Source organism: Lycium barbarum, chromosome 7 (genome assembly GCF_019175385.1).
Source record: "Lycium barbarum isolate Lr01 chromosome 7, ASM1917538v2, whole genome shotgun sequence".
NCBI lineage: Eukaryota > Viridiplantae > Streptophyta > Magnoliopsida > Solanales > Solanaceae > Lycium > Lycium barbarum.
In genome coordinates this window covers 36285492-36357580 of record NC_083343.1, presented here as the reverse complement: position 1 = coordinate 36357580, position 72089 = coordinate 36285492, and positions in this window count along the sequence as shown.

Below are 72089 nucleotides of genomic sequence, written 5' to 3'. Positions count from 1 at the left end.
TAGAGAGATGTTGGGTCGTGGAGAGACAGAGTGAAATAAATTAAAATGACCTTGGGTCCTTATTTAAAAGTTGAAATCTGTCCCGACATCATTATACGGTCCATTATACGGACCGTATAAATTTTTACGGTCCGTATAATCGATCATAAAACTGCTCCAGTGACTTCCCTTTTCTGTGTCAACTTGACGGTTCATTTTACGGGCCGTATAATTTTATACGGTCCGTATAATCTACCATAAAACCCACCTTTTCTCAACTTCATTCTGTGACACTTCTACGGTTCATTATACGGCCGTAAAACCATTATACGGTCCTTATAATCGACCGTATAATCCACCAGTTAACTGAATCTTATTTTTGTCACTTCGTTAATTCTCCGATCCTTATGGAGCCTTCTTAACAATTTTTCAACACTTCGATACCAATCTAAGGGATGTCATTAATAATCAAAACATCGCACACGCTATGTACTTTTCTAGCCTATTCACTGCACGCTAACGGGAAAATTTCCAAGGTGTAACATTCTTCCCCCCTTTTGGAACATTCGTCCTCGAATGTTAAGCACACAGGATCCTACAAAAGTTTTGCCAGAGCTTCCCCTGTAATCTGGCACTACTAACCTATCACAACAACCCATAATATCATCGCCTCACAGGGCTACATGACAATATCAACACATCTATGGCCACACACGACCAAAAGCACAAAAATAAAGCATACATACCTTATATCGTCGACGTTTCATCTTGAATCGCTTCCGGGGGTTGGAACAAATAGGGGTACTTGGATCTCATTTTGTCTTCCGCTTCCCAAGTCATTTCTTCCCGATTGTTGTCCCGCCATAGGACTTTGACTGATGCTACCTCTTTATTCCGAAGCCTTCGCAGTTGTCTATCTAAAATAGCAATAGGCACTTCTTCGTATGTTAGCTTCTCTGTCACTTGCACATCCTCCATCGGGACAATCTTTGTGGGATCTCCAATACACTTGCGGAGCATCGAAACATGGAATACTGGATAGACTGATTCAAGCTCCGAAGGAAAATTCAATTCATAGGCTACCTGACCCGCCTTACTAACGATTTCATAAGGTCTGATGTATCTAGGGCTTAGCTTCCCTTTCTTGCCAAATCTCATCACCCCTTTCATCGGTGATACTTTCAGAAACACCCAATCGCCCACTTGAAATTCCAGGTCTCGTCGGCGATTGTCTGCATAAGACTTTTGGCAGCTTTGGTCTGTTAGCAATCGATCTCGGATCACCTTAACTTTTTCCACCGCTTGTTGAATCAGTTCGGGGCCTATCAATTGTGCTTCTCCTGTTTCAAACCATCCAACTGGAGATCTACACTTCCTTCCATATAAAGCCTCGTATGGAGCCATTTGAATGCTGGAATGATAGCTATTATTATACGCAAATTCAATAAGGGGCAAATGCTCATCCCAACTACCACCAAAATCCAGCACACATGCTCGTAACATATCTTCCAGGGTCTGTATTGTACGCTCGGCCTGTCCATCGGTCTGTGGATGAAACGCCGTGCTGAGCTTGACCTGAGTAACCAAACCTTCTTGAAAAGACTTCCAAAACTTGGTTGTAAACTGTGCTCCCCTGTCTGTAATAATGGCCAAAGGAATACCATGAAGTCACACAATTTCCTTTAAATACAACCTGGCATAATCTTCCGCTGAATATGTGGTCCTAACTGGGAGGAACTGGGCGGCTTTCGTGAGTCTGTCCACGATCACCCATATAGAATCATACTTCCCTCGTGAACGGGGTAACACCATGATAAAATCCATGTTAATTATTTCCCATTTCCACGTAGGATTTCCATTGCTTGCAACAAGCCCCTTGGCTTTTGATACTCGGCCTTCACTTGTTGGCAATTCGGGCACTGTGCTACAAATTCTGCTATGTCTCGCTTCATGCCATCCCACCAATATATTAGCTTGAGATCATGATACATCTTGGTTGCACCTGGATGAATAGAATACCGGGAATAATGGGCTTCCTCTAATATTCGACGGCGTAATTCTGCCACATTCGGCACACATAATCTGCTTCGGTACCTAAGAACCCCATCCAAAGAAACTTCAAATAAGGACTTCTCTTTTCCATGAGATGTGTCTTTGTAATGACGCAGTTGAGGGTCTTCATATTGTCGTTCTTTCACTTCTGTGTTCAGAGAGGAAACTGTGGGATCAGCAATGCTAATCCCTGCATCACCCGAATCCATCACACGTACTCCAAGATTAGCTAGTTGGTGGAGCTCACGAGCCATCTCTTTCTTTTCCGGGGGAACTTCACTTAAGCTACCCATTGATCGGCGGCTAAGCGCGTCGGCTACTACATTTGCCTTTCCGGGGTGGTATAAAATATTCACATCATAATCTTTTAACAATTCTAACCACCGCCTCTGCCGCATGTTCAACTCCTTTTGCTTGAAAATGTATTGAAGACTTTTGTGATCTGTATAAATATCAATGTGCATACCATACAATTAATGTCTCCACATTTTTAAGGCATGAATAACCGCGGCCAATTCAAGATTATGAGTTGGATAATTCTTTTCATGTTTCCGCAATTATCTCTAAGCATATGCAATAACCTTACCATGCTGCATCAATACGCATCATAATCCGACACCGGAAGCGTCACAATATACCACATAACCATCTGACCCTTCTGGAAGTGTTAAAACTGGAGCTGAGGTCAGTTTATTTTTCAACTCTTGGAAACTATGCTCACAAGCATTACTCCACTGGAACTTAGCCGACTTTTGAGTTAGTTTCGTCAATGGAGCTGAAATAGATGAAAATCTCTCTACAAATCTTCTATAGTAGCCTGCCAGTCCAAGAAAACTACAACTTCCGTGGGTGTTGTAGGTCTTGGCCAAGTCTTCACCGCTTCAATTTTCTGTGTGTCGACTCGAATGCCATCATCTGAAATAACATGGCCCACAAATGTTACAGAGTTTATCCAAAACTCGCACTTTGAAAATTTCGCATATAATTCTCGAGCTCGAAGAATGCCAAGAACGATCCTTAGATGATCTGCGTGTTCTAGTTCTGTGCGAGAATACACCAAAACATCATCAATAAACACCATCACGAAGAGATCCAAAAATGGGCTAAACACGTTATTTATTAAATTCATGAACACCGCCGGGGCATTAGTCAACCCAAACGACATTACTCGGAATTCATAGTGTCCATATCTTGTTCTGAAGGCTGTTTTGGTAATATCCGCTTCTCTAACTCTCACTTGATGATAACCCGACCTCAGATCTATTTTGGAAAACCATTTGGCACCCTGCAGTTGATCGAATAAGTCATCAATCCTCAGAAGAGGATATATATTATTCACCGTCACTTTGTTCAACTGCCTATAGTCAATACACATTCGTAGCGACCCTTCTTTCTTTCTCACGAACAAGACCAGTGCTCCCTACGGTGATGAACTGGGCCTAATGAAACCTTTCTCGAGCAAGTCCTTCAACTGTGCCTTCAGCTCTTTCAATTCTGCCGGAGCCATTCGATAAGAAGGAATAGAAATAAGCTCAGTGTCAGGTAACACATCAATAGCAAAGTCAATTTCTCTTTCCGGAGGAAGACCTGAAAGTTCGTCTGGAAATACATCTGGGAATTCATTCACTACCGGAATAGACTGGAAAGTTGGCACCCTTGCTTCTGTGTCATGAACCCGAACTAGATAATAAATATAACCTTTAGCTATCAGTTTTCTCGCCTTAAGGTAGGAAATAAACCTACCCTTTGGGGATGCTGTGTTACCCTTCCATTCAAGTACGGGCTCTCCCGGGAATTGGAATCGAACAATTTTTGCTCGACAATCAACATTAGCATAACATGAGGCCAACCAATCCATACCCATAATTACATCGAAAACTATCATTTCAAGCTCAATCAAGTCGGCTCTAGTCTGGCGATCACATATCCCAATGACACAATTTTTGTACACTTTCCTCGCTATTACCGGATCACCAATCGGAGTGAATACCTCAAAAGGTTTAATTGGCTCGGATTGCACCCCAATACAATCAGCAACATACGGAGTGACATAAGAGAAAGTAGAACCTGGATCGATCAAAGCATATACATCATGGGAAAATATAGTCAATGTACCTGTGACAACATCCGGGGAAGACTCAAGATCCTGGCGCCCAGCTAAAGCATATACGCGGGGCTGAACAGCACCTGAAGTAGATGCTCCCACTCTACCTCTGCCTCTACCTGCTGTAGTCTGAGAAGTCTGTGTTGTCGGGCGTACTGAAGAAGAACCTACTGCTGAACCTGTGGGCTGAGTCCCAACTCTATCTCTCGCTGACGGACAATCTCTCTTTATATGGCCAATCGGCCCGCAGGCATAACAGGCATCCGAACCCTGACGACACTTTTCGGAATGCAATCTACCGCACTGGCTACACCGCGGTACTGGAGGTCTCCGCTGACTAAAATCTCACCTAAACTGAGAATCTGATGCCCTCGAACTCTGGCCCTGTCCTGACTGAAAAGAACGGTAAAACCTCCTGTCTGAGAATCTGGGAGGCGCACTGGTCGCTGACTGACCGGAGTGCCTAGAATGCATCTGTCTCGGTCCCCCTCTATATTCACTGCTCTCTCCCATAGATCTAGCCCTCTTACCTTGTCTCCGATCATTATCATGATCACTTCTTTGCGGCTGTTGTCGTTCCTCAAGATTCTGAGCATGAGCCTGTATTCGGGAAATATCCATCCCGTCTTGCAAAGAGGCCGTCAAACAATCTCTAAATAAGTGTGGCCCCAAACCACTCACAAACCTGTGGACCCGGTCTCCCATATCGGCTACCATAGTTGGAGCATATCTAGCCAAAGAATTGAACTTCATACCATACTCTCGGGCACTCATGCTTTCTTGCTTTAGATTCAAGAACCTGTCCGCTCTAGCTCGGCGGACCTCGGGCGGTAAATAGTGGCGAATGAAAGCATCAACAAACTCTTGCCAAACAGGAGGAGGTGCACTTTCTGATCTCGAGGCTATCCAGTTGTTATACCACAATACCGCCACATCGCGGAGTCTATAAGAAGCCAACTCTACGGCTCGGTCTCAGTAGCATGCATAAGTTTCAGCGTCCTCAGCATCTCATCGATAAAGCCTTGTGGGTCCTCATCCGGCTTCGACCCGAAAAATTCTGAAGGATTTAGAGTCACGAAATCACGGGCTCTAGTACTGGCTGAACGATCACTCGGGCCCGCACTCTGCCGCTTTGCCTGGACGGCAACCAATTGTGTCAATAAGTGTATGGGCTCGATCACTTGCTGACCTGAAGCGCCCGGTGGAGGGATCGGAGCTGAGGCTCCTCCTTGCTCTTTTACATCGGGTGAGGCCTCATTTTGTGATTCACCTTCCCCTACATTCATCGGAAGCTCTCGTTCTGCCCGCCTTTTCGTCGTAGTTTTTCCCTTCTGGGCGGCTGTAGCTTTTCCCTTCGACGGCATTTTCTTAAATCACAACACACTATTAGGAAGGATAAGACCTTATACATGGCTCTATCGCACGATTTCCTAAGAGGAAGGATGGTCATTTTCCTAAATGCCCTGTAGCCTCTTGTTTATTGATGTGGCACGCAACACACCATAAACATGACTCTACTAGACAAGACTCGTAGACACTTCCTAGGACGAACTGCTCTGATAACACTTCTGTCACGACCCAGATAGGGGCCGCGACGGGTACCCGGAGCTAGCCACCGAGCATCGCTTGGTCTACTACTCATCTTACTCATTTAATGCCCCTTTTATCAACTTTGTACATGAAATTACAGGAAAAACTTATTTTATATAGAAACATAAGTGCTTTATATACATTTGCCCCTCGGCCGTCAAAATAATATATGCATATGATAACATCTTGTGAGACCATCTAACCCACACTGCGTATCTACGACCCTCTACTGACATACTGTATACATAGACGGAACAAGACTCCGTCGCGCCCAAAATATGCATATATATATCAACAGAAATAATCATAAGAACCTCCGAACAATGGAGTGCTCTCAATCGGCTGACAGCTACTAAGGATCTGGACCGAGCTCACCTCCCTGTCTACCTGTGGGCATGAACACACCGTCCAAAGAAAACAGACGTCAGTACAAATATTGTACTAAGTATGAGAGGCATAAACAATGAAGAAAGACAGTAATAATATAATGGGAACAGCAATATGAAGCATCTGGATCTGAATAACAATCATAAGAGAAGTAATGCATGCTGTCTTACTCACACTCATTATCATGTCATTTATGCATAATATGTAAGCTGCCCGTCCATGTCGAAACGGTGTGATAATCAATAACATTAGCCCGCGTCCAGGCCTCCCACGTCCGGGGTACCATCTCATGCCGCCCACTAGTGGTGTTTGCCCATGCCAAAAGGGTCATGGTGTATCCGTATAGCTGCCCGCCTTGGCGGTGACTGCCCGGCCAACTAGGCCCGGTGTGATGCAATCATGACATGCTAATCATAAAATACTTATAATAACATGCTTATCAAAATATACTTTTCATCATACTTGCATAAGACTCAAGATCAACTATACTCTATCGGGGTGACGTAAGGTCGTGATCCCCCGATTTCATTATGGTGCAATTATTAACATTCTGCCTCACCTTGAAGGAAATACTACATAAGGTGAGTGTGAGCAATAAATAACATCATTATCAACATGGCATCATCATACCGTATATCTTTATCTTATATGGCAATTGTGGATATAGGCTTTTAGCTTTCCGGAATATAGGAACTCATGAAGAGGAAAGGAATTCATGCTATGGGATTCATGCCATTAGAAAGAAAGGACTAGCCTCATATACCTTTGTCATTTAGCTAAGCTATCGTTCACAGGCTCCCCTTTAGCGCCACGTCGCTACCTTCACGAAGGAATCCGTATCAACGTTAGCTAATCGACTTAAGGGAATACGTCACTATTTCTAGAGAAAATTGGGCAGCACTTCCTTTATTTATACTGCCTTTCCCATAGTCTATATCAACTCCCCAACGTTCACAATATTACAATCAACAACCATCATTTATATGCGTTTATCACATTCCCCCAATTCCCTCCAATTTTCCCACATTTATCCTTATAACTCATTTTTGTGTTTTCGCACATTTAATACTTGTTTCATGATATAAACATCATTTATAACGTATTCATAATCACAACACATTAACATTCATGATTCAATTCCACTATCATTCAATGGTGACACTATTCACCCATTCAAGACCCATTTCCCAGGTCTTTCTTCAATTCAAGCTTATTAGTCTTCTAATACCTTAAACAACATGATAAAGTCATGAAACTTACCTTGGATGATAGTTGAACAAGTCTTGAGTTGAAATGCTTGACTTGCACAAAACCCTAGTTCCACCTTTTATGGAATTTCTTGACTTAAATGATCCTTGATGTGTTCCTTACACTTTGTTTTGGTGGATTGATGAAGTTGATCTTAATTCTTCACTTGGATTCTTGTATTGGAAGAGTTGGGAAGGTTCTAGAGAGATGTTGGGTCGTGGAGAGACAGAGCGAAATAAATTAAAATGACCTTGGGTCCTTATTTAAAAGTTGAAATCTGTCCCGAAATCATTATATGGACCGTATAAATTTTTACGATCCGTATAATCGACCGTAAAACTGCTCCAGTGACTTCCCTTTTCTGTGTCAACTTGACGGTTCATTTTACGAGCCGTATAATCTACCGTAAAACCCACCTTTTCTCAACTTCGTTCTGTGACACTTCTACGGTTCATTATACGGCCGTAAAACCATTATACGGTCCGTATAATCGACCATATAATCCACCAGTTAACTGAATCTTATTTTTGTCACTTCGTTAATTCTCCGATCCTTATGGAACCTTCTTAACAATCGTTCAACACTTCGATACCAATCTAAGGGACGTCATTACTCATCAAAATATCGCACACGCTATGTCCTTTGCTAGCCTATTCACTGCACGCTAACGGGAAAATTTTTGAGGTGTAACAGTAACCCGACCTCAAATCTATTTTGGAAAACCACTTGGCACTTTGCAACTGGTCGAATAAGTCATCAATTCTTGGGAGAGGATATTTGTTCTGTATCATCACCTTGTTCAATTTCCTATAGTCGATGCACATTCGCAGGGAACCGTTTTTCTTTCTCACAAACAAGACCGGTGCTCCCCACGGTGATGAACTGGGTCTAATGAATCCCTTCTCGAGCAAGTCTCTCAACTGCGCCTTTAGCTCTTTTAATTCCGCCGGGGCCATTCGATAAGGAGGAATGTAAATAGGCTTGGTATCTGGCAACACATCAATGGCGAAGTCAATCTCTCTTTCTGGAGGAAGTCCTGGAAGTTCGTCTGGAAACACATCTGGGAATTCATTCACTACCGGAACTGACTGGAAAGTCGGTGGCTCTGCCTCGGTGTCGTGAACCCGAACTAGGTGATAGATATAACCCTTGGCTATCATCTTCCTTTCCTTGAGGTAGGAAATAAACCTGCCCTTTGGAGATGCTGTATTACCCTTCCATTCGAGCACGGGCTCTCCCGGAAATTGAAATCGAACCACTTTTGTGCGGCAATCAACATTTGCATAACACGAAGCCAACCAATCCATACCCATGATTACATCAAAATCTACCATTTCCAGCTCAATCAAATCAGCCTTGGTCTGTCGATCATATATCACAATGACCCAATTCTTGTACACTCGTCTTGCTATCACAGGATCACCAATCGGAGTAAGCACCTCAAAGGGTTTAATTGACTCGGGTTTCACCCCAATACAACCAGCAACATATGGAGTAATATAACAGAATGTAGAACCCGAATCTATCAAAACATACACATCATGGGAGAGTATAGATAATATACCTGTAACCACATCCGAGGAGGACTCGAGATCCTGCCGTCCGGCTAAAGCATATACACGGGGCTGAGTGGCACCTGAAGTAGATGCTTCCCCTCGGCCTGCTGTCATCTGGGAGTCTGCCCCGCTGAGCGTGCTGATGAGGAACCCGCTACTGAGCCTGTGGGCTGAACCCCACCTCTGCCATATCGCGAGGGACAATCTCCCATCAAATGTCTGGTCTGCCCACAAAGACAACAAACATCAGTGTCCTGACGACATGGCCCTGAGTGTAATTTGCGGCACCGACTACATCGTGGAACTGGGGGTCTCCCCTGACTATAATCACCCTCAAACTGGGAACCTGAAGCCCTCGAACTCTGACCCTATCCCGAGCGAAAGGAGCGGTCTAATCTTCTATCTGGAAATCTGGGAGGTGCGCTAGTCACTGACTGGGCTGAATGTCAGGAATAAGTCTGCCTCGATCCCCCTCTATAATCGCTGCCTGTGCCTATAGATCTAGCCCTTTTGCCCTGTCTTCTATCACTGTCACGATCACCCCATTGTTGTTGTTGTCGCCCCTCTAAATTCTGAGTATGGGCCTATATTCGGCAAATATCCATCCCGTCTTGCAAGGAAGCGGTCAGACAATCTCTGAATAGATGTAGCCCGAGGCCACTCACAAACCTATATACCCGGTCTCTCATGTCGGCCACCATAGTCGGAGCATATCTAGCCAAAGAGTTGAATTGCATGCTATACTCCCGGACACTCATGTTTCCTTGCCTCAAATTCAGAAATCTATCCGCTCTAGCTCGACGGACCTCGGGTGGCAAATAGTGACGAATAAAAGCATCTACAAACTCTTGCCAAACTGGAGGAGGCGCATTCTCTCCTCTTGATAATACCTAATTGTTGCACCATAACACCGCCACATCCCGGAGTCTATAAGACGCTAACTCCACGGATTCGGTCTCGGAAGCATGGACAATTTTCAATGTCCTCAACATTTCATTAATGAAACTTTATGGGTCTTCCTCCGGCTTTAACCCGAAGAACACCGGAGGATTTAGGCTCATAAAATCACGGGCCTTGGTACTTGCTGTCCGACCACTGGAACCCACATTCTGTCATTGTGCCTGTGCGGCAACCAATTGTGTCAACAACTGGATGGCCTCGGTCATCTGTTGACCCGAAGCAGCCGGCGGAGGAATTGGAGCTGGGGCTCCTCCTTGCTCTTCCACATTCGGCGGGGTAGAAGAAGTATTAGACAAGGCCTTGTTGTGTGATTCACCCTCTTCAATATTCATTGGGGGCTCTCTTTCTACCGGCCTCTTTGTCGTAGTCTTGCACTTCTGGGCGGCTGTAGCTTTTCCCTTTGGCGGCATTCTGAAATCATAACACACTATTAGGGAGGATAAAATCTTATACACGGCTCTATCGCACGATCTCATAGAAGAAAGATGGCCATTTTTCCTAAATGCCCTGTAGCCTCTTGTTTATTGATGTGGCGCGCTACACACCATAAACAAGACTCTGCTAGACACGACTCATAGACACTTCCTAGGACCGAACTACTCTGATACCACTTTTGTCACGACCCGGCTAGGGGCCGCGATGGGTACCCGGGGCTAACCGCCGAGCACCGCTCGTATTAGTACTCCTTAGGATTATTTAACAATCATTTATTGGATTCAGGCTCGATTTATAAGAAAACCCGTTTTCCTTTAGGAACATAATGTTTGTATACACATGAAACCTTAGGCTAGCAAAACAATACATATGTATATATTTACACAATGGCCACGCCATGAGACCACATTGTTACAACTTGGAAATTTTTCGTGAGCCAACAATGACTAGACCAACGAAGGGCATGAGAGTGCGATATTTTACTAAGTAGGGAATGACTATTTATGAACTTTGGAATTAAGAAAGTTGCAGAATTTCATTTCAGCCAGTGGTCGTAAAATGGAATACGGCCCGAAAAGTGATTTACGGACCGTAAAGTGCCATCGTCCTTCAACATTTCAAAAATTTCAACTTTCTGTCAAATGCTTCGAATGGTTAAAAACGACTTGGAATACGGACCGTAAATTGAAATATAGCCCGTAAACTGAGTCGTAAACCGCTATGATCTTCAGCCAACCTTTCTGTTTCTGGTATGCTTAAATACGGCCGTAGGGGATGGACCGTAAACCAGTATACAGCCCATAAAGTGGGGTTTACGACCACTGTTCATAAAAATCAGATTTTAGCTATTAAAAAAGAGGGACCCAAGTTCATTTTCTCATTTCATCTTCACGAAATTTCTCCCTAGAAATCTCTAGAACACTCCAAACACTTCAACCACAACAATACCAAGGAAATCAATGATCATCAACACCAAATCTATGAAACAAAGTGTATGAAACCTAATTGGAAGTCATCTCCTTCAAGAAATTCCAAAAGAGGTGAAGAAGGGTTTTGGTGCTAAAGGAGTGAGTCCACTCTAGGCTTGTTCCACCATCATCTAAGGTATGTTTCATGACTTTATCATGTTATTTAACGTACTGGAAAGCTAAGATGCTTGAAATATAGAAGAACATAGAAAATGGGCCATTACTGAGTGAATAGTGTCACAATTGAATGATAGTTGAATGGAATCATGAACGTTTATATGTTGTGATGATGAATACGTTATAAGTGGCGTGTAGAACATGGAATAGGTGTGAAGTAAGCAAAATTATGATGATGAGTTAAGACCATTAAATGTGGAGAAATTGGAGAAAAATGGTGGATTTTGCTAAATATAGATAAGTGATGAATGTTGATACGATATTGTGAGTGTTGTTGTAAATGTTTGGGAGTTGAAATAGAACATGAGAAAAGTAGTAGAAACAAAGGAAACGCTGCCCAATTTTCTCTAGAAATAACGATGCGTTCTTATGGTCAATTGACTAACTATAATGTGTATTCTCTCGTGAAGGTAGCAACGTGATATTGAAGGAGAACAAGTGAACGATAGCTTAACTAAGTGACAAAGGTATGTGAGGCTAATCCTTTTCTTTCTATGGCATGAATCCCATGATATGATTATTCTTCCTCTCCAAGATTCTCCTATATTCCGGAAAGCCAAGAGCTTAAGATTATGAATACCTATATGAGTCAAGAGATATGATATGACGTTCCTATAAAGTAAATGATGTCGTCCATTTTATACACCTACCTTACATACTAATCCCTTCAAGGTGAGGCAGAATGTTCATGAATGCCCATAATGGAATCGAGGGTTCACGACCTTACGTCACCTCGATAAAATACACTTGTTCTAGAGTCCCCATGCATGAACAATTGTGAGCATATTTTGATAAGTATATGATTATAAGTATTTCATAATGAGCATGTCATAATCATATTACACCGGGCCTAGTTGGCTGGGCAGTCACCGCGAAAGTGGGCAGCTATACGATACACCATGGCCAGTTGGCATGGGCAGACACCACTAGTGGGCGGCATGAGATGGTACCCCGGACGCGGGCTAATGTTACTGATTATCACACCGCACCTATATAGTCGGGCAGTTTATATATATATATATATATATATATATATATATATATATGTATATATACATATATATATATATATATATATATATATATATATATATGATATGCATACATGAGATGATGATAAGCATAAAAGTAAGTCAGCATGCATTACTTTTCATACGATTCCTAGCCAGGTACAGTTGCTCCATACTTGATGCTCCCTTTATTTTCTTGATGTGTTGTTATTGTTCATGCCTCTCATACTCAGTACAACATTCGTACTGACGTCCGTTTTCTTTGGACGCTATGTTCATGCCCACAGGTAGACAGGGAGGTGAGCCCGATCCGGATTCTTAGGAGATTTCAGCTGATTGAAAGCACTCCATTGTTCGGAGGTGCATATGATTATTCTTTTGGTACATATGTATATTTTGGGCATGACGGAGTCTATTTCCGTCTACATGTATAGTTTGTCAGTAGAGGCTCATAGATGCGTAGTGTGGCTTAGATGGTCTCACGAGAGGCTTTTATGTATATGTATGTATTATTTTGATGGCCGGGAGGCTTATGTATACAAAAGTATCTTTTTTTATTTTCCCAAATGAAAAGATGATTTTCACATGTCCTAAGCATGAATTGATAAAAGAGCATTAAATGGGTAAGGTGAGTAGCAGAACGAGTGGTGCTCGGTGGCAAGCCCCGGGTACCCGTCACGGCCCCCAGCCTGGTCGTGACAGTAGTGGTATCAGAGCAGTTCGTGCTAGGAAGTGTCTACGATCCGTGTCTAGTAGAGTCTTGTTTTTGGTGTGTTGCGCGCCACATCAATAGACAGGAGGCTGCAGGGCATTTAGGAAAATGACCGTCTTTCTTCTTATGAGATCGTGCGATAGAGCCATGCATAAGACTTTTCACCTCCTAAAAGTGTGTTGTGATTTCAGAATGCCGCCAAAGGGAAAAGCTACAGCCACCCAGAAGGGCAAAGCTACAACAAAGAGGCGGGCGGAAAGAGAGCCTCAAACGAATGTAGACGAGGGCGAATCACAAAATGAGGCCTCGCCCAATGTAGAAGAGCAAGGAGGAGCCTCCGCTCAAATTCCTCCGCCAGCTGCTTCGAGTCAACAAGTGACCGAAGCTATTCATCTATTGACGCAATTGGTTGCCGCCCAGGCACAGCGGCAGAATGCGGGCCCGAGTGATCGTTCCCCTAGTACGAGAGCCCGTGATTTCCTGACTCTAAATCCTCCGGAATTTTTCGGGTCGAAGCCGAATGAGGACTCACAAGGCTTTATTGATGAGATGCTATGGACGCTGAAACTCATGCATGCTTCTGAGACTGAATCGGTAGAGTTGGCTTCTTATAGACTCCGTGATGTGGCGGTATTATGGTATAACAACTGGATAGCATCGAGGACAGAAAATTCACCTCCTCCCGTTTGGCAAGAGTTTGTTGATGCTTTCATTCGCCATTATTTGCCGCCCGAGGTCCGCTGTCACGACCCGACTCGGGGCCGCGACGAGCACCCGGTGCTAACCCACCCGAGCACCCTCTTAGCTTACTCTTATACTTACATCTAGATGATCCACATAATTATACATGCATTTCCATTCATTCGTCAACTAGTCCCATATGGACAACTGCACATTTATATCATCATAGGAATTTATGCCACATCAATATACATGGGCCAACGTGGCCGACAAAATGATATACAAAACATAGGCCGACAAGGCCAAACACATCTACCCACACACACACATGTCTACGAGCCTCTAAGAGTATATCATATCACATTAGCGGGACAGGACCCCGCTATGCCCATAATTATATACTCAAAAGAATGAGTACCCAAAAGATATGGCTCCGAAGGAAATGGAGCTCTCTATGAAATCTCCGAATAGGCAGCTAAGGATCAAATCTGTCTCCCTGCGCACCTGCGGGCATGACGCAGCGTCCACAAATAAAAGGACGTCAGTACGAAGAATGCACTGAGTATGTAAAGCATGATCAATATAAATATAGAAGCATAATAGATATCATATGAAGATAGCATAGGAGGGGAGACAGTAATAGCATCATCATGTCGCTTACTTGCATACATCGTCGTTCGTATCCCATAATAATACTAGTACCAGACTTGTGCTCATATTCGTATACATGTCCTTATTCGTATTCCTATACATAGTCTTTTCACATTCATATTCATATTATATACATAGTCATTTCATATACATAGCATTTACATAGCATACCCGACCTCATGGGATCGGTGTCTTATACATACTTGGCCAACCAAGGCTCAAGGTCATACATACCTGGCCCTACCAAGGCATCAGGGTTATCCGTACCCTCTGCAGAGGTGTGCGCGCGTTTCGTAGTCGTATACATACTTTATACATAGTCATATACATATAGTCTTACCCGGCATCATAATCTCGGGGTCTTATTATAGCCCTTCATAGGCACACATACACATATATCGTAGCTCGTAAGCATCTCTAGTCTCGTTTTACTCTCATCATCATTACTATCCTCATCATTATCGTTACATTTACATTATAGACTTACTTGTCATACGAGGAACGCAGTATAAGCATAGTACATATCAAGGGTCGTGAGCTTATGAGCTCGGAATGTCAACCATGTGAAGACAACATACTCATATAGAGGAATTTAGGAATTTGGCCAAGAACCATGCCTTATGAAAGAAAGGATTAGCCTTACATACCTTTCCGTCGAACTAGTCTATGCTTGCACGTTCCCTTCCAATGCTAGCGTTTATACCTTCATTAATATCATAACAATGGCCATTAGTCATTCACATTATCCACATTATCTAGAATTCCTCAATTTGCCTCTAATTCACCCACATTCATGATTATAACACCCATCTTCGTCCATTCATCTAAAGTGTTTAGTTCATGATCTTAATACCATTTATAACACATTCATATCACAACAACATTCATAACTCAATTCAAACTATTTCTCAAAATGTCACTATTCATCATTCATGACCTAGTTGACCACATTTTCTACAATCCATGTATTTTAATTCTCCAATACCTCAAACATCTTGTAAAAATCATGAATCTTACCTTAGAAGTTGTAGGAACAAGCTTTGGTTGATAATACTCTTCTTTGAGCAAAACCCTAGTTTTTCTCCATTTGGATTTCTTGACTTGGATGATCCTTGATGATTCCCATATCCTTGATTTACTTGTCTTAATGATATGGATGACTTATAATCCTTGAAAACTCATAAAATAAATGTAGAGAGAAGTTCTAGAGAGAAGTGGTGTAATGTTGTAAATGAAATAAGACAAGTCTTGATCCTCATATTTAATGAATTGAAAAATCTGTGCTGGGTGAACAGTGGTCGTCCATGGAGGTTTACGGTCCGTATTTCAGTTTACGAACCATCCCTCGTGGTCGTTTTTAAGCTTAAGCAGAACAAGAAACTTTGGCCTGCATGCATGGTGATTTACAACCATGGTTTACGGGCCGTAAATCACTTTACGGTCCGTCCACCAGGTCGTATTTTAGCCATTTCCTCAGCTGGCAGAAAGTTGAAGTTGGACATGCCAGTTTACGACGTCACGTTTACGGACCGTATTGCACTTTACGGTCCGTATTTTGCACTATACGACCACTAGGCAGTTTTTCCAACTTTCAATTTTTCTCATTTCTCGACTTTTCATTCTAATCATCCACATCCCTTTACATACATTTCCCATGAAACATTATACACTCGCACTCCTCACACACATCATTAGTTCATTTACTTGCGTACCAACGGGAAATTTTCCGAGGTGTAACATCCGCCGAGCTAGAGCGGACAAGTTCTTGAATCTAAAGCAAGGAAGCATGAGTGCTCGAGAGTATAGCCTGCAATTTAATTCTCTGGCCCGGTACGCCCCGACTATGGTGGCCGACATGGGGGATCGAGTGCACAGGTTTGTCAGTGGTTTGGGACCACATCTATTCAAAGATTGTTTAACGGCTTCATTGCAAGATGGGATGGATATTTCCCGTATACAGGCCCATGCTCAGAATTTAGAGGGACGACAACAGCCGCCAAGGAGTGATCGTGATATTGACCGAAGGCAAGGTAAGAGGGCTAGGTCTATGGGAACGAGCAGCGAGTATAGAGGGGGATCGAGACAGGTGTATTCTAGGCACTCAGGACAGTCAGCGACTAGTGCGCCCTCCAGATTTCCAGTTAGGAGGTTTGATCGTTCTTCCCGGTCAGGACAGGGCTAGAGTTCGAGGGCCTAGGATTCTCAGTTTAGGGGAGATTTCAGTCAGAAGAGACCTCCGGTACCGCGGTGCAGCCATTGCGGTAAATTGCATTCCGGACGATGTTATCAGGGTATGGATGCTTGTTATACTTGTGGTCAGACCGGGCACATGATGAGAGATTGCCCGTCGGTGAGAGATAGGGTTGGGACTCAGCCCATAGGTCCATCTGTGGGATCTTCTTCAGTACGTCCGACAGCACAGACACATCAAACTCCAGCAGGTAGAGGTAGAGGCAAAGGGGGAGCGTCTACTTCAGGTGTTGTTCAGCCCCGCGTATATGCTTTGGCTGGACGACAGGATCTTGAGTCCTCCCCAGATGTGGTCATACGTACATTGACTATATTTTCCCGTAATGTATATGCTCTTATCGAACCGGGTTCCACTTTCTCTTATGTTACTCCGTATATTGCTGATTGTATTGGGGTGAAACCCTGGCCAATTAGACCTTTCGAAGTGTTCACTCCGGTTGGTGATCACGTGATAGCCAGACAAGTGTATAAGGATTGTGTCATTGTGATATGTGATCGTCAGACTAAAGCTGATTTGATTGAGCTTGAAATGGTAGATTTCGATGTAATCATGGGCATGGATTGGCTAGCGTCATGTTATGCTAATGTTGATTGTCGGGCGAAAGTGGTCCGATTCCAATTTTTGGGAGAGCCCATACTTGAATGGAAGGGGAATACGGCATCCCAAAAGGGTAGGTTTATTTCCTACCTCAAGACAAGGAAGATAATAGCCAAGGGCTATATTTATCATTTAGTTCGAGTTCATGATACAAAAGCAGATTCGCCAACTCTTCAATCTGTTTCGGTGGTGAATGAATTCCCAGACGTATTTCCTGCCGAACTCCAAGGTCTTCCTCCAGAAATAGAAATTGATTTCGCCATTGATGTATTGCCGGACACTGAGCCCATTTCTATTCCTCCTTACCGAATGGCTCCGGCAGAATTGAAAGAGCTAAAAGCACAGCTGAAAGATCTGCTTGACAGGGGGTTTTCATACCCAGCTCATCGCCTTGGGGAGCACCAGTCTTGTTTATGAGAAAGAAGGACGGATCCTCAGGAATATGTATCGACTACAGGCAATTGAACAAAGTGATGATAAAGAACAGATATCCTCTTCCAAGGATTGATGATTTATTCGATCAGCTGCAAGGTGCTAAGTGGTTTTCAAAAATAGATTTGTGGTCGGGTTATCATCAAGTGAGAGTTAGAGAAGCAGATATTCCCAAAATAGCTTTCCAAACGAGATATGGCCACTATGAATTTCGAGTAGTGTCATTCAGGTTGACTAATGCTCCGGCGATATTCATGAAATTAATGAACAAAATATTTAGGCCTCTCTTGGATCTATTTGTGATAGTATTTATCGATGATATTCTGGTGTATTCTCTCACAGAATTAGAACATGCAGACCATCTGAGAATTGTACTGGGCATTCTTCGAGCCCGAGAATTGTATGAAAAAATTTCAAAGTGTGAGTTCTGGCTGAATTCTGTAACATTCTTGGGCCATATTATTTCAAATGATGGTATCCGAGTCGACACTCAGAAAATTGAAGCTGTGAAGACTTGGCCAAGGCCTACGATGCCCACAGAAGTTCGTAGTTTTATGGGTTTGGCAGGATATTATAGAAGGTTCGTAGAGGGCTTTTCATCTATTTTAGCCCCATTGACCAAGCTAACTCAGAAGTCCGCTAAATTTAAGTGGGATGATGCATGTGAGCGTAGTTTCCAAGAGTTGAAAGACAGGTTGACCTCAACTCCGATCTTAACACTCCCAGAATGGTCAGATGGCTACGTGGTATACTGTGATGTGTCCGGTGTTGGGCTAGGATGCGTATTGATGCAGCACGGGAAAGTTATTGCATATGCTTCGAGACAATTGCGGAAACATGAGAAGAATTATCCAACTCATGATCTCGAACTAGCTGCGGTTATTCATGCCCTAAAAATATGGAGGCATTATTTATACGGGGTGCACGTTGATATCTATACAGATCACAAGAGTCTCCAGTACATTTTTAAACAGAAGGAGCTGAATTTACGGCAGAAGCGGTGGTTAGAATTATTAAAAGTTTATGACGTGAACATTTTGTACCACCCCGGCAAAGCAAATGTAGTAGCCGACGCACTTAGCCGCCGATCGATAGGCAGTTTATGTGAAATCCCTCAGGAAAGAGAAGAGATGGTTCATGAAATTCACCGATTAGCAAATTTGGGAGTGCGTATAATTGATTAGGCGATGCCAGAATTAGTATAAATGATTCCACAATTTCATCCTTGGATATGGAAGTGAAAGAACGGCAGTGCGAAGATCCGCAGTTATGTCGTTATAGAGACACGTCTTATGGGAAAGAAAAGTCTCCATGAAAAGTCTCTATGGATGGAATTCTTAGATACCGAGGCAGGTTATGTGTGCCGAATGTGGTGGATTTGCGCCAACGAATTCTAGAAGAAGCTCACTATTCTCGGTATTCTATTGATCCAGGTGCAACAAAAATGTATCGTGATCTCAAGATGATGTATTGGTGGGATGGCATGAAGAGAGACATAGCAGAATTCGTAGCACAATGTTCAAATTGCCAACAGGTAAAAGCTGAACATCAGAAGCCAGGGGGCTTGTTATAGGCAATAGAAATCCCTACTTGGAAATAGGAAGTGATAAACATGGATTTCATCGTGGGATTACCCCGTTCCCGTGGCAGGTATGACTCTATATGGGTGATCGTGGATAGGCTGACGAAAGCAACCCATTTTCTTCCAGTCAAGACCACGTACTCAGCAGAAGACTATGCAAGGTTGTATCTTAAAGAAATTGTGCGACTCCATGGAATCCCATTATCTATCATCATAGACAGAGGGGCACAGTTTACAGCCAAATTTTGGAAATCCTTTCAAGAAGGTCTAGGCACTCAAGTGAAGCTTAGCACGGCATTTCATCCACAGACTGACGGACAAGCCGAGCGTACTATTCAGACCTTGGAGGATATGTTACGAGCATGTATGCTGGATTTTGGTGGGAGTTGGGATGATTATGTGCCGCTAATTGAATTTGCATATAACAACAACTATCATTCCAGTATACAAATGGCTCCATATGGAAGGAAATGTGGATCTCCAATCGGATGGTTCGAAATAAGAGAAGCACAACTAGTGGGCCCTGAATTGATCCAACAAGCAATAGAAAAAGTCAAGGTGATCCAAGATCGGTTGTTGACAGCTCAACGTCGCCAAAATTCCTATGCGGACAATCGCCGACGAGACTTGGAATTTCAAGCCGGTGATTGGGTGTTCTTGAAAGTGTCGCCAATGAAAGGGGTGATGAGATTTGGTAAGAAAGGGAAGCTAAGTCCCAGATACATTGGACCCTACAAAATCATCCGCAAGGTGGGTCAGGTAGCCTATGAATTGGATTTGCCTTCGGAGCTTGAATCAGTCCATCCAATCTTCCATGTTTCGATGCTCCGCAAGTGTGTTGGAGACCCCATCAAGATTGTCCCGGTAGCCGATGTGAAAATAACGGAAAAGCTAACCTATGAAGAAGTACCTATTGCCATCCTAGATAGGCAAGTGCGCAAGCTTCGAAATAAAGAGGTAGCGTCAGTCAAAGTATTGTGGCGAAACAACAATCGGGAAGAAATGACTTGGGAAGCAGAAGAGAGCATGAAATCCAAGTACCCACACTTATTCCAACCCCCGGGAGAGATCCAAGACGAAACGCTTCATTTTTATGCTTTTGGTCGTGTGTGGCCACGGATATGTTGATATTGTGATGTAGCCCTGTGAGGCGATGATATTATGGGTTGTTGTGACAGGTTGGTAGTGTCAATTACAAGGGAAACTCTGGCGAAATTTTCACAGAATCTCGAGTGTTTAACATTCGAGGTTGAATGTTCCAAAAAGGGGGGAAGAGTGTTACACCTCGGAAATTTTTCGTGAGCCAACAATGAATAGACCAACGAAGGGCATGAGTGTGCGATAATTTCCTAAGTAGGGAATTACTATTTGTGAACTTTGGAATTAAGAAAGTAGCAGAATTTCATTTCAGCCAGTGGTCGTAAAATGGAATACGACTCGTAAAGTGATTTACGGACCGTAAAGTGCCATCGTCCTTCAACATTTCAAAATTTTCAAATTTCTGTCAAATGCTTCGAATGGTTAAAAACGACTTGGAATACAGACCGTAAATTGAAATACGTCCCGTAAACTGAGTCATAAACCGCCACGATCTTCAGCCAACCTTTCTGTTTCTGGTATGCTTAAATACGGCCGTGGGGGACGGACAGTAAACCAGTATACAGCCCGTAAAGTGGGGTTTACGACCACTGTGCATTTCGACCACTGTTCATAAAAATCAGATTTTAGCTATTAAAAAAGAGGGAACCAAGTTCATTTTCTTATTTCATCTTCACGAAATTTCTCCCTAGAAATCTCTAGAACACTCCAAACACTTCAACCACAAGAATACCAAGCAAATTAATGATCATCAACACCAAATCTATGAAACAAAGTGTATGAAACCTAATTGGAAGTCATCTCCTTCAAGAAATTCCAAAAGAGGTGAAGAAGGGTTTTGATGCTAAAGGAGTGATTCCACTCTAGGCTTGTTCCACCATCATCTAACGTATGTTTCATGCCTTTATCATGTTATTTAAGGTATTGGAAAGCTAAGATGCTTGAAATGTAGAAGAACATAGAAAATGGGCCATTACTGAGTGAATAGTGTCACAATTGAATGATAGTTGAATGGAATCATGAACGTTGATATGTTGTGATGATGAATACGTTATAAGTGGTGTGTAGACCATGGAATAGGTGTGAAGTAAGAAAAATTATGATGATGATCTAAGACCATTAAATGTGGAGAAATTGGAGAAAAATTGTGGATTTTGCTAAATATAGATAAGTGATGAATGTTGATACGATATTGTGAGTGTTGTTGTAAATGTTTGGGAGTTGAAATAGAACATGAGAAAAGTAGAAGAAACAAAGGAAACGCTGCCCAATTTTCTCTAGAAATAACGATGCGTTCTTATGGTCGATTGACTAACTATCATGCGTATTCTCTCGTGAAGGTAGCAACGTATATTGAAGGAGAACAAGTGAACAATAGCTTAACTAGGTGACAAAGGTATGTGAGGCTAATCATTTTCTTTCTATGGTATGAATCCCATGATATGATTCTTCTTCCTCTCCATGATTCTCCTATATTCCGGAAAGCCAAGAGCTTAAGATCATGAATAGCTATATAAGTCAAGAGATATGATATGACGTTCCTATAAAGTAAATGATGTCGTCCATTTTATACACTCACCTTACATACTAATCTAATCCCTTCAAGGTGAGGCAGAATGTTCATGAATGCCCATAATGAAATCGAGGGTTCACGACCTTATGTCACCTCAATAAAATATAATTGTGAGCATATTTTGATAAGCATATTATTATACGTATTTCATAATGATCACGTCATAATCATATTACACCGGGCCTAGATGGCCGGGCAGTCACCGCGAAAGCGGGCAGCTATACGATACACTATGGCCAGTTGGCATGGGTAGACACCACTAGTGGGCGGCATGAGATGGTACCCCGGACGCGGGAGGCCTGGACGCGGGCTAATGTTACTGATTATCACACTGCACCTATATGGTCGGGCAGTTTATATATATATATATATATGATATGCATACATGAGATGATGATAAGCATAAAAGTAAGTCAGCATGCATTACCTTTCATACGATTCCTAGCCAGGTACAGTTGCTCCATACTTGATGCTCCCTTTATTTTCTTGGTGTGTTGTTATTGTTCATGCCTCTCATACTCAGTACAACATTCGTACTGACGTCCGTTTTCTTTGGACACTGTGTTCATGCCCACAGTTAGATAGGGAGGTGAGCCCGATCCGGATTCTTAGGAGCTGTCAGCTGATTGAAAGCACTCCATTGTTCGGAGGTGCTTATGATTATTCTTTTGGTACATATGTATATTTTGGGCATGACGGAGTCTTGTTCCGTCTACATGTATAGTATGTCAGTAGAGGCTCGTAGATGCGTAGTGTGGGTTAGATGGTCTCACGAGAGGCTTTTATGTATATATATGTATTATTTTGATGGCCGAGAGGCTTATGTATAAAAAAGTATCTTTTTTTATTTTCCCAAATGAAAAGATGATTTTCACATGTCCTAAGCATGAATTGATAAAAGAGCATTAAATGGGTAAGGTGAGTAGCAGAACGAGTGGTGCTCGATGGCTAGCCCCGGGTACCCATCACGGCCCCCAGCCGGGTCGTGACACACATGACCCACATTGAGTATCTACGAGCCTCTATGAGATGATATTTACAATTGCACACAAAAAGAATCATCATAGGAACCTCTAGGACAATGGGGTGCTTTCAGTCAGCTAGCAGCCTCTAAGAATCTGGAGCAAGATCTCCTCTCTGTCTACCTGTGGGCATGAACACAGCATCCAAAGAAAACGGACGTCAGTACGAATATTGTACTGAGTATGTAAGGCAGGAATGAAATAAACAAACATAATAGGAAGATCATGAGTCGAGAGGCAAAGGTATAACCTGCACAAGTGTCATAAGCAATCGCATTACTTACATATATCACATTTTATATAATCATGGTATACATGTCATCACATCATATGAGTCATCTCATCATAGTCCTCATCGTTAACCCGCGTCCGGGTAACCATCATATGTCGCCCACTAGTGGTGATCATGCCCGGCCCTCTAGGCTCGATGTAACATCGCCGCCCGCCTTAGCGGCGACATGCCCAGCCATCTAGGCATGGTGGAATCATATGCAGCCCGCCTTAGCGGTGACATGCCCGGCCATCGTGGCGCGGTGGAATTATATCATCACAAAATCAATCATAACACGTCACTCTTACACATCTCTTACCATGGCATCATGTTATCATTTCTTGGTATTCCATGCATCCCATAGTCATATTACAAGTTAGCATTATTTATCATCTTATTGTCATAGCATACATTAGCGTTAGGAGCATACCACACTATGTCGAGGTGACGTAAGGTCGTGAACCCCCCGATTGTGTTATGGACATTTCATGGGTATCATGCCTCGCCTTGAAGGAAATAAGGCATGAGGCGAGTGGTAATAATAATAAAAATCATTAGCATTGTAGGAACATCGTGCCACAATTTCTTGAATCTATATACTCTAGCTCATTGTCATTGTTATCATGCTTATAGGTGATTCGATATATGGAAGGACTCATAAGCTTCATCTTATAGAAGGATTATAGAAAACTTGAAGGATTCATGCCTTTTGAAAGAAGAGTTAAGCCTCACATACCTTTCTCGTTTAAGCAATCTACCGTTCGCTTATTCTCCTTCAATGTCATGTCTCTACCTTCAAAAGAGGATTTGTACTAACTTTAGTTAATCAACTATAAGAATGCACTACTATTTCTAGAGACAATTGGGCAGCACTTCCTTTGTTTATACTACCTTTCCCATATTCCATATCAACTCTGAACACCCACAACAACAACTACAATATAGCAATCAACAATCATCATTCATATACAATGACCATGATCCACCATTTCTCTTCATTTTTACCACCTTTATGGTTTTGGGTTCGCTATCATATTTTCTCATGTATCACACTTATCTCATGGTCTACATTTCGTTTATAACGCATTCATACTCACAACACACTAACATTCATGATTCAATTCAACTACCATTCACTCATGGCACTATTCACTCATTTATGACCCATTTGATATGCTTTTCTACAATTCGGGTATCTTAACCTTCCAATACCTTAAACAACATGAAATGGTCATGAAACTTACCTTGGATGATGGTGGAACAAGCCTTGAGTGGAGTCTCTACTCTAGCACCAAAACCCTACTTCACCTCTTTTGGTTTTCTTTGAGGAAGATGAACTTGAGCTAGGTATCACACTCTTGTTTTCATGAATTTGGCGTTGTTGATCTTGATTTTCCCTTGATTCCCTTGAATTCTTATGGATGAAGTGTTTTGGAGTATTCTAGAGAATTCTTGAATTGTTAAGATGAGAAATGAAATGAAATGAGCTTGGGGTCCCTTATACTTAACTTAAAAATCTGATTTTTGTGAACAATAGTCTGGATGTACAGTGACCGTAAACCCAGTTTACGGGCCATATTCTGGTTTACGGTTCGTCCTCCACGACCGTATTTAAGCATATCAGAAACAGAAAGGTTTGCTGTAGGCTATGGTGGTTTACGGTCGCAGTTTACGGGTCGTATTTTGATTTACGGTCCGTATTCTGAGTCGTATTCAACCATATCAACATTTGACAGAAAGTTCAAGTTTTGATAGTTGGAGGACGATGACACTTTACGGTCCGTAAATAACTTTACGGGCCGTATTGTGTTTTACGACCACTGGGTCGCAATGCAAATCTGCAACCTTCGCGTTTTCAAAATTCATTGGTAGTCATTCCCTTCTTAGTAAAACATCGTACACTCATACTCTTCGTTGTTCTATTCATTGTATGCTCACGGAAAAGTTTCCGAGGTGTCACACTAGAGGCCCTTTCCACTCAGCTAGAGAAGAATTAGAAAGAATTAAACAGTCGACTGGACGGAGTGAAAAAGAATTTAAGTCATTCAACTCCTGGATAGACCAGATTCCAAGGGCCTCACTAGTACTGAAGGGACCGGATTTAAAGAGATATGTTCAGTTACCATTTTCTCCTAGCGGAATGCCTAAATTGATCTTGAAAAGGTTTAAAATGTCGAATCTACCCAAATATGATGGGACCACACATCCTCAAGAGAATATGGCCTCATACACATATGCTATTAAAGGGAATGATATGCATCCTGATGAGATTGAGTCCATTTTACTTAAGAAATTTGGAGAAACATTGTTCTAAAGGGAAATGACTTGGTATTCACTGCCATCAGAGCATTCGATTCATTCTTTTGAAATGCTTGCGGATGCTTTTATCAAAGCGCATGCGGGAGCAAAGAAGGTGTCAGCGAGAAAAGTGGGTATCTTTAAGATTGCCCGAGGCGATGCTGAACTGCTCCGTGAATTTTTTATAAGGTTCCCAAAAGAACGAATGTTATTGCTGGTTGTCCCAAACGAATGGGCAGTGGAGGCATTCACCAAGGGATTAAATCCTAAAACTTCAAGTGCCTCATTAAAATTAAAATAAAACCAATTAAAATATCCCACTACAACATGAGAGGATGTTCAAAATAGGTATAAATAAAAATTTCGAGTGGAAGATGATCAGCTCGGGTGACTGGCTGGGTCAACCGGTCGAAGTCAGAACCATGACAGCTTTAGAAAAATGTTGATTATGATTCCAGATTTGGAAAAAAGAAGATATCAACCATATGGTCAACAGGAAAGGTCTCATTCAAAACCAGAATGGAATCAAAAAAATCAATACGAGAGGCCAAATTCTGACAGAAAATACGATTCAGGTCAAAGTAGATGGGGGTTGCAGTCCAAATCTGCAACAATTGATTCAGTTACAAACAATATTGAAAATTTGAGGTTATCGAAATATAATTTCAATGTTGATTTAGTAGAAGTTTATCACAGCAATAAGTAAGATTGATGGTGCAAAGCAGCCCAGACGAATAAGATAGGATCCCAGCCATAGGGATTTGAGCTTATTTTGCTATTATCATGGAACCCATGGTCATTGGACCGCGGATTTTTGGCACCTCAGGGACCAGGTTGCTCGGTTGTTAAAAGACTGTTACATCTCAAAAATTTCGAATTGTTGCCTTGTGAGTAGGCTAACGTGAGCTTAAGGTGAAATTAAGTTTGTTGAAGAAAGTGAAATGTAAGTCGTGTTCGGAAAGGTTTTCGCTATAATTGAGCTAATATTTATTTGGTAATGTCTTGAGGGGCTGCTATAGGGCCTATTGTATGGTTAATGAAGCGTTACATAAGTGCCAAGAAGGTTCCACAAGGATTAGAAGTCAAACGAATCAGCGAGAGAAAGTTTCAGATAACTGTGAGTTATACGACCACTTATACGGTCCATATAACTTTATACGGTCCATATAAGGGGGGTCCATATAACATGACCCTTACAGAGAGGGATATTTTCTTGGTGGTGTTATACGGTCCACTTATACGGACCGTATAAGTCCATCGGGCAGCTTTATTTATTTATTTATTTTGTATAAATAGAAGACCCTTGTTCTTTTATTTCATTTTTCCACATTTCCTCAGGTATTGAGAGCTCAAAATCCTTCTTCAAGCATATTCCACTCTAACCCAAGGGAAAATAAATATCAAGAGGCAAGAATGAAGATACATGTTTTAGAAGTCTTGCTAGGGTTAGTAGATTACAAGAAATTCTTGGGTATTGAAGCTAGGGTTTTCATATATGTTGATAGCTACTCCAAAGCTCATTCCTATGAGATAAAGGTTAGTTTTCATGCTTATTTCATGTTATCATGAATGTTTGGCTGTTAAACAACTTGGGTAGGAGAAGAAAGTAGAAAATGAGGTCTAAATATAGCTTTTATGATGTTTTTGAGTAGTATGCTAACTTGAGTCATGATTCTTAGTATGATATGGGTATAATCTTGCTATGGAAGGTAATAATATTGATGAGGAAGCATTGTATGAAAATGTGCTAAGGATGGGTGTGAAGTCGTTAGTATAAGTTGAACATGAGAATGAATTTTGAAGACTTAATGGAATGTGAGTACTTGATTATGATATGATGGATGTTATTATGGTTATTTGGGAGTTGTTTTGTAATATGATGGAAGTTTACGAAATTGGAGAAATGCTGCCCAATTTTCATTAGATCATGAATTATTCTAGTTTGCATCTAAGAGCATCATTAAGGCTTAACCATGGCATGAATCCTTTTAAATGTAAATCCTCCAAGCTTCGACGGGGAACGTTAAAGAGTTAAGAAGACGACGAGGTATGTAAGGCTAACCCTTCTTTCATTAAGGCATGATTCCATTGCTATATATCTTCTTATTAGTTCCAAAATGTCTTCCAAATGACTCCATCCCTAGAATTACTAAAGCTCATAATCCTCAATATTTTCACGACGCTGTTACCTCCTTTATATGATAGTTGATCCTCTAAGGGTAGATGTAGTGATGATGACGATAATGATGATGATGTTAAGGACATGTATGTGCTCTTATATATACACATTTATATATATTAAAGTATGACTATTAAGAACATCGAGCTTGTATGGCCGGGTATGATATCTATCGCACGCACCACTACAGTTGGTTACGAATGACACTAAGTCTTGGTAGGGCCAGGTATGTATAACACCGAACCTTATCATGGTCAGGAATGTAAGGCACCGAACCTCTATGATCGGGTATGATACTTCTAAATGCATAAATGTATGAATATAGAAGTTTCCCATTAGAAAGAGGGTAAGTAATTATGATGAACGTCGCAAGAGTTATACACGGCTCATTCATTCCATGACTCGTCTATCTTATGTTATTTCTCATGCTTTCATTATGTTATTGATTATGTTTTACATACTAAGTACATTATTCGTACTAACATCCTTTTGTTTGTGGACGCTGCGTCATGCCCGCAGATGGACAGGGAGATGGACTTGATGCATAGATTAGTTGTTCAGGGACTACATAAAGGAACTTCATTTCATCCGGAGCTGCAGCTGTTGGTATTATTCTTTGTGTACATATGGGCATGGTGGGGTCTTGTCCCGTCTATATGATATTACATACTTTCTTTAGAGGCTCGTAGACAGTTGTGTATAGCTAGATGTCCTTTATCCTTGACGGCTCATATTTTGTATATTATTTTGTTAGCCTCGTCGGCTTACGTATATGGATATGGGCATTGTTGTTGATGATGATATAAATATGTCGTTACCTAATGAGATTAGCATTATTGATGTATAGAAATCATGAGTAGGCCATGTGGCCCACCTAGATGTGAATATGAATGTACGATAAGAGGTGCCCAGATGGGTTAGCACCGGGTGTCCGTCATGGCCCTTTAGTTGCGTCATGACAAAGACAGTCATTCAAGAGAATTCTTAAGTGACAGGGCCAAGGATAACAATGGAAAGAATAGGGATTCAGCAAGCAAAAGGTTCAGGAACCATGCCATGTGATCAATATGATAACTGTGGAGCCTATGCGAACCAAGGCAATTCCCCTAGTTAAAAAGGATAAGTTTCCAGTAATTTGCAGACAGAGAACTCTGGAACCTGAACAGAAGAATGTGTTGTTAGTTCAGGAACCCCGTTCTGATGATTTGGTAATTTCTGCTATGATTAATAGTTGTAGAGTTACAGGTGTGGAAATCGTACTAAGAAATGCAGTGAATATTATTCAATGCGGAGTCATCAATTAGCAGGTAATGATGGGTGAGTTAGAACTATCCGTAGAGGCAACCAGAGAAATAGTCGGGCCTGGAGAAATTGTGAAGGGGGTTGTAGAGTTGTTAGTTGTTACAGGAGGCGGTGAAAAGAGCACTAAATTTCGGATAGTAAATGGTGGCATACATTTCAAGGTTCTATTGGGAAGGCCTTGGATTCATGATGCAAAAGTTGTGATCATAGCTTCGTTCAAGCGGTTGGAATTTCATACACCGGAGAGAGTTGAGTATGTCCCGGTTTAAAGTTGTGACGAATGGTATGTCCCACATCAACATAATTGACAAAGTCAAGGTGGGCTAAGTTGCAGAAAGAAAAAGGATGAATGAATGAGAAGCTGCATAACTGGATAAAATTACAGGGAAAAAACTTGCACCGAGTTATAAAAAATGATAATTGTTAGAGGTAAGTTTAATTTTTTAAATGTATTTTCTAAGAAGTTATAACATTTATTGCAGGAAAAAGAGAAGAATGGTTCTGGACAAGAAATGAAGTCAGGAGCACTACAAGATTAGAGGGTTACTCGGAGGATTTTGAAAATACGTGCTGCACTCTTTTTCCCTTCGATTTCTTTTTATCGCGTAAAAAGAAGAAAGGGTTTTTCTGGCAAGGTTTTTAATGAGGCAGCAATATAAAACGTATGGTTGATCGCCAAATAAAGGGGAACATTGGAAGCTTAAAAATGAACACCGATGGTATACTGAGGACTGGTGAGGAAAAGGTCGCTCAGAGCCGTAAGCCTTCAAGCTGGAGTATTTGTATTAATCAATGTTATAATACTAGGGACTGTCGGGCGGGTTCGTCTTTCGATCAATTAAAATATCCGGATAGCCGTTGTTCTCGGTAACTTAATACATGTTGTTGCAAATCAATGAAAGACGAATATATCAGTCAAATAGAATTTTTCTCTTCAATTTCATTATGTTCAAGAGTTATATGTACTCGATAAAAACACAAATCATAATCTTATACTTAAATCAACAAATGCCTAAATGAATTGCAGACGTCTAATTCATCAACATAATTATAACGCCTTATACATAAAAAATTGAGTCGGAAGAATAATTCCAGACCAGTAAATCTAATATTTAAATTCGGAAGTATCTGAACCCGAATAAAGTCATTATGTAGATCCAACTTATGTTCTTGGGAAATCTTGACCCCAATGAAATTGCTCAAATTGAAAATCCGAAAGTTGTTCAAAAGGACTAAGTGTATATAAAATGTTAGGCTTTAAAAATTCCTGCGTTTTAGAGTGGATAAGGATCGAAAGTCTTTTGAAGGAAGTTGGAGGTTGCTTCTTTGGCGTCAGAAACAAGGCAATAAAGTAAGTTTCGTATAACTAACTTTTCTATTTATTGTAAATTGTTTTGTATTAACTTAAGGCAAATAAATAGCTACCGTAAGAACAAAAATGTAAAGGCTTCTTAGCCGGACAAACACTATGATTTTATAATATGGAAACATAGTGGATATAATTCAAAAATGATTCAAAGTCAAGAATACATTCTTTGGGAGATCAAAGGTGTTACATAAGCCAAAGATAAGATCACCAAATGATGAAAGGGTTGCAAATGTGTCAGCAAATTACTAGCCTCAAGCTAATCATCGGGGAGAGCATCTATTGTTCTAATAGCGGGAATGCAAAGCTTGGATTTAGTAGTTTCCATAAAGAAGAATTGGAAGTATTTTAGACCATGATCACCTTCTTCAAATCTCTCTGGAACCTTCTGCGAGGACGAGCAAGGAAAGATCTTGACAAGTTCATCAGTGGACATATCGAGAAGAGCATCAAGATCTACTCCTCTGTAACTGAACTTCTTAAAGGGCTAGTTCAGCAGCTTCTAAGTCTTGACAAGTTCATCAGAATCTTCACTTCCATATCTATTCCCCCAGGAACCCTGGATATATCCAAAGGCTAGTTCAGCAGCTTCCAAGTCAATATCTATCTCAAGCAGTGATGTGGCAAGATCAAAGGCTACGACCCTTGCCTCCTCAAGTGTGTCCCTCCGAGTTTCCAAGATGGCTAAATCACAACGGAGTCGCAACTTCTGACACCGAGCTTGGAGATGATACCATGAGGCTTCAATACTGGCAAGTTGGCAGAGAGCGTTGTTCAGATCACTTTCCAACCTAGCTGCTTTGCTCTAAAGGCCGACATAGGATGAAGCTAAAATCTGAAGGGAATTCTCCCGGTCCCTCAGGGAATTGGCAACATCTTCTAATCTCAGCTGCAGAGAGGATTGGTGTTACCACCATGTGTGTTTTGACCATTTTACACCTATCGATCCATTCCCGAGACTTTAAGCGAGTCTAGTTAAACTGAATGATTTAGAATCATGAAGTGAAAGCAATTGACCAATAGTTGACTTTTGGGTAAACAACTTTTTTTTTTCAGAATTTCGTCAATTCTGTGAGGTCTTAAGGGTCGATTATGACTTGCTGGGGTGGATGGTTTGGTTCCTAAGGCATTTGGTTGCACTTTGGGTACTTGGTTGGAAACTTGTTTTATTTCGTTTGGGGATTGACTTGGTAAATTAGGCATCCGTTGTAAATTCCAAGGCTACGAGTGAATTCATAGCGAGTTTTAATGTGTTTGTGCATATCTGGTTTATGTATGTGGGGTCTCGGATTGATGTCGGGATTTCAGGAAAGACTTGTAAAACCAAATTGTTGCTGGTTCAGGTATGACTGCCATGGCTGGCTTTGTACCACCATAGCGGGACTGAAACTAGCGTTCAATGATTATCCACCATGGCGGATGGTCTGGTCCCCACGGCTAGACCGCCATTGTGATCCTTGCGACTGCCGTGGCGAAATGACGGGACCAGAATTCTATGTATTCTCCTAAGTTCGATTTCATTAGTAAAAGCACTTCTAAAGCCTATCGTAAGATCTTAGAGAGGTGATTATTAAAGAACCTGGGGGGAATCATCCTTGATGGTATGTTCTAAACCATTATCTTGTTCATTTATTTCCCCTTTAAGTTTCCATGATAGTTCAAGTTCAAAATATGGTGGGTTGAAGACCTAGAATTCTAAATCATGAAACCTTAGATTGAATTAGTTATTATACTTTAATTCATTGCTTATATCATCTAATAGTGTAGATTAACACATTCTAGGGTTAAATTGCTTGATAGTCCAATAATCAAATTATGTGAATTAGGGTTTCACCTAAATTTAGGGGTTTGACTAATTGATGAAATAGAAGGGTCTAATATGATTAGAAACCCATAATTTAAGGATTATGATTGTTGGGACTATGAGGTAATTTCACCTTTAATTTCCCATTTTGCCCTCGTGACTCATTAGTGGATATTTTTGGTATTTTGAGTGACCTTTCATGAATTAATTTCTCATTCTATTAGTTGGTTGTCGTGGTCATGTACTTACTTGCAATGTTATTTACTAAACTATCATCATTCTTAGGCGCTTCAGAAATAGAAAGCTCGTGTGGAGTAGTTCGTGGCTCTTGTTCTGCATTCGAAATAGGTTACGGCTTACCTTAGTTAGGCTTTGATTAGCAAAACGTATATATTGTGTAGAATTGACGGGTGAAAGCATGATTAGGTCTTTGAACATGATGTCTGATTGGATATTACCTAGGTTGGTATGACTTCTGACTATGTAGGCTTGTCGCCGATATTTAGGCAGTGTGATGGTGTATTTGTATTCATACTGTGGTGATTTGGGATAGTATTCTATTAGCTTGATTGATTTTGGCTTGTTTCCCTATTATTGTGATTAGGCTTGTTGCCTTAATTGTTGTATTGTGATACGTGTTGCACTCATTTCTGTCTTGTTGTGTTATTTATCATCGGAGAAAGGAAAGATAGCGAGATTAGGCTTGAACCATGTTGTATAATTATGATGATATCATGCATGGTATACATTCGCATTTCACATGAACATTGATATCGAATTATGACTTGGTACTGATGATGATACATGAGTAAATGGAGCACTTTGGTGACACAAGACTTTGTTGTGAGGTGTACTTGATAGATTTGGAAGTAAAGGGTGTCATAGACTCTTTAAGTTAATTGAGATGGTTTGTATGATTCATTCCATGGTTGAGCTGATTTATCTAAGTCCTGATATGGCTTATCGAATGGTGAATCATACTTTCATTGATTTATCATGCTTACTTTTGAGTTGGTGTTTCATATTGGGGTTCTAGACTTGAACCATATTAGAATACTAATCTTGCATGAAATATATGTATATAAGGCACATCTTACAAGGGGTGAGGATGTGGCCTATCTTGTGATATATATATATATAAGACACATTTGAAAGGGGGTGAGGATGTGGCCTATTTATGAACTCGTGATCCGAGGTCTGTTCCGGAGCCAGTGGACTCGTGATCCGAGGTATTTTCCATAGCGAGGTGTACATGAACTTCGTCTGTCCCCTATGGGTCATGATTATTAAGCGAACAATGCCTTTAGCATGTGTGTACATGTTTGCGGTATTTGGCCAATGTATTGCATTACACAACATTGCATTTTATTTTGCATCATCACATGGCTCTTCACGTTTGATTTTGCATGGTTTGTTCGTATCATTGTAGTGGCATAAATTAGATTATGGACTGGGTCAGATTGCAGAGTAGTGACTCTACCTAGGTTCAGAACTTGATTTCGTGATTATCTTTTGAGATTATTGAGACTTCACAGACTTGTGGTTTAGATGTTTCAAATTAGGTTGTGATTCAGTTATGGGATATTTTGTGACCTCGGTTTAGGTATTATATGCCTATCTGCTTATCTTGTTGATTTTATGCTTATATGTGTGAACTAATCTTAGTCGGCCTGTGATTATTACTCAGTACTTGTTGTTTGTACTGATGCTACTCTTAATGTACTATTCTTTGAGTGCAGAGTCTATTACTAGTTCGAGTTCTCGTCCTCGAGGGTGATCCGAGTCTACTCGACAGAGACTCCAGGGTGAGCTTTGGGCTAGATCCGTATTCAGAGAATCTTTTTGTATTTAACTGTCTACTTTGTATTCTTAAGACAGTATTGACGTTTGACATTTGTACTTACTGTCAGACTTATATCTATGTATAGTGACTTTTGTACTAGTCAAGACCAGATTTTGGGGCTATTCTTACTTCCGCAGTTATCATTTATATAACTTTAATCTGTTAGTTAAATAATTGTTTATTTCGGCATAATGCTTAGATATGATTAAAATGATTTGGGAATGGTTCGCCTACTTGGGGGACAGCGTAGGTGCCACTTCCATTCACGAATTGGGTCGTGACAAGTTGGTATCAAGGCCCTAGGTTATCGGTCTTACAAGTGTAGGAGCATGTCTAGTAGAGTCTCACGGATCGGTACGATGAGCTCTGTACTTATCTGTGAGAGGCTGTAGGACATTTAGGAAATTTCCAATCTTTCATTCCTTCATGCTACTTTATTCAAAGTGGTATCTAGTCGATTCCAGTTGCTATATGAATTTTCTTGTCTTATTCTCCCACGAATAGTGGAAACTCATTTCCTCAACTCTTATGCAAGTAGTTTTGTTATGACATGGCTTGGTATGGTGCTAAATGTGCCTTCCTGATTCGGATGCGTGACTAAGTTCAGTATCCAGCTAGGACTTAAGGATTCCATTGTGTTGGATGGTGGTTGAGACTCGTTCATTGGGTGAGTTTTCTTGAGAAAAGGGAGAGATGGTACAAAAGGTCGCATGATCTCCAGGTTTTCAGTGTTGGGTTGCTCAGAAATCACAGAAGTGCATTTATGACTTAACAAGTCTGATTTGTTAGGGATATGTTTGGTTCTGGGAATAAATTTCAACTTCGTCAGGGTATTATGATGGTGTGCGTGGCACGAGTGTATGTTCAGTAAGGATCATTGGACTTGGGCAAAAGTATAGTGACTGAGTGTAACAAAGAAGAGAAGTTGAGAATAAGGACATGAAGGATGACTTATGTGGGAAACGCGTAGCGAAGTAAGATTTCTTAGGGTATTTGGCCATGAGCATTTTGTGTTAATGTGACGGAGGTGTAAGAAATAAGATTTGGACAGATTAATCTCTGCCATTAAAAAGGGAACAATTAGTATCTGACGTGCTCATCGGGTTAAGGTTGCAGTTTGTACCAGAGTGTATTTCGTATTCGGTCGTGAAAAGTTAAGTTGGGTTTCGATGTGACTATGTGGTAGTGGTTTGTGGGTTCTTTCAAGAAGTTATCGGTATTAGATTAAAAAGCAATGTTACTTATGACGAGTGGAGACTTAAGATGTTGGGCGGCTGTGGTCCTAGTCCTTCAGTAAATGGTATGTTCACCGGTTCTTCGTGTTTAGAGGAATGATAAGGATATCGTTTAATCGAGAGCTAGTGATTTGAGGATTATGATGTGGTCATGCATGATAGAATGTACACAAGGGTTCAGTGTCGAGTTGGTATGTTTGGTTATGCTGTGGGCCAAAGTGAGCCAGTGCTTGACTAATAAGAACAACTGTAGTGTTGATCAAGTGTGAAGTTTATAGTACTCAAGGAACTATGGGGTGCTGCATATAATATTGGATTAGGGTTGAGATCCTTGTACCTATTGTATAAGTTTGGCTAGTTCCTACTACTACTGTTGTTACTACTCAATTGATTTTTTTGAATGAAAGGGACAGTTGCGCGAATGGTTAGAGGTGTTCCGGTTCGGCAAGTAAGGCAAGAGGTGATTCTCGCGGGCGAGTAGCATTTAAAGGCATTGAAGTGGTAAATTAATGATGAGGTTTGAATTAATTTGAGTTGTAGAGAACGTTTCGGAATTTGAGTTTAGGTATTTGGAGCAAAGGGCCCTTGGTGGTTATACGTAAGAGCAATAGTATGACTATTTATGTGGTATGTTGGATTTAGAAAGTTTTTAGTTTTAGAGTTCAGTGAGGTAAGGAAACTCTAGGGTGTAGAGTGTGTGGCATGTTACTATCTTCAGGATTATCTCGGCTAGTTTGCAAGACTTATGATTTTGCGGTATTCTATTGAGTGGGTTGGAGAAATGGTTAGACGGTGACGATGATTGTGATTTGTTGGAATTAGGGGACTGAAGAGTCAGGAAAAAGTATAGTTAATTGAGAATCGGTAAAATAAGGTACATCTTCGAGATTACTTAGGTCAGTATAGGTTGCCGAAATGTTGTCTTACATATTTCAGACGAGGTATGGTGGTACGTATGCTTAAGAAAGGGAGTCTACAATAATGGACAAAGTGATATGACAGAGTTTTGTGATCAGCAACTAGTGAGAAGCAAATTTCAAGTAACCGGCATGTTAAGGCTTATGGAAGTGGCTTGTGTGATACACAGTTGGATCATTTCGTAACTCTCTACAATAGATGAGTTAGTGTGGGTTAAAGGAGAGGATTTTTGGAAATCCCTATAATGTGAAGGTTAGAGTTGTATTTTCGAGATGAGACCGTATTCGTGGTAGTGTGTTATGCGGCGGATATTACTAATCGGAGAACTTTAGTAAGCAGTTTTAGAATATTAACGGACTAGAATTAGTTGCCCCTGATGGGTGATTGGACTGTGATTGGTTTCGGAAAGGTGTGAAGTCGTTTCGAGTGACTACTGTTGGTATTCAGGGGTTGTGCATTCGTTCAGGGTCAGAATTGTTCGAATTAAGCTTGATGGACTATGTATATTGTTTTTCCCAGAAGGACTTCTGGGTTTCCCAGCAAATCATCTTCACGGATTCGATGGGTCACAGTTCAGAGGTATGACAGGTTTATCGTGCTTTATCGGGGTTTGCGAGCAGACTTATTGATATTTTATAAGGGTCAGTTATTCAGACAGTTATAATGGTTTACGTCGGGCTTAGTAATGATTCGAACAGGTACTATGTTTGCAAGAGGTCTTTAGAGCTATTAGATGGTTTTCCTACAGGCTTGGCTCGGCGAGGTATTCAGTGGGTTCCAGTATGGTGATTTGAAGGTTTAAGAAGACTTGGAACTAGCGAAGTTAGCTATCAGTAAGATTAGTTTGACGGAGTTGCTTAAAGTTGCTCCGATAAAGAAAGTATTCTTTTCTGGATAGAGTAAGTCATGATTTTGGGCTTGTGTTCGTGTGCTTCTAAGAAATCGTGGTGCGAAGAATGACTTTAGAAGGGTGAAAGAAAGGTTAGCAGAATCGGAGTGGGCTATGATTATGTTTATATCTAAAGGTTCGTGTTATTCTGACAAATGTTGTGGGACCTATTGGTCGCATTCAGAGGTATAGATTTATCGAATAAGAGAATTTCAGCAGAAACTGTAACACCCCGTAAAGTTGAACTAGGTGTTAATATGTAAAAATCTAGTGTTAATATGATATTATATCTATATAAATCCATTCTTGATGAATTCGGGTGGAAGATGGTCGTTTTGAAGTCAAACCAACAATTGAAGTTCTTAAGGGCTCTTAAATTCGCCTAAGTTTTGGTAGGTCTGTCTTCTGGGCGATTTTAATGATAATGTGCTCCGAATTTGGAAGAACTTCCTTGATGAAAGTTGTATACCTTTTAAACAGCTTTCCAATGGTAGGTCGCCCAGCCCAAGAAAAGTTATGTACAAAGAGTTATGTCCGTTTTACTGAAGGGCACAAAAGCTGGAGATTTCGCCCAAAGTATGCCCAGAAAAGTACGAGATGTCCTTTAAAGTACGGGACGTCCTTTTAGGATGTACTTCTTCCATTCCTCACTGGTGTTTGCAGCCTAAGTACGGGCTACAAGTACGGGACATGCTTCAAAGTAAGGGACGTACTTTGTGGCCGTACTTTCACCGTTTCTTGCAGAAAATTGGGTTTAAAATGGGTATGGTCTTATTTTGTTCCCATTTTTTTTTCATCCTTCCAAACCCTAAGGAAGAAAATCATCCCTCCAAGTCTTCAAATCAAAGGTAAGAACGCCCTTAACATTACTAATCTATTCTAACATCAAACTCATGATTCTTAACATGACTCTTCTGACCAAAACCGAGGGTTTGGAGCATAATTCTTCCCAAAGTGATTCAAGCTAGGGTTTGGGTGTTCTTCATTAGGAAAGTGAATTGTTAAACGTTGTTTAACGTATTAAGGTATGTCTCTTTTAAAAATCATTTTTGACTATAAAGATGATTTGTATGTCTCTCTTTTGAAAACTTATTTTGAATGAAAATCACTTTTGAACCTATTGTTGGAAGTATAAATTTTATTCAAGATTCTTTAATGAATGAAACGAAAACTAATATTTTCATGATTCTTGAACTCTAATTCATGTCTAAATAGTGGTTAGTGTGTGTGAGGGGACAAACCCACATTAAACCTAGATTGTAACAAACCCTATATATGTATAAGATATTATGAATGTTTTCCTCTATGAGAGATGCTTAATAATGATGGTTAAGAGTTGGTAATGACATTATCATTGATGAATTGGGACATGGAAATCTTTTTTAAAGAAGTTATACGTTTTTAAAACATTGATTGAAATGAGTTAATCTTTACGATATGGCATAATGAACCTTAATGTTAATTAATGGTGTGACCTACCTTGAGACAAATTGTGAATCAGCTTCTATGCTATGAACTTTGTTTTTGTGTTTGGCCTAGCTACTTGGGAGGAAGGGTAGCCACTATGGATCCTAGTGTGGTAATTGCCTAGCCATTCGGGAGGAAGATTCGCCACTACCGGGTTCGCTACACAGAGTGCGGTTAATGCCTAGCTATTCGGGAGGAAGGATAGCCACCGAGAATTCCATATTCCAGTGTGGGGCGCTGTGACAAGGGAACCTTTACGGTCACCCGTTCGACGTGCTTGATTCTTGGGCCTGTATTGGCATATGTGATATTCTTATTTTCTCATAGATTTGTTGTCGTTAATTATGATCAATTGAAAGGCATATTTGTTGTACCTTGACAAGAGGCCTTATAATCGGTTTTAATAATTCTTATTGAGATAAACAAACTGAATAACTGCTCTTACACTGGTTTCACATGACTTTCAGGACTGATTTCTTTATGTATTATTTTACTTTATTTTTGTAGTACTTATTGTCCCCGAGGCACTCACTGAGTACGAAGTACTTAGGCATACCATTGTTGGTTTTGATGGTATGTTAGGTAATGGAGAAGAGCAGGTTCTTGATACTCCAGGCGTTTAGAAAGGACTTGTTGTTGCGGCTAATTTGGTGAGCCCACACATTCGTTCGTGGGACACCCTATTGATTTATTTATTCATTACATTAGTTTTTCGGGTTGCGTCTCGAAGAGTCAGACTATTATTCCTTTATCTTAGAAGCTCCTTAGTATACATTTGTGGGTAGTTGTGGAGTTATTGATTAACTCTTGGGCACGTTGTTATGTTTGACAAGTATATATAACTAAAGACTTCCGCTGATTTAATTCTTATATGCATGATTTGTTTACCTTTATTTTATAAACTGTTGGAGGTGAATGTTGAGCCTGGCAGATTCAAGTGTTATTATTGTATCATTTAGGTTCTTCCGATGTTGTTCATGACGTCGGATGCCGGTCACGTCTAGGGTGGTTTTTGGGGTGTGACAGAAACAGTTCTAATATTCGGGGATCAGTTGTGAAGGAAATTCGAGTATGAGAAATATGAGAAATTGGATCTTGAACTAATTAAGAAAATTTGATTGATAAGATGAACGTGCATTGTTTTGGCGTACTTCACGCTGTAAAAGCTTTCAGAGGGTTATAATATAGGTTCATTGGATACCGTAACTTTCGTACTCTCTTTCTTCGTTCAAGGACGAACAATTGTTTAATTGGCATCATGTACCTTTTGACCATTTTACCCCTGTTGATCCATTCCCGAGACTTCAAGTGAGTCTAGTGAAAACTAAAGGATTTAGAATCATTAAGTGAAAGCGTTTGACCAATAGTTGACTTTTGGGTAAACGGACTTTTTTTAGAATTTCATCAATTTCGTGAGGTTCAGAGGGTCGATTATGACTTAGTGGGGTGGATCGTTCGGTTCCTGAGGCATTTAGTTGAGTTTTGGGTACTTGGTTAGAAACTTGTTTTATTCCCTTTGGGGTTTGACTTGGTAAATTAGGTGTCCGTTGTAAATTTTGAGCCCACGGGTGAATTCATAGCGCATTTTTATGTATGCGCACATCTGGTTTGTTAATATGGGGCCTCAAATTATTGTTGGGATTTCGAAAAGACTTATGAAAACCAGATTTTTGTTGGTTCTAGTGTGACCGTCATGGCGGGCTTTGCACAGCCATAGCAGGACCACCATGGCGGAGTCTTGACCGCCATGGAGAGAAACATGGGTTTAATGATTATTCGCTATGTCAGATGGTTTGGTCGCCACGGTGGGACCGCCTCGGCGATCTTTGCGACCCTGTGGAGGAATGACGGGACCAGAATCCTATTTATTCTCCTAAGTTCGATTTCATTAATAAAAACACTCCTAAAACCTATCCTAATGTCACGACCCAGGCCATGACGGGCACCTGGCCTTACTTGTCGAGTACCACTAGACATATATCCGTAATGTAATCATAAGCATAGGTGGGCCATTAGGGCCGCCATGAGATAACCTGCAGACTCACAGAAGTAATAGACTGAAATAACACGTCTGTAAGGACATAACTGCATAACAAGTTGGACATACTAGACGGGCTGACAAGGCTGTCATATACATCTATGTAATAGTACATAAGCTGATTAGGACATACAACATCTGACTCTACATAACTGTCTACAAGCCTCTATTGGAGTACATGACATAATGTGGTGGGGACAGGGCCCTGCCATACCCATACATATGCATACATATAACCATGCTGACTCACAGGGCAACTCCGGAACAAGTGAAGTGCAACAACACTGTTTGTTGAGTTGATATCTTACTAAGTGGGCCGTTAACATGTACCGCAAGACCTGCGGGCATGAAACACAGTGTCCACAAACAAAAGGATGACAGTATGAATAATGTACCAAGTATTTTAGGCATGAGGAGCAACATAATAAAGACATTAAAGTAACATGAGATAAAAGAGAGTCAACTTTTACATCTGAATGCCTCTGAGGCGTATGACATGCATGCTTTCTTTTAAAACATATACATATATATAAGCCACTCTGTGGAGTTGCATCATTATCATTAAGCCACTCTTTGGGGCTATCATCATCATACCATACCTAACTGCAGTGGTGTGCACAATAGGTGCCATACCCGGCCGTCTATAAAGCGACACAGTGTCATAAAATAGATGCATATATATACATAATGCATGAATAATAAGAAGACAATCTGAATCTATCGGAGTGGCGTAAGGTCGTTGCATCTCCGATTAACATTATGGAACTACATCATCAACATACATACTCCAGAAGATCTGTGAACATGAGACATGAGTAATATCATCATAAGGAAGTCAATAACATAAGCTGCTAACATGTCTAAGATTATAGTCATTATGAATGACATTCGCTTATGTTCGTTTCATCTTGATCATGCCAAAAGAAGGAAGAGAACAACCTTAACATACCCGGATAATCTCTTTCTCAATCCACAACCAAGCTTAACATAATCCTCTTGCATCTACAACAAGTGAAATGATATCATCCTCAACATATAAGGTCATGTCTATGGAAAAACGGGTTGCATTTCCCCTGTTTACACTACATCCCAAAGACCACTAAGGGTCATCAAACAACCCAACAACAAAAACAAAAAAACAACAATAGCAACAACAACAACAACAACAACAACAACAATACAATATAAGATTCTCTGATTATCTTAACAACCATATTGGGCGGCAAGCCCATTTTATAAATAACGAAACATAATTTGAATCCAATTCTGGTTCTATAAATCAGTCTACAACCTTCATAACATTATACTTACTAGTTATTAAGAACGTGTGCTGCACGTTTGTCCCCTATTATTATTATAATTATAAAATATATAAATACATTAAAAGTTGAGTTATACAATAGGAATATTAGCGGCGTGGAAAGTTTTAACTGCTAACTAAAAATCTCTTTTTCACAAAGCGTTATATTCATATCCATATTCAACTTCTTTAAGATTGTTATTCCCCTTTCATTTCACCAAAGACAAATGTAATGTTCATATTTAAGCATTAGACTTTATATCACTTATGTTACTTTCAAGCATTTTAATTTTATCGATAAATCAAATTTTCAATTTGAGAAATTCTTCAATTTTAGATGCATAAAGTATATATATGCAATTGACCAATTCAATTTAATTAATGTTCTAATGGATGCCAACTTTTATATTGATGTATTGTTATTTAACTCTTGATATATTTGTAGAGAAGTTGACCTTGTATTATGTGTATCTATAGAACTTACTTTTATATTCAAAAAATTGAAATGAATGATTCCAAAAATAATCTTTTAGAATAAAATATATTCCATAAAATATTTTTTTCTCGAAACACAATCTTGTCCACCACAAGAAACAACATACAAACATAAAAACAAACCTGTATATTTCAAAGCCAAAAAGGACGTCAAAGAATTATGTAGCTCAAAAGTCACTTTAGAGAAAGATCTTTAAAATCTTCTGATGTTCTCATATGTATTATAAGTGAAATATGCCTGGTACAGTAGCTAGAGAGACTTTAACTACTAGAAGAACCGTCAACTGTGAGCTTCCCCTTTTCTTTATTTATCTCGAACCGGGAAACCAAAGAAAAAAAAAATTAATAAGTCATTAATGAACTAAAAGTAAACTCCATAATTAACAGAAATATAAGCAAGGGCTTTGACCAGAGATATCTTAACATTTTTTGGTAGCTCCACCGCTCCACGGAGCGTAAATAATATGCTATAAGTTGTCGAACATAAAATATAACTATCTTGTATGAATTTGAAATCTAAAACTTCTACATTGTAAAAATATAACTGAAGTGCAATTCTGTGTACCGCTAATTAAACAAGCATATTGCATGGAGCATATCACAACTTATTAGAAGGAGGAAACAACGATGTTGATATACAAACAAATTCAAGTAGCATGCGCACATGATAAGTATGAAGAAAACATAGCTACTTACTCCATCGGACAAATAGTTCGAACAATGGGCAAACAAACTGGAACACCAAATACATCAAATCAAAATTTTATAAATATAAAAAAAATTATAAATATTTAGACACCTTCCTTCTTGCTTCTGATTCAACATATATAATGATGATATAATCTCTTCATTTGCGTGAAACTATAGATTATATGAACCTCACATCAGTGCATTTAAGTACTTTCAATTTCTTGATTTGGAGAGTATTATAGGTAATGAAACGACTCAATATTGCATTTAGTATATGATTTTTATTTCTTGTGAATTAATGTCGTTACATCGTACATCAATGACAAAGAAAATTAATTTGTTTAAGCATAACATAAATATTTATTTCAACTATATACTTAATTTTTACAACAACCAAAAAAAAAAAAGTCTTACAAAAACTTCTTGAAAAAAACAAAAACTGCAATGACATTGAATAGACACAATATATAATTACTGGTAAATGAAAGTAACTCCCAAAACGTAAATAACCCTGTAACGACCCTGTAACTCACAATATATCTTTTCGGCACTTTTTAACCTTTCCCCAAGCTTGTTAGCTCACTTTTGACCCAAGGGGACCGTTGACATGCTTCCCGAGGTGTTCGGGGTTGATTTGGGAGACTTTTTGGGGAAATTGGGCTTTAAACGAAAAAAAGTTGACTTTTAGGTAAACGGGATTTTTTCAAAATTTCGTCGATTCTGAGAGGTACGGAAGGCAATTTAGAACTTCTATGCATATCTGGTTCGATCCCCAATGCAGTCGGATGCATTTTAGGTCTTGGGTTGGAAAGTTGGAATTAAGGTATCGAGGGTTGACTTGATCAACGAGACCTCCGTTGGGAATTTTGAGGGCACGGGTGCGTTCGTAGCATGTTTTTATGTATGTCTGCATATTTGGTATGTGAGCAGATGGCCTCGGGAGTTAGTCGGAAATTCGGGTTGGAAATGTGAAACTTGGAATTTTTTCCTGGTGTGTGGTGCCCGCTTTGGCGACACCAGCACTCCAGCAGCATTACCGCTATAACGGTCACCCTGCCGCTGGAGCAGCCTATGCAATTTTGTCTTGATAGCTACAACGATCAAGGGACCGCCGAAGCGGTGACGCTGAAGTGGCCTAATGGTCGCGGAAGCGGTGTCGGGCAGTTAGTTCAGTAAATGAAGTGTTAAATGCCCTAAGTCCCTCATTTAGTTCTATTCTGAAATATGCGCTATTAGGAGAAATTCTAGGATATTCTTGGAGGAAGTTCTTGGTGGTAAGTTCTTCTAATCCCTTTACTATTCCATTATCCTTAATCACCTTAGAATTCCTTTCTTTTGATAGTTCATTAAGTTATTGAAGATTAAAAATGTGTTCAATGAGTTATTCCTTCTAGGCTGTTAAATCATGATTTGTTTGTTGGGTTAGCTTCTTGAAGCATTGAATTGATGATTAGAATCCTTTTGTTTCATAATTTCTTCCTCATTAGTGGCTAATTTATGGAATTGGAAGTTAGGTTTTATACCCAAATTTGGGGCTTTTTCCTAGAATTCGAATTTGAGTAAATTGTTGATTCTTTTAGCTTGATATTGATGGGAATCGATCGCCTAGAGCTTTAATTTCATGTTGGAACCTTTAGATTCCTAATTCCACCCTTCAAGTTCATAAAACCCATTCCATAGGTTGGGGATTTGGGATCATGAATAGAATTGGTTTCGTTTGATGTTCTTCTTGATTCTAATTTCTTGATTCGAATGTGCCTAGACTTTCTTTACTTCAAGGCTCAAATGAAAGGGAAATCGAAGGAGTGATTGTTGGTGATATTATTGTTCGGCCTTTCAGGTAGGGTACGATTTACCCTATGGTGAGACTTTGTTTAGCGAAACATATATTTAGATGTTGTTGTCGGAGAGAGCATGTAAACTCCCGGGTAGGAAGTTTGGTTAGATATTGTCTTAGGTTGGCCCTGTTGTGTGATTGGGGTTAGCCATCCCGTTGTGTTGTGACTTATCTTGTTCTATTGTTATTGGCTTGATGCCACGTGGAGATAGTAGACATTGTAGACTATTGATATATCTTGACCATGATATTGTAGTATCTTACTTGTTGGCATTTGATACGAGGATGGTGTTCTATTATGGCTTATTATGTGGCCATGATATTGTTGGTGTGCCCATGCGTGGTACTTGTCATATCGATTTGATTACTGATATTGAACTCACACATTGCACGCATTCTCATCCTTTATGATCTATTGTTGATACATTGATGATTCTTGAAGAAATGCTATTATGAGCTGGGCTCAGTTGGATCAGAGTGACATGAGGACCGATGTCTGTTGTTTATCCTAGAATTGAGGTATGAGTGTGATTGCCAAAGTTGTTGGCGGAATCGTAAGGTAACGGTTGCTGAGGTTGTTGCCGGAGCTGTGAGGTACATGGACTTCTTAGGTCCCCCATGGGTTATGCTGAAGAGATGTGATGTTACATCATCGGAGTACATGTTTACGATGCATATGCATTGCATTCACATTTCATACATTATTGCATTGCATTGTACTATGGCTTCTATTGTGATATTCTTGTGGTATACTTGTGATATACAGATTCAGACTGAGTATTTTGAGACTTGGCACATTTGGGTTTAGATGCAAACATAAGTGATGACATGTACTTGGATTCTGGCTCGTATTTGATTTATACCCTATTGATCTACCGGTTTATCTTACTTTATTGCCTTAATATGTGTTAGCTTAGCTAAACTCAGTCGGCCTATAATACCTACCAGTAATTGTTGTTTGTACTGACCTACACTTGCTGCTTTCTTTTATGAATGCAGAGTTCCAGGTAGAACCAATCTTTGCTTCTTGTGGCTGATAGTGGTTCGAGAGTTGCAGCTTAGAGTCTTACAGGGTAAGCATGTGGACGTCCGCTGCCTTGAAGATTCTTCTTTATTTTATGTCTTACTTGTTGTTGACACCTAATTTTTGACCTCCGGTAATTTATTTTAATTATCCAGAGTCCTTAGATGACAAGCACAATGAATCATGCATTTTTACAGGTCAAAATATTTTTTATAAAATTGCTTAGGTCAATATGTTTACCCCTTTAAATTGATGAAATAATTTCTATGATATTAAGAGCCATTTAGGAATTAATTCGTACATTTTATGATATTTATGAGATATTTGTTAGAATTAATCAAAGAAAAGCATTTTTAAAATAATCATTTATTTAATTGTTTAAATTTTCAAAAATCAAATTAATAAATACATTATTCCCTTTCATCCAAGGAATTTGAGTAATTATAATAATTGACCATTTTACCACTTAATCTTTAATTTTGTGTAATTGTATAATTTGTTACTTATTCATAATTGTCTATAATGTTTAATTAGGCTAGGTATTCAAATGGAGGAGCATTAATGCAAAATTTTCTTTTAATCATTTAATTATTTACATTATGACCACAATGGAATTAGCCAATTCATGGTTAAGGCAATTGGGGATCATTTTTGCAAAATTAGCCGTCTAGTGGTCTTAATTGAAATGGCCAAATTAATTTGGCTCAAATTAATAGAGGTCATTAGTGTAATTTAACTTTAATTAGCTAGTTAAGTTAGAAAAGGGTTATAGTTAGAATGGTCAATTATATTTTAATTCAATTAAGGCAATATTTGTGAAATTGAGCTTGTTTACACAATAGGCATATTTTAAATTAATTAGTAGGTTAATTACGTCCTGATTTGCTTATAATTAAATTATTATGGTTAATAATTGATACCTCAATTTTATATATTTATTGAAAAAATACATATACTACCCTTCGTACGTACATATACATCAAATATACGTATATTATATATGCAATATATATATATATATATATAGGTTGGGGGGGGGGGGGGGGGGACATGTCCAATTTTTCTGGACTGAGTCCAGCCCAAAATGGTGTAACCCAACCATACCTTTTTTTTTCTGATAAGGGGGCAACACCCCTTCATATTTTATTTCATACCAAACAATCCCTAATCCCCTCTCCTTTCTTTCCTCTTCTATGAAAAACCCTAGAGCCGTCTCGATTCTCTCTTTCTCTCTTTCATGCCAAGAATGGCAATGGTACAGAAATTTCAGAATTCTCGCAAGTTTAGTACAACCAAAAGCATGAAACAATTAATGCTACAACATTTTTTCATTTGGATTCGTCCAAACATGGTATTAATCCTCTTTCACTTTTTCCTTTATTTTCTGAATCAAAACATGATTTTTGCATCTTTGTTGTTATAATGGGACTGTAAGAGCTCAATTCTTATTGGTTCATAAGGGTTTGGTTCGGATCGACCTAGAATGGGTCAGATTCAGCCATATATGTGTGTTTTCTATAGATCATAGCCATTAAATTCATGGATGAAGGTTTTTGCATTTGAAATCTACTTTGTACCACATCGGTTTTTAAAGTCTTTGAATGAACTTTGGGGTTCTATAAAATAGAACCCCAACCCTCACCATTTGTACAAGTTTTGACAACCTAAAAGCCTGAATTTGAGCATAAAGGCTCGAGATTTAGGCTTCTCTCAGTAAAATTTTAAGACTTAGCTTTTTAAAGTTCGAGTCTTTTTAGTTCTAAAAATTGCATTTCTTTCCCTTTGTGTGGCTGAGTGTGGGATTTGGAAGCACAAAGGGTCTTCAAATCCATTCTTGCACACGGCTGCGCATAAAAAAGGTAACCATTAATCTTGTTATTGCTTTTTATTTAAGCTTAATTTAAATCATAGTTAGTGATATTCTGCTTATATTTAAGTATTATGATAAGTGATATGCCGTTTTAGGTTTAGTTGTTTGTTAGTAATGTGCTAAATGAATTTATCTTGTCATGTGTTGCTGACTATGAACTGCTTAGATTAAGCAGTTTGACTTATATTCATGTGGTGGCTTAACTCTGATGAGTTAGGTTAGGTAAAATGTGAAGTAATCAACTTGTTCTCTTAGTTGGTCTAATCTCTGATGTGCTAATTATATAGAAATGATATCCAAAAAAAAAAAAAAAAAGGAAAACAAAATGGTGTTGAGTTTAAGCTTGGTTTTGATTGATTGAACATGGTTTAAAATGACTTGGTCAATTGGTTTTGGGATTCTTTTGCTTTCTCTCTAAAAGTAAGTTTAAAAAATAAGATGACTCAGTTTGTCATATAAGAGACCCACTAAGTATCACCTAGTCAAGATAGAAACTGGTTTGGACATTCTAGATACCTAGGTGTCTTCAAAATAATATGTTTGCTACTTAAAACAGAGGTTAATTCAGTTATTTTGAAATTCTGAAGTGTGTAGTGGTTTTCTCTGAATTTTGCTTTCTTTTTCTGTCTTGAGTGTGTGATTCTAGTGAGTTGACCTTGACTACTGGGATAGGTTTGAGTTAAATCCATTTGGTAGTTGTAAGAGGGTGAAGATCATGTCAGAATGAAGAGAAGGGATAGTCGAGCTCGAATCTGTTATGCTCCTCTTTTTATGTCTTCTATTTGAAGTGTCATAATTACAGTCTTAGAAAAACAAGTGGTCATAACTAGAAATAGATATAAGAGAAGAGCTGTTTTTACTCTTTGAAGTTTAAGCACATATGTGTTGTTTTTCTGTCTTTTGTTTGTACATCGCTTAGACCATAAAAATTAAGAGTCACATGTTGGGTGTAACATAAAACAAAGGGATTAACTACCTAATCTTTAGGGGAACCTCTGGTGGTATGTCACTGGGTTTAGGATGGAGGTGGAAAATGGGAGTTGTTTCTGGGAGTAAAGGGTGAGCTTGGGCATGAACTGGAAGAGAGGACCGGTGGAGCCTTTGCTCCCCTTTTATTGAAAGGAAAGTCCAGGAAAGGGTAGGGGGTAATGGCCTCACCCTGCACTGACTTTTCTTCAGGACCTGGAAACCCTTTCATCTAAATCCTAACCATGGGATCCATCAAGGTCATCTCCATGATTGTTTAAATGAGAGCTAGTGTTAATTCAAAGGTTCTGGTCAAAACTAGTGTCTCTGAGGGTTAATATACTAGAATCATGATGGTTTCAATATGTCTAAATAGTTTGGTTAGTAGTTTTAGTTTGAAGCTAAGAGGATTTTGAGGTTTGAAGAGGTCTTGATTCCGTGAGCAGGGTCTGTTAGCTTGAATGTATGGTCCTGTTTCAAATTGTCCTCTTGATCTTTGTAACTCTGTGTACACTGGAATTTGTTTTGACCTTGGATGACCTTTCCTTGACATTCATTTGGCTATAATAGGAAGGGAGTTAAAGTATGAAACTGAGAGTACTCACATAGCCTAAATTAACTTTAAAGCATGGTGTGTATGTTTATTTAGTACATGTCAAGATTAAAAGAAGTTAAGAGTCATACACTAGGAGCAGGAGTCTAGTTTGAAATAATTAAAAAGGATTAGTCTATGTTAATATTGATTAGGTGTTTGGGTTATGGTTGACTTAATGAGGTTGTCGAGGATGTCATAAGTGTTCATAGATAAGGTATGAACCACTTGACATAGAGGGGGCCTTTTAAAGACATCTTAAAGTAGGGACAGGGAAGGACCAGCTTTAGCATGGTCCATAATTCCTCTCCCCTAAATAAGAGGTGTCATGACACACTCCATAAGTCCATGGGGGACATATCTGCTATATGAATGCATTTGAATCTTTGGACCTCCCCATTATGCCAAAGGGTTAAGTTTCCTGGTCAGAATCTGGAAAAGCTGCCAAAATTAAGAGGCAAGTATGTTTGATGTTATTGATTTTTTTTTTTTGGAAAAAGGGAGAGTAAGGTTGTTCTTATGCCATTCTACATCTTTGATACTACATCAGTCCAAAATCATAATTCCCTCTTCATCATGTATAAGTCCTAGTGTAAACCCTATGTCCCATTTTGAATACTTCTTTTATTTTTGTTTAGCTTGAACCCTCTTGATGCTATGTACATTCCTATGAATTGGTGACACTCTATGTTCATCTGATTGGTCATTTGATTCACTAAGATTGTACTCTTCTGGTTTTTCCCTGCTCATGTTCTGATTTCATTAGATAAATATATGTCCCTCCTGGTCAGCACTGCCTAGATTCATGGGTAGTGTAAGTGCTTGCTTTCTTTTGAATAATTGTTACACTTGCCTTGTCCATTGTAGGATATCAAAATTAGATGCCTGAATTATCTTGCAGTTGTTTGATTAAACTCTAGTCCTGATTTAGACTTTGTTTTAAAATCCAGAAAGACTAAATAAGTGTTTAGTTAACCATGCATTTAAAGGCTTTTAGCTTAGAAAGGCAGGAATATCTGAGCATAGATAGATACAGATAAAGAAGAAGGGAAAGTATACCTGGTGTATACACCTGATATACATATCACATGTGTATATCAAGGGTATATCAGATATATAACTGAGTGAGAGTCATGTGCTTTAAATATGAGGAGGATAGAAGCTACTAAAGTTTTCAATTTCAGTCCACATAGACTTGATATGAACCTGGGCCTAGTCCATTCTAGGTCAATGCTGAAATGGGCCTCTTAGACTTAGTCTAAATAGATAGAAAGCAGAGGAGATCGTTTGGAGCAGACTGTGCTATGTAATTAGGTTGCCAGTGTCACAACCCAACCGGAGGGCTATGACGGACACCCAGAAGTTGACCTCCGAGATGCCACAATACATACATAACATACCTGCTCATGCTCATTCTGGGCCACCTGAGGGCACTCACAACATAATCTGCTGACTCATAGGTATCATAAACTGGAGGTTCACCACCCTCGAAAGGTATATACACACATGCATCACTAAACTGAACTGGGGTACAAGCCGACAAGGCTACCCGATAAAACTATATAACCAAACAAGTGCTGAGTAGGCCATACTGTCTGACTGAATATAAGTGTCTATGAGCCTCTACTAACATACTGGACATGCTGCGGACGGGACAGGGCCCCTGCCCTACCCATAAACATCAAAACATATACCAGGTCTAGACGGTAACTCCGGCAGGAGAGGAGTGCTCCACTGTCAAGCTGAAGAAGTAGCCTAAGGATGCAATCTGTCTTCCTGGCTATCTGAACCTGCGAGCATGGATGCAGCCCCCCCCCCCCCCCCCTCCCTGAACAATAGGGGAGTCAGTACGAAAAATGTGCCGAGTATGTAAGGCAGAAGAGTAACATACACGTAGGAGTCATGAATAAAATCTGAAAATCATAGGCTAAACTGGCTGACTGAATGTATCTATATATCTGACTATCTGAATATATTTGTATGAATGCATCTATATATCTGACTATCTGAACATATCTGTATATCTGTGCTTACTGAAAATGCCTCTGAGGGCGTATGATATGCATAGGTGATAGTGCCGAAGTAAGTACGACCTGATCCATATCCCATATAATAGTGCCGAGGAACGTACAACCCAATCGATATATCATATAGGCTCCTTCGGGCATCATAATCATCATCATTGTGTACCAGCTGGTCAGGTGGTAATGTGTATATAACTCCTTTCCCTTTCCCTATATCCCGCATACATATAATATACGTGTATAAAAAGCTTTCTAGTCCCGGGTCAATATTCATATATGTAAATGAATGCAATGCATATATACAAACTAACATTATCAAGATACAAAATTCAGGACCCATGAACAGAAGGGACCATCATAACAAGGGGTATAGCATTATAAAGAACTGAGATACTACTAGTACTTCAAAGAGTAGAGTAATATGGAGACTCGATTACTCGTTGTTCGCTCATGTCATAGGATCATGCCAAAATGAAAGAAAGGGAAAGCTTTAACATACCTTTTTAGTCACCTATTACTTAATGTTTATCCTTTCAAGCTCGTAAATCTACATTCAAGAGAATTCATATCACTGTTGGACTTATCGTCATATGCTTATCTTAAGCCTTCAAATTAAACCCCTTTAGAATCTGCCGAAATTCGGGCAGCATCTCCTCTGTTTATATCTCTAGCCCGAAATCACAATACCAACAAAACAAAAACAATAACAATATAATATCAACAACATCATCATCAACACAAAAATATTCCATAAAACATCCCACACGATGTTTTTCAACATACAACAATATACATTTCCTTTCTTCCCAATCAAAGAGCATAATCTCATCAACACACCAAAAATATTAGATACCATCCATATACATGTAAATCATCCCAACCACATGGCCACAACATGCTCAAAACAGTCCATAACACAATAACTACAACACAACACTTTATGACCTTTCCTCCATAACTATTTTCACTTTTAAGACTTGCTAAACATTCAAATCAACTCAACATAAGAGATAGGATGAAGAACCTACCTTATACTTGAAGAAATTCAGCCACACCAACTTTATTCAAGACCAAACTTACCACAACATCAAGTAGAAGCAAGAACAATCACCTTTCATGAACTAGTTTGGTGTAATCTTGTTAAATTCTTGATTTAATGGACTATAAATGTTGGGGGATGTGTTGAGAAGTTTCTAGGACTCATTAGAATGTAAAATACTAAAACAATGTGGTTGATTGGGGGGGGGGGGGGTTTATACCCCTCATAAGTCGGTTCCACCGACTTTCCCAAGTGGGACCCGTGGAAGCCATTTGGCAGCTTGGAGTCTTTATCTTAAAATGACCATAACTCTCTACTCCGATATTGTTTTGATGAGCAGTTTGTTTCGTTGGAAACTAGACTCGACGAATGTAATTTTAGGCTTTTAAAACACCTTAAAACTCCTGATATACCCAGAGATAGACCCCTCCAAAATTGAACCAAAATTCTGTCAAAAATTCTGCCAATTTTGTTTTTTCCAAATTTTTGTAAAACTTATTTTCTTCGATTTGCTTGGTCCCGGAATCTTCCGAGACTCTCCATACATGATATTTATCATTAATCATACTTGATAATGGTAATGTCCTTTGGTTCCAAGGTTTTCCTTCCCGTTTACGACTTATGAGATCATAGTTCATCCTTTACTTCATTGTTACATATTTCCCATGGCTGGTACCTTCCAGAACCTCATCGGTCGTCTCCAATACTCCATTAATACGATGAAGTATGTGGCATGCTTATGCTCTGAAAGTGTGAGGTGTAACATCCTTCCCCCCCCCCCCCCCCCAACTAGAAACATTCGTCCTCAAATGTTGTAGCTTGCGAGCTTACGACGCTTTTATTAGTTTATTGTAATGGTTGTCCCCCTTTATTTCCTAATCTCTATGCCCTTAAATACTATGGGCTCATTAGTCTTCTTCCATAACTTCCCAATTCTTTGTCGAACTCATTCATTACTTTCATATCATCATGTTTTTATGTATGTACCCAGTGGTCTGCTAATATCTAGCTACCGTCCTGAGACCTATTTCCATTAAGATGGTCTTAACTCATGATTGCCACGGCTCCCTGCCAATCTGTGAGCATTCTTAATTGTTGTACTCTTTTGCCTTGCCCCTTATTTCTCTACTAGTAGATAAATTCTCTTGTTCAGATATGGCACCCTTCCTTGCTTGCTTCTTTAGTGCTATTTTAGATTATCAATTTTTGTACTCGTCGACCTTATATATATGCCATATCATCTCCTTTTAATTCCTTGGTTGGACTCTTTAATTCCTTACAATATCATTCTATTCATACTTGAACTTTTCTTACAATTTCCTCTCTTTAGTTTTAGAATAATTGCAATATAAACTCATAAACATGGAACTAAGATAAAATCCTACTTAATCATAACTTCCTTTTGATACGAGTATTCTTCCCTCCTTAAGTCCTTGGATCTCTTATAACGGTGACTAATTGAGACTTAAACTAACCTCTATCTTCTTCGGCACCTTATTATTGTCCTTGCACCATTCTGTTATCCATTTCATCATGGCGATTGTTTATATGGTTCTATGTCATACACTCTCACAATTGATATACCAGCGGCTTGGAATTTCATGACTTACACGGTACTCCCTAATCTCAGGCAGTACTGCTGTCTTGCTATCCATAGGCACACTATCTTCCTTTCCTATTAAGGTTATTGAACTTTCTATAACTATTCCACTTTTAAAGCTTTCATCTCTTCTAGTGCTACAAGTTCTTTTGTTTAGTAATCCCGATTGTCCATTATATTTATCCCTGGTCACATGCGACCTTTCTTACTCCTTCTGTTACCCTTTGGAGTACTTTACTGCATATCTAAATGCACATAAAATTTCTTCAGCGCGAGTGATTCGAGTCATGGTCCGATATACAATGTATCGCATTGGCGAAACTTATTATCCTTCCCAGATTTGTCTCATGATATACTTGAATTTAATCCATTCTCACTTTTCTTTAGCACATTCTTGACATATCGGTTCATCTCGAAATTTAACTCCTTCAATCCAATTTATTTCCCTCTTTTGGGCTTGGGAATATTGTCATTCATCTCAGAATTAAATTTGTTCTTCCCCCCTTTTAAAGGATATTCTCATGTACCCATAACCTTTGAGTATTAACCGTCTTTGATAGTCATCTGGCTGACCTTAGCGATCCTTCAACTCCTCTATTCCATATAATGCCGAAGTTCTTTTCATCGCATGGTTTAACTTATTTTTCTTTTTTCTAGTTGAGTTCTTGTATCAAATCAAAATGCTTATACATATTAGATACAATTCAGACGCCTTCTTTATTATCTTTTAACTTCTATCCTTCATGACTAGTAATCCTTCTAGGCTAATAAATTAATGGGGACATCAGAATTCAATAGGCCCCTTAGGGAGTGTCCGACTATACCACACTCCTTTAGCCCTAGTCTTTCTCCACGACTATCTTCTTAACATCCTTGAAATTCTCCTTGCTCTGGGTTCCCAATTCTGATTTAGATTTATACTATAGCATTAAAGGTTGATACTCCACACCATCCATTCCCACGACTCGTCCTTTCATTAGCTTAGCTCATTTTGTCCCGTAATGCTTCTTAACTACTTGTTTGCGTCACAGCTAGGCATTATAGTCCTTCTAGTGTTCTATCTGTTCTTGTTCTTATTATGAAATCCTCACAAGGTACCCCCTTTCCTTTCTTCTTTCATCGAGTCTTCATATTCCTTTATGATACTATAACTTATACACACACATATATATAGATATATATACATCTCCAATTTATCAGTTTTCTTTATGATCGCATCCTTCACACAACTATTGTCTTATAATTTCAATTTGTGTCCCTTTGGGCAAGCCTACTGACTCATTAACCTTCTCCTTGTTTTCGACAGCTATATAATTCCCTTTAACCATTTTGTTAATACCTCCTCCTTCCTTTTGTCCTCATAGTTTCTTTTACTTGTGAAATGTCTGTTTCCATTAGTCATCCTTTATTCTTAGGTTAGGAAACTTTGGAGTGTTTCGTTACGAGTACGAATCCCTTTTGACGTTGAAAATATTTTCTTGAGGTACTTTCTTCCCTTAAATAGGCGTACCAATCATGGGTTCACATCCATCTTCCTAGTTAAATCTCAGGAGTTAAAATTTCCTCATCGATCTCATAAGACCTGTTTATTTCTTCTCAAGAATGCACCTGCGCCCATTATTTACAACCTTCTTAGTTCTGGTTATAAGGACGTATACGTTGCTTCCGGGGTCCTCACATTCATCCTTTTTCACTTACAACCTTACTCTATCTCCCATTGATTTATTTAAATTTGGTCCTATCGTCTGCTTTCATGCTTTCATCCTAACCTTTTCCTCAATTATATATTATCTGACCCTCAATGGGTATACGTTTTCCTTGTCCAAGTTTCTCCCTCCTTCATGATATCATAACCTTATTTTTCCTAATTATCCTTCTTACATTGTTGGTCGCGTTACCGCTATCTGACTTTAATTCTCGAGAAAACCCAATCCTGATTCTCTCTGTAGCACTTGCTACCTCAATTTTGACATACAACACAATCAATACTTTTAACATGTCGTAACATCAATCATAAGGGTATACATAATACTCGACGTAGCCACTCGTGACTTATCTTTTTATCGCTTTTCAGTACCTTTTGTTGCGAGATATCCCGTTGTCATTTGATTTTGTCCTGAATCTTTAGCTTTAATACATCTCCCCTCTTTTGACGAACTAGCTAGACTCATACCTCACGATCATTTCAAAATTCTAATTGAAAAGGTCATATGCTCCTAATTTCCCTCGGGCCATTCTGGTTTCTCATATTCCCTTTTTTTGTATGTCTAAATCTGTAGGTCTTCCTAGCATATCTTTGTACATCCTAACTGTGAATCCCGGCAATATAATTTTACTTAAAAATCTTTACTCCTACCTGTACCCGGTCTCCTTGTCTAAAATAATCAACCTTACATCCTTTACTTTCTTGTAGCAACTGAATCGATCCTTGCGATATTTTATCTCTACTTGTACACCTACTCTCTTCTCTCTTTACACATAAATCGACATCGCACCTAATTTCTCTATCGTCAAATAACCTTCACAAAACCCGTCTGAAAAAATTGAGGTGAAGTCTTCTTACAAGGATTAGCTAGAAATACACCACATATTCCTAAGGTTGATACAATCTCTACTTCCTTCGTCGACCAAGCAACATCACATTTAGAAGTTATATAAGCGATCCAGAAAACAATCATAAATGCAAACCAACTTACCTAACCGTTTCTTATTCTTGAGTTCAAGGTCATCATTAATACCCAAAGTAACTTGACCATAATGATTCTCAGAATAGTACCAACTATCAAATACTCATAACCTCCTTAAAGTCGAATGACTGGTGACTTCCAAATCCCAATGTAAACCCACATCATATAGGAAAGTCTGATAAATGAATCTGTGTGCCTGTCATCAACCCGTCCTGATTTTATGTAGATATATATAAACTTCTAGAGTAAAAATTTCTCTTACTCATTAACTTCCTTTCCCTTATCTATATCTCTTCGTTATCTCTTACTCACGAATCTATAAATCGTAATGCTGCACTTGAATTCTTAGTGTCAACTTTCCCTATATCGCCAATAATCTCAATTCTCCGAATTCTCGAACGCACTCATTCCAACTCCTTTAATTACTAATCATTTTCCCCCTCCAAGGTTCTTCCCTTAAATTTAAAATCATTCTAAAACTTCTTTTGTCACATTTTCCCTTCATTCTTTCTCTATAGCCTAGACATTCAAACAATTCAATTTGTAAAAATTTCGATAAAGTTTCCTCTATACTTCTTACTGCCTCATTCCTGCACACAGCCCAGAAAACACATCCAATGCCTCACAGGGCAATAAAAAATACAGGTAACATCTAGCTCGAGCTCTTATATCAAAGTATATCAATATCAATAAGGCAGGAAACATACCTTTCGGAGTAACAAATTCAATTGTCATAAATTACCTCATAGCGGCATAATCAACTGCTCATCTGTCACGACCCATCCGCTGGGTCGTGATGAGTGCCTGGCCACAACTAACCAAACACCCCTACTCTCGTACCTGCACCTTACTGGATAAATAGATGGCCTATAAGACTCATAGCTAAACCATGCTAACTCACATCAGGATAACTTTAAGGACTATCAATCATCTGTGCATATAAGCATATATATATATATATATATACACACACACACACAGAAAATAACAGTGCAAGCCGACGCGGCTACTACATATGTCACACCCTGACCTTACTAGGGTGTGATGGGCACCCGACCCCATATTCGGAGCCGAGCGAACCCGCTGACTGTTATTACACACTTAATCTCTTTAGATTCTTACACCAATAAGAAATGAAAAACATAGTTAAGCCTCCAGAATCTTCCTTTCGTTGTTCTCAAGTCAAACAAAGTCTGTGGTTATGTGGAGTCTGTAACATAAAATATAAAGACACATCGGCTGGTGAAGCCGCTTTCAAGATTGACATACTACACCCACGACTCTGTCTGCAAAGTCTCTAACTTCGAACAAAACATCATAGCATAGTATTCTAACCCGGCAACACTCCAGAGCAAATGGAGCTTGCCAACTCCGCTGGAACATCTTCTATAATAGGTTCTACTCATCCGGGTGTACCTGCGCAGCATGAAATGCAGCCCCCGAAGAAAAGGGGGTCAGTACGAGCAACGTACTGAGTATGTAAGGCATGAATAGTAACATAGTAAGAGATGTAATTATGAACAACAACAGAATCGAGATATAGAGCATATCATGAGATAAAAGAGTAACGTGTACATCTGAGTGCCTCTTAGGGCGGATGGCATGCTTGGCTTTCTTTGAAAACATTTCTTCTTCATATATATAGAAAATAAAACATGTCATAGCGCCGAACAACGTCGGCTCCCCCACATATGTCCCGCGTCCGGGATGATAAATTACACCAACTGACCAGGTGGAAATGCGTCTATAGAGCAACATATGGCCCTTTTCCCTATATTCCCCATATACATATACATATACATATACATATACATATATCATATAAGTAGCATGCGAGAGCCCAAACAAAGTCATGTATCCATCGGAGTGACGTAAGGTCGGTAACCTCCGATTACATTATGGAATAACCATGGCCGCTTTGTCTCAACTTGAAGGAACAATTATTATAAGATGAGACGAGCAACGAAGAACAACATACATAAACCGACACCTGAAGGCTCAGAAACAAGTTTCAGGTCAATTCGATTTAGTATAAGGAATTTATGAGCGTTTGAAGTACAGAACCATTTGCGAACATTTCAGAAGTCATTTTTGGAAAATCATCCTTATCATAGTCATCATAGAAATATTCTCGTCTTTGACATCATCATTGTCATCGTGAAACATATCCATCGTTATGGTCATAAAAACTTACAAAATCATAAACCTCTGTTTTGATAGTGTACGGGCACTTTGGAAAAAAAACATTTACGAGTTATCGGGAAGAGAATCATGCCTTGGAATCATAAACATCTAACTTTTGAAAACAAGGAAATGTGGAAGCAATTATGAAATCATAATATCAGAATCATGCCTTGAAAGAAAGGGACGAGCCTTAACATACCTGCTCCACGTCCTATTAGCTACGCTTAATTGTCCAAGCTCGCTATCGCTAGTCTACATTCAAGAAGATTGACACAATCATTAGACTCATCATCATATACTTGTCTTAATACTTCAAATAAATTCACTTATGATCTGCCGAAATTTCGGCAGCATCTCCCCTGTAATTATACCATCCCCGAGAATCTAACTCGGCCCAAATCATCAATCAACAATCCGAGAATTTAACTCAGCCAAACTATCAACAACAATACCAACAATCGTGCCAACAACATCAACCATCAATTCAAGACGCATTCTAACATTAACAACCTTTGTCATACAATTCAACGGCATTTCATTTATATTCAATTCAATTCTCATAACATTCAAAACGACTCAATCAACATACTACTTCACCCGACACCTTTCAAATTCAACAAGAACAATAACAACCTATTTCCTTCTTTCAAATTCAATCACATAAACCCAACTTACAATCTTCCAACACATGTCTCATTTCCAAATTCATGAATTATATTTACAACCCATACATTATCAAATTTATTCTTACAACTATAAGAAACCACACTAACGTCACATTAACTTCTTCAATCATGCACAAACAATTTCAAATTCATTTCAAGCCACCAAACCTTCATTTTACATCATGGAATCCACAACACAACAATCAAACTACTAAATAAAATTAATTCATCACTTCTACACAACACAATACATACACGGCCAACACCAACACATACACGGCCACAACACAACTTCCATATTTTCATGAATTTCATCCATTTCTTCACTGTACAACATATAAAAACCATCCACAACATATAAAAGAGGATCAAACCTTACCTTTTCCACTTAGTTCTTCAACTTGGCTAGAGTTGTGCCTTGCAAGAATGAATGGTTTTCTTGTTCCAACAATCACTCCATGTTAATTAGAGCCCTCAACTTGCTTGGAATACTAGAAGAAAAATATTTTTCTTGATCAACATCCATGGCTTCAAATTTGGCCATGGTGGCCGAATGCTTCTCCATTTTCTTTCTTCTTGACGTTTCATGAACTTGTGAGGGGATATTGTGTCTTATTATTTTCTCCACCACTCATCTATATTTATAATAAAGTCCCTCAAATAAGAATATGGACACAGGACCTCTTCTCCTTTTTTCTTGAAGTTTCTTTAAATTAAAATAAAGATGGCTAATGTCTTGCCTTATAAGCTTTGGTCTATAATTATTGACCAAGCCTTGGGTGGGACCCACTCCCCCACCACACGGCCACAAGTGGTCCTTCAAGAATTTTCAAGACTTCTTGTGAAATTCTCATTTTGCCCCTAGTCTTCCGCAATATTACCATGAGCCATTTTGTGAATTTTCCTCTTTACCCTTGACCTTTCTCAATATTTCCATACTACTAATGTTCTTAAATAATATCCATAACCAACTTGTACATTAAAATAATTTTGGAAGATGGTCATTCCCTTAACTTACCACGACTACCTTGAAATATCCGAACGTACAAAATACGAGATATAACATCCTCCACCCCTTTAGAACATTCGTCCTCGAATGTTCAACTGATCTTATGGGGTCTTGTAAAACTTCGGGGGGGGGGGGGGGGGGTCCTTTTTATAGTTTTCCTTTTCTTCGAGCCCGCTCCTTCTCTTGTTACTCTATTTCCCTCATACTTGAACTCCTCGGTCTTTACATGAATCCTTATTCCGTATCATGGTTTTCTAATCCACTGCGCCAACTCCTTATCCTTGTCCTTCCCAGGTCACTTCTTCTCTGTTGTTGTTTCGTCACCACACCTTAACAGAAGCCATGTCTTTGGTGCGAAGTTTTCACTTGACGATCAAATATGGCCACAGGCTGTTCCTTGTTCTCATTTATCTACAGTATTGCGATTTCTTTAGATTCTGATATAATATATTCTTCTCCCCTTTTTAAGGGGCTCCTTATGTGCCAACAACCTTTTTGTGAAGACTCTGTTTATACTTCACTCCTCATCTCTCTTTCCAACTCTGTGCATAACATGTCGAAACTTCTCACCAGAAGTTTTCCTTTCATTTTGGGCCTATATCATCATTCTTGTCAATATTCTCATATCTTCCTATCCACTATTAGTCCCTTTCATCCATTTAGCTCACTTACTCGAAAGTTTCCTTACTACGCCTTTACGTTGCAGTTGTACGTCCATGTTGTCTCTAGTGTCCTGCTACCTTTGCTCTTAGCACAAAATCCTTACAGGTTACACTTTATCTATCTTCTCTCATTAAACCTTTAACTATACTTATGATATTACGACCGAGCGGTCTCCCACGCACGTTCCTTACATTTCATTTCCATTTATTCTAAGGTCAAAACCTTCAGACTTCGCATGATTTCTCTTTCCATACCATTAATTTCCAAATCAACAATGTCGACCCATTATCCTTATTCTTTCCTTTGTGCGTAATCGGGTCCCTATCACTAACTCGTTAAGGTATCCTTCCTACTCCTATGGTTAAAGATTTCCAATTTCCCTACGCCTAAATGCTCTCCTCTTCCCTTGACCAATCCATTCGTATACTTTTCCTACTCTCATCCTTAACCTTCCTTTATATACCTTTCAAGGCCAAAGTCTTATAACATCGTCACTAAGCATAGTCATTCTCTCCCTTACTTTACATTCCTTGTCATGGTTACTATTCCCTTAGCCCTACTTATTAGAATTGGTCCTCGAACTTCATACACCCCTCTCCTATTTCCTTTTACCACACTCTATCCCTTTTCACATGCCTACTTTGAGTTCTTACCCAAATAGTCTCGTGCTTTGCCGGTAGTTTCTCTCGGGGGCTTCACTCACTGAGGTTTCTTACCTTTCACCTTTTCCCGACACTTCGATCTCTTTATCGTCCATCTACACTCTTTCTCTCTTCTCCAAATATCGTTGTATTTGAGTTTTCCAATCTTAACCTGTAGTGAAAGTAACATCAATTTACCTTGTAACACTTATATCATTTATTCTTGCTGTCACCCGATCTTCGGTACCCTTACTTGATTAATGTCTTCCATACCGTAGCTTCGATTGCTGGGACTCACATGTCCACCGATACAAGCACATATGAGATATCATACGCATTAATATATATATATATATATATATATATATATATATATATATATATATACTATCAACTAGCTCACAAAGTACTTCCAAACGCTATTCAAGCCTATCTTAATTCCAAAGCTGTAACGCACTCTCTGTCTCTTCACCAATCTAATTTGCCTCGTCCTACGCGTCTTCTTATGGTCTCTATCCGTCCCATATACTCTAGTTTCTCTTAGGCTACTCTAACTTCTCACTTGTCTCTTATGTCTGGATATATAGAATTTCTGGCATACTTCCCAGGGGGTCACCCATCCTGAAATTGCTCCCACCTTAGCATGCTTAACCTCGAAACCTTGATGAAATCCGGTGCCTTAATGCTGATATAACCGCGTCCACGTCCTCGCATGACCTTTATTACATGATCCAGAGCAAGTCGAGCTCTTATAGATTGCGAGACATTCCCATAACACGTCCTTCCCTTTACAATTACTATTTTACCCTTCACCTTCGTGTATCAGTACCTTTCGTCCTAGATTCCCAGATTTCCGATGGTAGGGATCGCACCTTCATCGCCACGCCAAATCCATAGCCTTTCTGAAACAACTCATCCCACTTATCGTCCGTTCATGATATTTCCTTTCCACACTTCCTTCTGTTAAACGTACTTAACTAAATGACCTGATTTTTGAACAATTCTGACAAAATCTCCTTTGCAATCCTTACTATTCCAAATCTGTACGCAGCAAATATCGACAATACCTTACAGGGCATACACACGTATACGACATATCTCAGCCATCCAGAGCCTCCAGTTTCAAGTAACAGAACAGAATATCAATACTTACCCGTGTGACTTTCCATATCGCTTCTCACCTTCTTCCGTCGTAGGTAAGGCTTGTATAAGGAATTCCATTTTCTTATGACTTGGCTCTATCCCACGATCTAAGACAGAAAGAAGGTCAAATATTCCTAGATGTCCCGCAACCTCCTGTTTATAAATGTGGCCGGCTTCACACCCATAAACAGGACTCTACTGGACACGACTTTGTAGACAACCCCTAGGACGACCTGCTCTGATACCACTTTGTCACACCCCGACCTTACTAGGGTGTGATGGGCACCCGACCCCATATTCGGAGTCGAGAGAACCCGCTGACTCTTATTACATACTTAATATCTTTAGATTCTTACACCAATAAGAAATGAAAAACAAAGTTAAGCCTCCAGAATCTTCCTTTCGTTGTTCTCAAGTCAAACAAAGTTTGTGGTTATGTGGAGTCTGTAACATAAAATATAAAGACACATCGGCTGCTGAAGCCGCTTTCAAGATTGACATACTACACCCACGACTCTGTCTGCAAAGTCTCTAACTTCGAACAAAACATCATAGCATAGTATTCTGACCCGGCAACACTCCAGAGCAAATGGAGCCTTCCAACTCCGCTGGAACATCTTCTATAATAGGTTCTACTCATCCGGGTGTACCTGCGCGGCATGAAACGCAGCCCCCGAAGAAAAGGGGGTCAGTACGAGCAATGTACTGAGTATGTAAGGCATGAATAGAAACATAGTAAGAGATGTAATTATGAACAACAACAGAATAGAGATATAGAGCATATAATGAGATAAAAGAGTAACTTGTAAATCTGAGTGCCTCTTAGGCCGGATGCCATGCATGCTTGGCTTTCTTTGAAAACATTTCTTCTTTATATATATAGAAAATAGAACATGTCATAGCGCCGAACAACGTCGGCTCCCCCACATATGTCCCGCGTCCGGGCATCCCGCGTCCAGGATGATAAATTACGCCAACTGACCAGGTGGCAATGCGTCTATAGAGCAACATATGGCCCTTTTCCCCATATCCCCCAGATACATATACATATACATATATCATATAAGCAGCATGCATGAGAGCCCAAAGAAAGTCATGTATCAATCGGAGTGACGTAAGGTCGGTAACCTCCGATTACATTATGAAATAACCATGGCCGCTTTGTCTCAACTTAAAGGAACAATTATTATAAGATGAGACGAGCAACGAATAACAACATACCTAAACCGACACCTGAAGGCTCAAAAACAAGTTTCAGGTCAATTCGATTTAGTATAAGGAAGTTATGAGCGTTTGAAGTACAGAACCATTTGCTAACATTTCAGAAGTCATTTTTGGAAAATCATCCTTATCATAGTCATCATAGAAATATTCTCATCTTTGACATCATCATTGTCATCGTGAAACATATCCATCGTTATGGTCATAAAAACTTACAAAATCATAAATCTCTGTTTTGATAGAGTACGGGCACTTTGGAAAAAACACATTTACGAGTTAACGGGAAGAGAATCATGCCTTGGAATCATAAACATCTAACTTTTGAAAACAAGGAAATGTGGAAGCAATTATGAAATCATAATATCAGAATCATGCCTTGAAAGAAAGGGACGAGCCTTAACATACCTGCTCCACGTCCTATTAGCTACGCTTAATTGTCCAAGCTCGCTATCGCTAGTCTACATTCAAGAAGATTGACACAATCATTAGACTCATCATCATATACTTGTCTTAATACTTCAAATAAATTCACTTATGATCTGCCGAAATTTCGGCAGCATCTCCCCTGTAAATATACCATCCCCGAGAATCTAACTCGGCCCAAATCATCAATCAACAATCCGAGAATTTAACTCAGCCAAACTATCAACAACAATACCAACAATCGTGCCAACAACATCAACCATCAATTCAGGACGCATTCTAACATTAACAACCTTTGTCATACAATTCAACGGCATTTCATTTATATTCAATTCAATTCTCATAACATTCAAAACGACTCAATCAACATACTACTTCACCCGACACCTTTCAAATTCAACAAGAACAATAACAACCTATTTCCTTCTTTCAAATTCAATCACAACAACCCAACTTACAATCTTCCAACACATGTCTCATTTCCAAATTCATGAATTATATTTACAACCCATACATTATCAAATTTATTCTTACAACTATAAGAAACCACACTAACGTCACATTAACTTCTTCAATCATGCACAAACAATTTCAAATTCATTTCAAGCCACCAAACCTTCATTTACATCATGGAATCCACAACACAACAATCAAACTACTAAATAAAATTAATTCATTACTTCTACACAACACAATACATACACAGCCAACACCAACACATACACGGCCACAACACAACTTCCATATTTTCATGAATTTCATCCATTTCTTCACTCTACAACATATACAAACCATCCACAATATATAAAAGAGGTTCAAACCTTACCTTTTCCACTTAGTTCTTCAACTTTGCTAGAGTTGTGCCTTGCAAGAATGAATGGTTTTATTGTTCCAACAACCACTCCATGTTAATTAGGGCCTTCAACTTGCTTGGAATACTAGAAGAAAAATATTTTTCTTGATCAACTTCCATGGTTTCAAATTTGGCCATGGTGGCCGAATGCTTCTCCATTTTCTTTCTTCTTGAAGTTTCATGAACTTGTGAGGGGATATTGTGTGTTATTATTTTCTCCACCACTCATCTATATTTATAATTAAGTCCCTCAAATAAGAATATGGACACATGGCCTCTTCTCCATTTTTGTTGAAGTTTCTTTAAATTAAAATAAAGATGACTAATGTCTTGCCTTATAAGCTTTGGTCTATAATTATTTACCAAGCTTTGGGTGGGACCCACTCCCCCACCACAAGGCCACAAGTGGTCCTTCAAGAATTTTCAAGACTTCTTGTGAAATTCCCATTTTGGCCCTAGCCTTCCGCAATATTACCATGAGCCATTTTGTGAATTTTCCTCTTTACCCTTGACCTTTCTCAATATTTCCATACTACTAATGTTCATAAATAATATTCATAACCAACTTGTACATTAAAATAATTTTGGAAGATGGTCATTCCCTTAAATTACAAAATACGGGATATAACAACATATTGTAGAACAAAAGAGTGGAAGGAGACAAGGTTACATCAAGTCTAACTGCACTCGACTATCTACAGGCTTCTACTGGAGCATCATCTGTATAAAGGACGGGACGGGACTGTCACGACCTAAACCGATGAGCTATGACTAGTGCCCGAGTTGGACACTCGTATACGAACCTGTTAGATATAATCAGACTGATACTAGGGACAATGTGAAAATCTGTAAAAGCATGTTGTAGACTCATAATGCCATATATCAGAATGAGCCTGTCTCTTGAGGAGTCACAGTTAACCAAACATAACAAAATATGCAAGCCGATAAGGCTGCCACTATACACGAGCATATCCAAAACGTACTATATTTGTATAGCTGAGCAGACTATATATATATACAACCCACATATGTCTACAGACCTCTAAGAGTATAACAAAGTCTAAGCCAAAAGGATCTGTACCAAAATAACTCAAGCTCTAGAACAATGGAGCTCTCCAAGCGGCTGGGCAGAAGTCCTAAGCTGGAGGATCACCAAACTGAATGTCTGTACCTGCGGGCATGAAACGCAGCCCCCGAAGAAAGGGGGTTAGTGCGAATAGTGTACTGAGTATGTAAGGCATGAAATCAACATATACATAAAATCCTGGAAAACATTTGAGACATGTCAATGAATGTGCAAAATAAATGCATCAGTAGAGCTATATCAAAGAAACACATATATCCATAGAAATACCACAACAAAGGCCACAGCGTCACCCCCTGTCAACTGTGCCATATATATACACATGATAACAAAGGCCACAGCACACCCCCTGTCAACTGTGCCATATATATACATATCACAACAAAGGCCACAGCACACCCCCTGTCAACTGTACCATATATATACACATCACAACAAAGGCCACAACACACCCCCTGTCAACTGTTCCATACATATACACATCAAAACAAAGGCCACAACACACCCCCTGTCAACTGTGCCATATATATACATATCACAACAAAGGCCACAGCACACCCCCTGTAGACTGTGCCATATATATACATAACAAAGGCCACAACACACCCCCTGTCAACTGTGCCATACATATATACATCACAACAAAGGCCAGAACACACCCCCTGTCAACTGTGCCATATATATACACATTACAACAAAGGCCACAGCACACCCCCTGTCAACTGTGCCATATATATACACAACAAAGGCCACAGCACACCCCCTGTCAACTGTGCCTTACATATACATGAAGAATGAAAATGGGTGCAGTGCATAATCAAAATGAAATAATAGAGCTCTCCGTAATGTCACAAAATAGCCATATACATATGTTATACTCATGGCATGCATAAGAGTTCAAATGAAAACTATCGCTCTATCCCACCTTGGAGGAACAATTTATAAGGTGAGATCAACAACAATGAAATAAATTGAGAAAATCATGAAATACCTTAACATTTTCGTATCATCGTTGAAATCATATTTGAGACCTTCTTGAAATCATAAATCGAGAAAATCATGAAATAGCTTAACATTTTCGTATCATCGTTGAAATCATATTTAAAATCATCCTCAACGTAATCCTCATAAAAACATTCTCATTTTTAGCATCATAAGAAGCTTTAAGAGTCATAACTTCTAGCTTTTGAAATCAAGGAGGTTATGAAAACACTTATGGAATCATACCATAGGAATCATGCCTTTGAAAGAAAGGGACGAGCCTTAACATACCTATTCAGCCACCAACTACCTACTCTTATCCGTCCGAGCCCGCAAGTCTACATATAAGACCATTCATACTATGATTAGGCCCATTATCATATACTTATCCTAAGCCTTCAAATAATTCTTCCTAAAATCTGCCAAAATTTTGGCAGCATCTCCTCTGTTTATATGCCTAGCCCGAAATCACAATTCAGCAACCAACAACAACAATAACAATATCAACATGAATAACATCATTTCCAACACCAATATGTACCATCAAATAGCCCACACGCTATTTTCCAACTTCCATAACTAACAAACTTACTATACGATTATTTAGCGACTTTATCTTTGTAAATAAGCCTTAAATAATACCAAAAGAGAAAGATTCATACTTTTTTTCTTGTTAAGGAAGAAATATCCACGCTAAAATCTCCCGCAAAACGATACTAGATTCACAACCATGCGTTACCCGGACCTAAACCACTACTCCGCGACTGAAAAATTGCTCACTTTTTGCTTCCCTCTCTCTCTCTCTCTTCATTTTCTGGAATTTTCCAGCAAAATCTGGTGAAAAAAAGGGGTTCTAACCCTTTTTATAAGGGTCAAATTCGGGTCGGGTTCACTGTAGCATTTTACTGTAGCAGCACTGTAGCACGCATTTCTGCTTTGTCAGCTAAACTTGTAACGTCCATAATTCTCTACTCCGAAGTCCAATCGACGAGCGGTTTGTTGCGTTGAAACTAGACTTGACGAACTTCATTTTAGGATTTTGTTTCACCTTAAAACACTTAATATGCTAAGAGATATGCGTCCCCCAAGTTGGACCAAAATTTTCACACAAAACATTACCCATCCTTTCTCCGAAGTCGTACTACTTCATTTCTTCCACTCAGTTTCATCGTTAGTAGAGAAAGTAAAAGAGCGACAATATGAGGATCCCATGGTAATGCAGTACAGAGATACACTCCCTCAAAAGGAGGAGTCATCATTTGATATTTCGGAAGACGGAGTTCTCCGATGTCGAGGCAGGTTATGTGTTCCCGATGTGGTAGGTCCACGTCACCAAATATTGAGGGAAGCTCATTGTTCCCGTTACTCCGTTCACCCCGGAGCGACGAAAATGTATCATGATCTTAAGTCTATATATTGGTGGAATGGGATGAAGAAAGACGTGGCGGAATTCGTAGCTCAGTGTCCAAATTGCCAACAAGTGAAAATAGAACACCAAAAGCCGGGTGGCTTATTGCAAGCTATAGAAATCCCAACTTGGAAGTGGGAAGTGATTAATATGGATTTCATTACAGGGTTACCCCGTTCTCGACGTAAATATGATTCCATATGGGTGATCGTGGATTGACTCACTAAATCAGCTCATTTCTTACCGGTCAGGACGACCTATGTGGCTGAAGATTACGCAAAGCTTTATCTTAAAGAGATAGTGAGACTCCACGGTGTTCCAGTATCTATTATCTCCGATAAAGGAACTCAGTTTACAGCCAAGTTTTGGAGATCGTTCCAAGAGGGTCTAGGGACCCAAGTGCGCCTTAGCATGGCATTTCACACCCAGACTGATGGGCAAGCTGAACGTACTATTCAGACTCTCGAAGATATGTTACGGGCATGTATGATAGATTTTGGAGGAAATTGGGATGACCATTTGCCACTCATTGAGTTTGCTTACAATAACAGTTACCATTCTAGCATTCAAATGGCACCGTATGAAGCTCTATATGGGCGAAAGTGTAGATCCCCAATTGGGTGGTTTGAAACCGGAGAAGCCAAGTTGATAGGGCCAGATTTGGTCCAGCAAGCAATAGAGAAAGTCAAGCTTATACGAGATCGATTGTTAGCGGCTCAAAGTCGCTAGAAGTCCTATGCAGATAATAGTCAAAGGGACTTAGAGTTCTAAGTTAAGGATTGGGTATTCTTGAAAGTGTCGCCAATGAAAGGCGTTATGAGATTTGGCAAAAAGGGTCCCCGGTATATCGGACCCTATGAGATTATACGCAAAATAGGCAAAGTGGCCTATGAGCTAGATCTACCTCCATATTTGGAGTCAGTTCATCCAGTATTTCATGTCTCGATGCTTCGGAAGTGTGTTGGAGATCCTATCAGGATCGTCCCAGTGAATGATATTCAAGTGACAGAAAAGTTAACTTATGATGAAATACCCATTGCCATATTAGGTAGGCAAGTACGGAGGCTTAGAAACAAAGAAGTGGCCTCAATTAAAGTTCTGTGGAGAAATAACAATCGAGAGGAAATGACATGGGAAGCGGAAGAGAATATGCGATCCAAATACCCACATTTATTTCAGCCCTTGGAAGAAGTCCAAAATGAGACGTCAAAATCATAAGGTATGCATGTTTTCCCTTTTATACATTCAGGTCGTGTGTGGCCAAATTTCTAGTTCTGTTGTATTGTTGCCCTGTGAGGCATTGTTATTGTGGGTTGCTGTGACAGGGTGGTAGTTCCACATTACAGAGGAAGCTCTGGCAAAATTTTTATGGAATTCCCCAAGCCTTTAACATTCGAGGACGAATGTTCCTAAGGGGGGTAGAATATTACACCTCGGAAATTTTCTGTTGGTACGCAAGTAAGTGAACTAATGATGTGTGTGAGGAGTACGAGTGTATAATGTTTCATGGGAAATGTATGTAAAGGGATGTGGATGATTAGAATGAAAAGTCGAGAAATGAGAAAAATTGAAAGTTGGCAAAACTGCCCAGTGGTCGTATATTGCAAAATACGGACCGTAAAGTGCAACACGGTCCGTAAACTGGCAGTCGTAAACTGCCATGCATAAGCTTCAGCCTTCTACCAGTGGTCGAAAAGTGCAAATACGGACCGTAAACTAGTATACGGTCCGTAAACTGCCAGGTCGTAAACTGGCATGCCAAACTTCAACTTTCTGCCAGCCGAGGAAAGGGCTAAATACGACCTGGTGGATGGACCGTAAAGTGATTTACGACCCGTAAACCATGGTCGTAAATCACCATGCATGCAGGACAAAGTCTCTGGTCCTGCTTAAGCTTAAAGACGACCACGAGGGATGGTCCGTAAACTGAAATACGGACCGTAAACCTCCATGGACGGCCACTGTTCACCCAACACGGATTTTCCAATTCATTAAATATGAGGATCAAGACTTATTTTATTTCATTACAACATTACACCACTTCTCTCTAGAACTTCTCTCTACATTTATTATATGAGTTTTCAAGGATTATAAGCCATCAATAACATTAAGACAAGTGAATCAAGGATAAGGGAATCATCAAGGATCATCCAAGTCAAGAAATTCAAATGGAGAAAAACTAGGGTTTTGCTCAAAGAAGAGTATTATCAACCAAAGCTTGTTCCTACAACTTCTAAGGTAAGATTCATGATTTTTACAAGATGTTTAAGGTATTGGAGAAAAATACATGGATTGTAGAAAATTTGGTCAACTAGGTCATGAATGATGAATAGTGACATTTGCGAAATAGTTTGAATTGAGTCATGAATGTTGTTGTGTTGTGATTTGAATGTGTTATAAATGGTATTAAGATCATGAACTAAACACTTTAAACGAATGGACGAAGATTGGTGTTATGACCATGAATGTGGGTGAATTAGAGGCAAATTGAGGAATCTAGATAATGTGGATAATGTGAATGACTAATGGCCATTGTTGTGATATTAATGAAGGTATAAACGCTAGCATTGGAAGAGAATGTGCAAGTGTAGAATAGTTCGACGGAAAGGTATGTAAGGCTAACCCTTCTTTCATAAGGCATGGTTCTTGGCCAACTTCCTAATTCCTCTATATGAGTATGTTGTCTTCACATGGTTGACATTCCGAGCTCATAAGCTCACGACCCTTGATATGTACTATGATTATGCTATGTTCCTCGTATGACGAGTAAGTCCATAATGTAGATGTAACGATAGTGATGAGGATAGTAATGATGATGAGAGTAAAATGAGATTAGAGATGCTTATGAGCTATGATATATGTATATGAATGCCTATGAAGGGCTATGATAATACCCCGAGCTTATGATGCCGGGTAAGACTATATGTATATGAATATGTATGAAGTATGTATACGATTACGAAACGCGCGCACACCTCTGCAGATGGTATGGATAACCCTGATGCCTTGGTAGGG